General features: G+C 35.4%; 3 protein-coding genes, 2 long non-coding RNA genes and 2 pseudogenes across 6 annotated transcripts; 3 read left to right on the top strand and 4 right to left on the bottom strand.

Moving 5' to 3' along the window:
- The first annotated feature begins 10729 nt into the window (after positions 1 to 10729).
- On the top strand, positions 10730 to 18622 carry LOC129889278 (ATP-dependent 6-phosphofructokinase 6-like). 2 transcript variants are annotated; one of them, XM_055964514.1, is made up of 14 exons: positions 10730 to 11149; positions 12375 to 12421; positions 12526 to 12565; positions 13314 to 13376; positions 13483 to 13620; positions 13701 to 13859; positions 14336 to 14389; positions 15011 to 15079; positions 15340 to 15469; positions 15841 to 16109; positions 17105 to 17153; positions 17234 to 17388; positions 18157 to 18331; positions 18449 to 18622. In XM_055964514.1, exons 1-14 carry the CDS (start codon positions 11048 to 11050, stop codon positions 18499 to 18501), a joined length of 1503 nt encoding a protein of 500 aa, XP_055820489.1. In that variant the 5' UTR covers positions 10730 to 11047; the 3' UTR covers positions 18502 to 18622. The 2 variants fall into 2 exon arrangements, with proteins under 2 accessions (XP_055820489.1, XP_055820488.1); XM_055964513.1 differs by having other exon boundaries at positions 18431 to 18622.
- Positions 18623 to 18756: 134 nt separating this feature from the next.
- Positions 18757 to 20849, bottom strand: LOC129889279 (uncharacterized). The gene is made up of 2 exons (XR_008766875.1): positions 20077 to 20849; positions 18757 to 19433 (listed from the first exon to the last, which is right to left on the bottom strand). It is a non-coding gene; the product is annotated as an uncharacterized LOC129889279 (long non-coding RNA).
- Positions 20850 to 23675: 2826 nt separating this feature from the next.
- Positions 23676 to 26058, bottom strand: LOC129890639 (L10-interacting MYB domain-containing protein-like; annotated as a pseudogene).
- Positions 26059 to 46051: 19993 nt separating this feature from the next.
- Positions 46052 to 48357, top strand: LOC129889277 (exocyst complex component EXO70B1). The gene has a single exon (XM_055964512.1). It carries the CDS (start codon positions 46190 to 46192, stop codon positions 48074 to 48076), a length of 1887 nt encoding a protein of 628 aa, XP_055820487.1. The 5' UTR covers positions 46052 to 46189; the 3' UTR covers positions 48077 to 48357.
- Positions 48358 to 52677: 4320 nt separating this feature from the next.
- Positions 52678 to 53618, bottom strand: LOC129890638 (uncharacterized; annotated as a pseudogene).
- Positions 53619 to 56251: 2633 nt separating this feature from the next.
- On the top strand, positions 56252 to 58655 carry LOC129888346 (uncharacterized). Its single transcript, XR_008766634.1, has 2 exons — positions 56252 to 57456; positions 57892 to 58655. It is a non-coding gene; the product is annotated as an uncharacterized LOC129888346 (long non-coding RNA).
- A 3420-nt stretch (positions 58656 to 62075) lies between these two features.
- Positions 62076 to 65375, bottom strand: LOC129888345 (serine/threonine-protein kinase Aurora-2). Its single transcript, XM_055963338.1, has 9 exons — positions 65180 to 65375; positions 64610 to 64747; positions 64211 to 64357; positions 64014 to 64109; positions 63629 to 63724; positions 63432 to 63528; positions 63075 to 63192; positions 62640 to 62712; positions 62076 to 62549 (listed from the first exon to the last, which is right to left on the bottom strand). Exons 1-9 carry the CDS (start codon positions 65228 to 65230, stop codon positions 62448 to 62450), a joined length of 918 nt encoding a protein of 305 aa, XP_055819313.1. The 5' UTR covers positions 65231 to 65375; the 3' UTR covers positions 62076 to 62447.
- Between the last annotated feature and the right edge of the window lie 6714 nt (positions 65376 to 72089).

Genomic DNA, 72089 nt, shown 5'->3' with positions numbered 1-72089 from the left:
AAACGTTATCGAAGAACCTTTTGTGGCAATGATTACAGACATAAACATGGTTGAGAATGTTGATGGATGGTGGGCTGATTCTAGTGCAAACCGTCATGTCTGTTATGACAAAGATTGGTTTAAAAAATATACTTCTTTTGGAGAGCCCAAAACCATCATGCTCGGTGATTCTCATACTACTCAAGTGCTTGGAACGGGAGATGTCGAATTGTGTTTTACCTCTAGAAGGATATTAACTTTGAAAGATGTACTTTATACTCCTTCAATGAGAAAAAACTTGATGTCTAGTTTTCTTCTTAATAAAGCAAACAAATTATTGAATCTGATCAATATGTAATTATGAAAAAAGGTATTTTTGTGGGAAAGGGGTATGCTTGTGATGGGATGTTTAAACTGAATGTTGAAATGAATAAAATTTCTACTTCTGTTTACATGCTTTCTTCTACTAATTTTTGGCATGCTCGTTTGTGTCATATTAATGATCGTTATGTTGGAATCATGAGTAATTTAGGATTAATCCCAGTGATTAAAAAGAATTTTGAAAAGTGTGAAGCTTGTAGTAAAGCAAAAATCACTAAAAGGCCTCATTTTAAAGTTGAAAGAAAAACTAATTTATTAGAATTAGTTCACACTGATATTTGTGAACTTGGAGGAATTTTAACTCGTGGAGGAAATAGATATTTTATCACTTTCATTGATGATTTTTCTAAGTTTACATATGTTTACTTAATGAAAAATAAAAGTGATGCTTTTGAAAATTTTAATTTTTTTCTCCATGAGGTTGAAAATCAATTTGGAAAGAAAATAAAAAGAATTAGAAGTGATAGAGGCTGTGAATATGAGTCAAGTGAGTTTAATTCTTTTGTTAGATCATTGAGAATAATTCATGAAACCACTCCTCCTTATTCTCTTTCATCTAATGGTGTAGCGGAAAGGAAAAATAGAACTTTGGTTGAATTGACTAATGCCATACTTATTGAGTCAAATGCACCTTTGAATTTTTGGGGTGAAGCTATTTTGACTGCGTGTTATGTGTTAAATCGAGTGCCTCATAAAAAGACTAAACTAACACCTTTTGAGTTGTGGAAAGGTCACAAGCCAAATTTGGGATATCTAAGAGTTTGGGGTTGTCTAGCCTTTGTGAGGCTAATGGATCCCAAAGTTACAAAATTGGGTAAGAAAGTTACTACTTGTGCTTTTCTTGGTTATGCTTCAAATAGTACAGCCTATAGATTTTTTAATCTTGAAGATAATATTGTAATAGAATCAGGTGATGCTATTTTTCATGAAAATAAATTTCTTTTTGATTCTAAAAATAGTGTGGGTCAAAGAATTGAACAAAATATTTTATCACTACCTAGTTCTTCTTCTTCCATTTTAAAAAATAAAGAAATTGATGATTTTGAGTTAAGAAGAAGTAAAAGAGCTAGAGTAGAAAAAGATTTTGGGCCTGATTTTTATGTTTTTAATGTTGGAGATGACCCTTTCACTTTACAAGAAGCTTTATCTTCGCATGATTATATTTTTTGAAAAGAGGCTGTAAATGATGAAATGGAATCACTAATTTCTAATAAAACTTGGAAGTTAGTTGATTTACCACCAGGTTGTAAAACAATTGGTTGCAAATGGGTCTTACGAAAAAAGTTAAAGCCAGATGGATTAATCGATAAATATAAGGCTAGACTAGTTGCTAAAGGATTTAAGCAACTAAAAGGCCTAGAGTTTTTTGATACTTTTTCTCCGGTTACAAGAATTATATCCATTAGACTTTTAATTGCTATGGCTGCAATGTTTGATTTGCATATTCATCAAATGGATGTAAAAACTGCTTTTTTAAATGGAGAACTTAATGAAGAAATTTATATGGAACAACCTGAAGGTTTTGTTGAAGCAGGCCAAGAAAGCAAAGTATGTAAACTTACTAAATCCCTATATGGCTTGAAATAGGCACCAAAGCAATGGCATGAAAAGTTTGATTCTTGCATGATTGAAAATGATTTTAAAACAAATGAGTGTGATAAGTGTATATATCATAAGTCTTGGAATAATACACAGGTTATTATTTGTCTATATGTTGATGATTTATTGATTTTTGGCTCGAATATGAATGTTATTAATGATACTAAGAACATTCTTAGAAGTCATTTTGATATGAAAGATCTTGGTGAGGCAAATTTTATTCTGGGAATAAAAATTACTAGAACACGTGATGGAATTTTCCTTGACCAGTCACATTATGTTGAGAAAATTTTAAAAAAATATAACTTTCTTGATTGCAAGCATGTTTTAACTCCTTTTGATTCAAGTGTACACTTGTTTCCTGTTCAAAGTGAAAATGATGTGATAAATCAAAAGAAATATGCTAGCGTAATCGGAAGTTTGAGATATGTGACTGATTGCACTAGGCCTGATATTGCATATGCAGTAGGAGTACTTAGCAGGTTTACTAGCAAGCCAGGTAATGAACATTGGCATGCTATAACAAGAGTTATGAGATATTTAATTGGAACAAAAACTTGTGGTTTGTTCTATAAAAAATATCCTGCTGTACTTGAAGGCTTTTTTGATGCAGATTGGAACACTCTAGCAGTGATTCTTGTTCTACCACTGGTTACATTTTTACATTGGGTGGTGGTGCTGTTTGTTGGAAATCAAAAAAACAAACTATAATTGTTAACTCTACCATGGAGGCTGAACTAATTGCTTTAGCTTCAGCTAGTGAGGAAGCGAATTGGTTAAGAGATTTATTATTTCAAATACCTTATTTTGAAAAATCAATTCCTCCAATTTTAATTCATTGTGATAGCACTGCAGCAATTGATAGAGTTCAAAATCGTTATTACAACGGTAAATCCAGACTATAAGGAGGAAACACAGTAATGTAAGATCGTATTTGACAAGTGGTACCATTAATGTTGATTATGTCAAATCTTGTGAAAATCTTGTAGATCCTCTTACTAAGGCTTTAACAAGAGAAAAGGTCTGGAACACATCGAGGGGGATGGGATTGAAGCCTATAAATCCATGAGTCATATATGAGAAAATCCAACCTGGAGACTAGAGATCCTATAACCAAGTTCAATGGGAAAAACGAATCATATGATGACTTGTTGTGAAAAAAATGCACTATTTTTTATTCCCTCCCTATGATGTGAGTGCATTGTTTCCTGTAGTGAATTGTGGAGGTTGAGTTTAAAAAACTCTTAATGAAAATCTGTAGCCCGTATGGGTGGAGTGTTAAATTTACAGGAGCACTCTCGACAGATTTCACCTATGTGAGTATGGAAGTAGGCCGCTTCCTATGAGAATTAGGCTTATTCTCAAAAGCACTCATAAAATCGGGATAGCACAAGGCCGTAATGTGCTGGCTTATAAAGCTCGTGACAATACCTTGATTACTATGTGTGAGCAGTAATATTTTATGTCCCTTAAGCAGTCATAGTTCAAGTCTGAGACCACTACGACCTTGGAGTAAAAGTTATTGTTTCACTAAGTGGAGGTTCAATGCAGAGCACACCTTCATTATGTATAATAATCTTCCTTCAGCTGATAAACTCTCTTATACAATATTAAAATGAGTGGGGGATTGTTAGTGTGATCATTTTAACATTTTAGTAAATTACAATTATAGCAATTGTCCATTGATGACATTTAATGTCATCTTTATTATTCTTTCTTTAGTGTATAAAAATGTCTTTCATTATCATCTTTATTTAGTGCAAGACTAAATCATTTCATTATGTATTTTTAATCTAATTATCACTAATAAGTGGTGCACTAAATCATATTATTATGTATTTTTAATCTAATTATCACTAATAAGTGGTGCACTAAATCATAATGGTACACTAAATGATGATAATGATGGCATTCTATTATTTTTCATCTTTGTATGATTTTCTCTCCTATAAATAGAGAGGTCTTCTTTGTTTTGAAAAAAAGATAAGAGAAGAAAAAATTGAGAGAGTTAAGTTTATATAAAAAAGAGAGTTCTTATTAGTTGAAGGGAGGTGTTCTTTGTGTAGAGCTTTAAACTCAACTCTTGTCCAGAGTTTGTTGAGTTACATTTTTGTGATAAGGCTGTTGTATCCTGGAGGGGATAGGTCAAGAGGACTACTGTTGGACCAGTGAAACGATTTACTGCAGTGGGCTTGAATCTCCTTAAAGAGAGCGAGATATCCGCGCCTCAGCCAAGAAGTGAAGTTAATTTCTTCATTTTATTTTTCAATTGGAATTTGTAATCTTATAATTTCACCAATAGAAATATATTATATTTATTCTGAAATAACAATAATCGAATTCATAACAATGTTTATATTGAATTTGAATTGTATTACAACTATTATTTATATTTAATACACTTTTAATACAATTGTAGTACAACTTTTCAAAGATGCACCTCTTCTTCTCTGGTAATTCACCACCACTAGGCCACCATCAGACTATCAGTAGCTCAAGTTAATCTCAAAACAAATCACCATGCAGTCCATCCGCAGCCATTAAACTCCCTTTTCCCCAATTTTTTGGTCCAAACGCTACCACCAGATCTGACGCCGGAGAGTGTTTTTCGGTCATGTCTAAACGTTGATTTTTATAAAGCTCATCATATCAATGAACACCATCAGAGTTTTGTTCAAATCTAACAACAACACCAATTTTATGTTCTACACTTCTACTTAGCAACGAACATAGAAACTGCAATTTTCTTTGATTTTAATAGTTACAAATTAAAAAATAAAATAAAAATTAACAGAAAAAAGAAAGAAGAATAGATACTGAACATCGTTGATTTTCATGGAGCTCGCCGCAACTCCTAATTATTGGTTGGAATTTATTTTTTGATTTGGCTATTGTGTTGTTTGTTGTTGTTGGATCTATTTGGTGGTGGTGTGGAGGTGAGAACAAAAAATAAGAGTTAGAGTGATCATTGTTATTCGTTGTTTTGTTCGTCGGAGAAGCCATCTCCGACGAAATTGACTGAAGAAGGAGAAAGATGAGGAGTTGGAGAAGGAGGGAGATAAGGAAAGCAATGAGTGATTTCAAGGTAAATTACGTTATAGGTTGTAATTAAAAAAAATATCAAAAAAAATAATAATAATTAATATAAATTTTTTTATTAATGTAAGTTATTTAATATGTAACACCTGGCACAAAAATGGTTATGATATCATACTTTTGTCCTTTGAAAAATGCAATGCATATGTATCAAATATTTATGTTATGATTATTACGCACCGCCTAGAAGCTTTTATTTGTCAAAGTTGGTGAAACTTAAGGTGAAGACTACGAAGGATCTAAGAAAGGAATCAAGTCTTTGGCTTTTCTATAATTCTGTTAGTCAAATTAATCATACTTCAAGACATATGTGGCGCATGGTTTGTGACAATTAATCTTAACATCTAAAAAATTTCTTAAACATTCTAGAGGGGAGCTACATGGTTTGAAAGAGGTTCAAGTGAAAAACCTTTTATCACAAAGTATTTCTACAAATTAAGTAGAAATAATTTTTTTAATATACATATATAAATTGTTGAAATTTCTTACGTTAAAAATAAAATTTTAATATAATGAGTTCAAATTTATTTAAGTCGTAGTTAGTTACATAGTTACAAAATGTAGGGTTAAAATATTGGTTACTGTATGAAGGGGTTTTATTATTTAATAATTTAATCTATTATTGCTAATCTAATAGTTTTATTTTATATTTTATTTTACATAAAATAATATATAAAATCCCACCTCATTTATGGAAAAGAGAAAAAAAGCGAAGCTAAGCCTTATATAAATATACTGAATTTTATGTAAATGTTGATGTATTAGAAATATTCTATTTATCTCATACAAATAAAGATAAAATCTGATATATATATATATATATCCTGTTATTTTCAGACCTTATTTGTGATTAGAAATAGTCTATCTATCTCATAAAAATAAAAATAAAATCTGTTATATTCTACTAATTTCAGACTTTACACTTGAAAGTTTATGATATGTTGTTATTATAGTATTAAACTTTACGTGAAATGAAAACGTGAAACCAAATATAAAATTAATTTTTGTATGGAGATTATATTCTCCACTTAAGAAGCAATTCTTCTTCCATGTGTTTGCAACAAATTTTAAAAGTGATAAAAAATAAATTACAATCACAAATAAATTATGAAGAAACATAATTTTATTGATAAATAGTGCGGATACAAATCTGTTTGTTCTCTTGATTCTTCTCTCTGGATTTCTTCTTGATTCGAGGGATGTTAGTGACGTATTTCTCGAATTACGATAATATGGACCTCCTAGAGATTTGTTCTCCATCGTGATTCGAGGTCCGTTAGTGGCGTATTTCTCGAACTAGGATGATTCGAATTTGATCTCCATCAAATGATTTATGGATCTTCTTGAATTATATGATTATCAAGAAGAGTTTGACATATTTTGATCTCTTTATGAATATTTCAAGAGTTTAGGGGATATTCAAGATGTCTTTTCAAGGGAATATAATACCCTTTTATATAGGCATGAATTAGGGTTTAGGGTAGAGCACTCTTCAAAAAATCCTGACTGAAATAGGACTCGTCTTGTAGAGTCCTACAAAATTTTGATGTCTACAAATGCCCCCTACTTCATTGCTTGTCGGAGTGTAGACTTGATGAAATTCAAAGACGAGGCTTGAAGTACTTATTCTTCCACCTTTACGATTTTGTGACTTCAGCTATGCATATTTGATTTGTGAGAGAAGAGATAAACTGCAAATTTAGTCCCACTGGGCGTACCAATTTTTTTGAAATAAATTTTAAAGTGATAGAAAATAAATTACAATCTCAAATAAAATATGAAAAAACATAATTTTGTTGATAAATAGTGCAAATACAAATCTATGTGTTCCCTTGATTCTTCTCTCTGAATTTCTCCTTGATTCGAGGGCCGTAGTGATGTACTTCGCGAATTAGGATGATATAGACCTCCTAGAGATTTGTTCTCCATTGTAATTCGAGTCCCGTTGTGGCGTATGTCTCAAACTAGGATAATTTGTACTTAATTTTCATCAAATGATTTGTGGATCTTCTTGAAGTACATGATTATCAAGAAGAATTTAATATATTTTGATCTTTTTATGAAGATCTCAAGAGTTTAGGGGATATTTGAGATGCATTTTCAAGAGAATATAATAATACATTTATATAAGCATGAATTAAAATTTAGAATAAAATAACATTTAAAAAATCCTAACTGAAATATGACTCATAGTCATGCAGAATTTTTTTGATGCCTCCACCATGATTACAATTGCAATGAAAAAATGGGAATGGGGAAAAAATAGTTAGATTAGACCAATTGATTGAGAATCCACCTTTGACTTCATTTGGCAAATTGATTGAGAATCCTAGGGAAAAAGTTCCATATACCACTCTTCAAACTACATTTTTATATGTCAAAAGTGTACGTCATAATTGATAAACAATCTATTCTGTCATTTTAATATTGTATTTAAATTATTAATACAGTTAACACTAAAGTTATGTTTATTGAATAGTATAACAATAACAATTCAAAATACACAAATATGAAGAGTTCAAAAGAAATTCTATGTATATCTAATTGAAGTTTAATTTATTCTTATTATATGGAATAATAATTATTTATTTTTAGAATAAGAAATTTCATTTTGGCATCCAAAAGTTAATAACATAGTGCAAAATACTTTCATATCATTATTAAGAGATGATGAAATAGAATAAAATTTCTCCATCATTTTTCATGAGTATCATATTTACGGGGGAAAAAAAATTATGATAGAAAGTGTTTATTTTTTAATGGGACTTTTCCCAAAATTGAATTAATCAAGTTTTTACGCAACTTAAAAATGGCTAGGTGTTTATTATTTTTTCACCTGTATTTTATGTGTTTAATTTTTGGCTTTATCATTTATTTAATAAAAAATTATGGATCAAAATATTCCTATCTACACTGATCTAATTCACTAAATATAATTTATTTATTTTTTAAATTAAACTTTTATCTCGCTTGAAATAAATTCGGTAAAAATTAAGTTATGCATCATCAATTCATCATAAATTGTATAGTAGATTTTTCCAAAATTTGTTATAGTTTTCAGAATTGAAGTTATACTTTTAGATATATGTTATTTTTCTCTTTTTCTTAGAGAAAATAAAGTTAAAAGCTAATGTGGGAGAGTATATGTGTAGATCTGTTTTTTTTTTTAATTACATATGCCCTCCAGATATATGAAATAATTTGTGTGATATTATGATATAAAATTTTAAATTTATATTCCACCCTAAATTAGTAGAAAGATTTGTGCAATAACCCTGAATTGATTGGATGACCTCCATTTAGTTTCATTGTGAAATAAGATTAAAATACTAATACTTTTATACGAAGGCGGATCTAAAGGATCACCAGGGATTCACACAAACTTTATCGATAAAAAAAAAACAAAAAAACATAATATATATATACATATATATATATACATATATATATATATATATATATATATAAAATATTTCTTTTATGTATATATATAAATTTTGTATCACTGAATATAAGACTCAAGGTTGGTGTTCAGGGGAATTCAAAATTCATTCCCATGCAATATTCTTATTTTCCAAATTTTCTTAGCTAGCATTTGATCATAGATTTTTAAATTTTTTGATAAATTATTTTTAGATGAAGTTTCACTATGCATTTGATCATAGATTTTAGGAGAAATATTTGACGTTTTAAAAAAATATGATTTATATCCATAAGTTCTAAAAATTATCAAAAATACGCATAAGTTTGTATTATCATTTTAGGGATAATGGTCCAAAAAATACCCGAATTTTGACGAAAATTGTTAAACAATCCCAAACTTTGGACGAGCCCTGTTACCCCCTGCACTATTTATTTTAAATGTATATCCGTGCCCAGTTATCACTAAATTTTTGTGAGTTTGATAACCATTGACGTTATTGTTGATTTTGAAGTCAAAATTTTTAGATTTTTCATTACCTTCAAGGATATTACATTCAACACAAAATCAAGTTCATTGACTTCAACCATACAAACTAGCAAACATAAACATTTTCAAACTTACATAAACCCAAGGAAATGCTTCAACTAGCTATTTTGATCTAAACAGCAACACTTTCAAATTTAACTCAACCATGAATATATTTTTTAAATGCACTATTAAATAGTGCAGGTGGTAATAGGGCCCGTCCAAAAATTTGGGATTATTACAATAATTTTGGTCAAAATTCAGGTATTTTTCGAACCATTATCCCATCATTTTATAATGAACATGTTTTGAGAAAAATCACGGCAACCAACACAATTAGTATGAATCTGAATAAAAAAACATAGGGAAAGGCTCAAATATGTCATCGAACTTTGAGAAAAGACTCATTTATGTCATCTGTTAAAAGTTTGGATCATCTATGCCATTATCATTTGAGAAAAAGTTCATCTATGCCATTATTTTTTAACTCCGATTTTGTAATACCACTTAAACAACTTTTAACACTTTTCTATTGGAGTTTTGAATCAAATATACATTGTTTGCTTCTTCTTCTTCTTCAAGAACACATGAAGAACACTAAGAACTCCAAATTTCCAACTTCTTCAATTTTTTACGAAATCACCCTAAATTTCAATAGTAGCATCCCTCCGAGCTAAATATCAAAACTCAATATTTTTTAAGATCAAATTCAACCTAACCCAACAAGACTCACTTAAAATTTTAAAACTTTAACCTCCTTTAATGGTGAAATTTTCTCCATAACTCTAAATCTCTTGAAATTTTGAACATAGACATAGTGAACTTTAACATAGTATTTTTGGAGTCTATGTTCAAAATTTCAAGTAATTTGGAGTTGTGGCAAAATTTCACCATTAAATGAGGTTAAAGTTTTGAAACTTTTGAAGAAACTTTAAGTGTGTCTAGTTTGATTAGGTTGAATTCGAGCTCAAAAGATATTGAATTTTGATGTTTAGCTCGAAGGGATGCTAATATTGAAATTTGAGGTAATTTCGTGAAAAATTGAAGAATTTGAAAATTTGGATTTTTTGGTGTTCTTCATGTGTTCTTGAAGAAGAAGAAGCAAAAAGAGTATATTTAATTCAAAACTCCAATAAAAAAATGTTAAAAGTTGTTTAGTGGTTTTGCAAAATCGGAGTTAAAAAATAATGGCATAGATGAATCTTTTTTCAAACGGCAACGCACAGATGAGCCAATTTTTTAACGGATGATATAAATGAGCCTTTTTTCAAAGTTTGATGACATATTTGAGCTTTTTTTTCAAAAATATATAAAATATGTATACAACAACAACAATCAAGTGAAATCCACAACGTGTGGTCTGGTGATATAAAATATGTATATAGTTGTATAAATATTGTACAACGAATTAAGATTGAAATTCATTCCAAAATTATAAATGATGCTGTGTTTATAAAATATAAAAGTTTAAGATAATTTTTAAAATTTTAAAAGTTTCTAAATACTAGTTTTTTCTATTATTTGAAAAATTGAATTGTTTGTCAAAAATATTTGCCAAATAATAATAAATTATATGATCAAACAATATTTGTCATGTTTTTTTTATTTTTTCAAATATTTTTCTAAATATGCATAGACAAATGGGTCGTTAGCGAAAAATCTGTCAACGCTATTTTTATATAATTAAATGATGACATGTGTAGTTTTTGATGTGGAAAGAAAAAACACAGTTCGTTTATTTCCAATACCATCGGCGTAGCGTTCTGGTTTTCTCCTCATTTCAACATTTTGATTCTGACTCTGACTCCCTCTTAACGAATCCTCAATTCACCTTCTCTTCTTATATACCTTCTTTATCGCAATTTACAACTAACTATCCATTTTTTTCCCAATTTTTAAGAACCAAAAAAGCCAACAAAAAAAAAACCAATCTTTTTCTTCTGAGTTGATCACAACTGCTGCAAAAAAATACAATCTTTCAATTATTTTTTGACACCCTTTTGAGTTACCATTGAAGTAGTGTTATTGTTTTTTTTTTGGAAGATGGGTACAGAGAGTAAATACCAAATGAAGGTGGTGAATGGAGATTTTGGCTACGTACTTGAAGATGTGCCTCACTTGACTGATTACATTCCTCAGCTTCCTGTACTCCTTTTTTACTCTCTAAATCTATTATATATGTGCATTTACTTGATTGGATGCTGGATCTTTCTGTTGTTATGTGTATGTATTCAATGGTGGCTTGTTATGAAAAGAATGCATCTTTAATTAGTTTTAAGAGATGTTGTGTGAACATGCATCAACCCTTTGTTGTATTCTAGTGAGTTCTTGGAGTAGAAAAAAATTGATATATGGACTTGCATTCATGTAATGGTTCTAAGATCGAATTGGGGTTGAAGATAAGTGCAAACCAGGTATCATTTTCAGTAGTTTATTGGAAGATCTAACACTGTTTAGATAATTTGCGCGCGTTCTTGATTGAATATAAAGGGGTGGAAATATTGAGCAATTTCTCTAAAGAAATATCCATATTAATTTATATATCTTCATTGAGATAGGACTTAGGAGAGGGCGATACACATTGGAAACAGGCATCAGCTGTGTTGCTATATACTAATGAGTTCCTCAATAACACTAAATGATTCATGAATGAAGGATGTTAACTCTAGCTCATGCAGAGTTGTAACTTAATACCTTGAGTTATTATGCTTTGTCATATACTAACTTCATGTACCTTTAGAAGGTATTTGTAGTTCATTCTATTTGTGACTTTACGTTGAACTTCTCACATTTAGGAGGAAATTGAGATTTCAGATGGCCAAAATTTTGATTTTGTGACATTCTCATTTAGTTGAACAAACTTGAGATTTTAACTTTTATGTCTTTCAGATCAAACAAGCAATGCATTTTCTTCTTTTCCTCTTGAAGAGTTTCTTATACGTACTCTTTCCCTTCATGGTTGAGGGGGAGGCTTTCTCTTACAGAAGATCTTTTTAAATGCACATTGTTTTCATCCTGGCTGTACTCTTTTCTAGGCAGCAACAATTTTTAAAATGTTATCACTCATCTTTGTTTGTTTTCTCCTCTCTCTGAAGTTGATCCTAATATGGAATCCCTATTCTTACTACCACTCTCATTTGGTTTCGTTCATACTTTTTGGTTGGCGAAATTCAGTTCTACTTTTTGCAAGAGTTGTCTTTACTTTTTCAGTCAGAAAATAAAAAGTGTATCTGTCAGACACGAAAAACTTTGATTTAATCTATTTCAAATATATATCTGCGTAATCCCCTCAACCATGTGTGTTTGTTGTTCTAGATGTTGATATATCTACTAACTCGACTTTATTCTTCATTTCATTGCTTGATGACAGACTTATGATAACCCCTTACGGTCTAATCCAGCATACTCAGTTGTGAAGTGAGTCTATTATCAACCTTTCCTTTTTCAATGCTATCAGGCCAATCTGGCAGTTTTTATGCAGTTGATCCTTGACAAGTTATAAACTATCTTTATGATTTTAGGCAGTACTTTGTCGACATGGATGATACAGTTCCTCAGAAGGTGCAATCTTCTTTCTAACATGTTCTTCCTGTATATATAAATTTCTTTCATAGAAAATGTATGTACTTCTATCTTACTAACCGATAGTTACATTGATCTGTGATAGTTGAGTTAGTGATTTTGCAAAGTGGGATGCTAGTCATATAATTGAAGTACAAATATAACTATCTGGAAAGAAGAGTAGAGGACCATTATTGTCTGATGTGGTTTTTGGAGAAACAATAGATCCCAAATTATATCGAATTACCACTTCATGAGAAATTCTATGGCCACTTTTATCATTCCACTTCTATAAATGATGCATCAGAAAATGTACTCTATGTGAGCATATACTATAGTGGATTCCTTAAAGGATCGAAAGGCTGAAGTAAATGTGAACAGAATAAGAACTAATTGCAATTATTGTAGAGGCTAATGAAAAGGAAGACATGGCTGACTCTTCAGAGTGTCTACAGAGTCTCCAAACTGAACTTTGCATTCTGAACCATTTCTTCAGTCTTGCAGTAATTGCCAATCTACTATGCCATTGGAGTGAAAGGGCAAAAAACGTTTGTAGAATTTTTTCCTGAGTTGGCTTGCTGGGACAAAATTATTCAGCCAGCCCTTTATTTTACTTTCAAATTCCTTGTCAGTTTCTCTTTTCTTTTGCCTATAATGAAAAACAAATTGTCCGGGAGAGCACCTTTTTTCATCAATCCATCCTCTTTCATTGTGATAATAGTTATGAATTTGTTTGATCACTTTGTAGATTGTTGTTCATAAGGACAGTCAGCGAGGAGTACATTTTCGGCGTGCTGGTCCCCGTCAAAAGGTATGCCTACTTTCTTCTAGGATGGCAATATGCAATTTGTTGCCATTTACCAGTAGAGCTATTGATATTAAATCTTTCACTCAGATGAAAGCTTCAAATTTCTCAGGTTTATTTCAGTTCAGATGATGTCCGTGCTTGTATTGTAACATGTGGGGGTTTGTGCCCTGGGCTAAACACAGTGATCAGAGAAATTGTACATAGCCTTGACTATATGTATGGTGTAGATAAAGTCCTTGGAATAGAAGTGAGTTGGCTGATGTTCAACTTTTTTATTCTTGCTAAGCTTTTGTCTGTGCAGCTAACAGTACATTTTCTCCTTCATAGGGAGGCTACAGAGGTTTCTACGCAAGAAACACTATCAGTTTGACTCCAAAGCTGGTAAATGATATTCATAAACGCGGTGGTACAATCCTTGGGACCTCACGAGGAGGCCACGATACAAAAAAGATAGTTGACAGCATACAGGACCATGGAATAAACCAGGTACCCCAACTATGAAGATTGTCTAAATACATCTACTGCTGAACCTTAGAGGACTTTTTCTTCTTTTGGTCCCTTTTCTCTCGTTGGGATGGATTGCCTAAGTGCTATAAAGCAGCTTGTTTAGGAAGAAATTAGTATCTTGGTCATAAGAAAGAGCTATGTATAATTATCGAAAGTAGTATGTTGGTCATAAGAAAGAGCTACATATAATTGAAGAAAGTGGTATCATGGTGACAAGTATCTTCTTAATAGAAAAAGAAGCTTGAGTAGCATATTTTCTGTAAAAAACAAAGAAGGAAAGATTCTTATTGATTAATTTTAATGTTACAACAACATAAATGACTTCTAGAAATTTTCATTGTTCTATTTTGCAATTTGCTAGTCAACGTCGTCTTGGGCATCTTTGATTTCATCTCAAAAAATTATTTTCTGCTCAAAAGCTTCCACTTGGTATAATGATTTGCTTATTGGTTCAGGTCTATATAATTGGTGGTGATGGGACGCTAAAAGGAGCAGCTATCATTTATGAGGTATGTTTGATGCTGCAAATTAAGAGACTAGGTAGATACCCACCCAAAACCATGAGATAGTTTCAACTAGGGCAATATGGTTTACATATTTTGCTGAAAGTTCAACAATCCATTCTTTATAATTAGTTTGTTGAGTGGATTCTCCGTCACTCTAGAAAGGTCAAATCAAATATTTTGTTCCGAGCCTGACATACTAGGCCAACATCATCTGCATTCAGTTTCATCATCTGCACATAGATTCAATATGTTTGAATATACCTTACTAACTAGTTCTGGCTAGCTCTTGTCAGTATGTTATAGTAGTTTCCACGGACTTGCTAGTCTCTTACATGATAAACAACAACATACCCAGTGAAATCCCACAAGTGGGGGTTTGAGGAGGATGCAATGTACGCAGACCTTACCACTACCTTGGGGAGGGTAAAAAGTTTCTTTTGAATATGGTAGATGCATATTTAGTCACTGCAATGGTAAATGGAACACCCTACTGTTATATGCATTACTTGGTATCTGATTTTGTGTTCTGATGGTCCTTGATGGTATCAATTCTTCTCTTGGTAAAAGAGAATTTCTGTTCATCTTTGCAAGCACTCTTACAATAATCCTACTCCCTTTTTGCAGGAAATTAGGCGGCGTGGTCTCAAAGTAGTTGTTGCTGGGATACCCAAGACAATTGACAATGACATTCCAGTATTTCTCATTTTCTTCATGTTATAATTTATTATATTTTGTTCTGGTACGATAAACAATTTAGCAGCCTTAGGAAGTAATATGAAGTTTCTTGCAAAGCGCAAAGCATAAACTTTACTACTCAATATTAAAAGTACAGTGTAATCTCTGGAAATCTCATTTTGGTAGTTTCCCGTTTCATTTGACTTAAGCAACTAGTAGCTAATAGTTCTCTTCAGTTTGAACTGCTGTATGTAAAAACAAGTTTGTTCTGTTATCAGATCATCGACAAGTCATTTGGCTTTGATACTGCTGTAGAGGAGGCTCAACGTGCCATCAATGCAGCACATGTGGAAGCTCAAAGTGCTGAGAACGGTATCGGTGTGGTGAAGCTAATGGGCCGCTATAGTGGTAACATGCTTTTACAAAGTTTTTATGCATGGAAAATAGCCTAGTATAGAATTTTTTTTAATATCAAGTTCTTATAAAGACTGTTTTATGTCCATCTCCACTTCATTGTTGGTTGTTTGTTGTTAAATAATAAGCTCTTCTCTGCATAGTTAGCTGCAAAACTCATCACTAGATAGTCTATAGCTGTTATTGATAATACATAACTAAAGGTGAGTTTCTGTTAGACCGCAAATTGCTTCTTCTTTTTTCAAGTCATATTCTCAATGCTCAACTTCCCAACCGTGTTTATGCTTCCATAATCTATAGATTATTGTACTTTCCAACAAACAACAAATCCTGATATTAATTCCATTTGATGGAATTGGGTGCAGGATTTATTGCAATGTATGCCACTTTAGCAAGCAGAGATGTTGACTGCTGTTTAATTCCAGAGTCACCCTTCTTTCTTGACGGAAGTGGTGGTCTCTTCGAATTTGTTAAGAAAAGGCTCAGAGAGGAAGGACACATGGTTATTGTGATAGCCGAAGGGGCTGGGCAGGAACTTCTTGCAGCAGAGAATTCCCATGCTGGAAGCGAACAAGATGCTTCAGGAAACAAGCTTCTCCAAGATGTTGGTTTGTGGCTATCCCATAAAATCAGGGTAAGGTTGTTATAGACAGTTTTTCTAGCCTTACAGTTTATGCATAATGCAGAATTTTCCGATGTTTGCTTTCTCTCATTAAGTGATTAAGTGTGTTCATCCCTAATTGAATATGGGCATTTGTGGAATCGTGAGAGAACTAATATCATCTGTGTTGGAGAATTAGATGTACTAAGTTCATACCAAATGCACCTGTTGGCCAACTCAGCATTGAGGTGTGTTTAATACAAAGGGAGTAATAGTTTAGGTAGGTAAAGAGAACAATGGATAGTTAAAGTAGTTCGCGAAAAAGTGATAGTCTAGGTGTGTTTTGTACCATTAACCCTTTGAATAACTTAAGTAATATTTGGTGAGGCACTGTAATTCTATATTTATATATTTTGTTATTTTTTATTTTTGAATGCATTGTTGTTTATCAATCACCCTGAGGAATGATATGTTATAAATTTTGTACAAAGACCGGACTCCTAAATTTTCCTTTAAACACTTTACTATCATCTAAAAGAGATGATCATCATGAAATTTGTTGAACTTCTAGCTGAAAGTAACCTGAAGCAATGCTCAGAAGTTGTCTTAGATTGCTGCGTATCCATTGTAGATTGCTATGATCCAAAAACATGGAAAATGGTTCTGTACATTTTTGAATGCATTGTTGTTTATCCATCGGTTTGATGATGGTTTGTTGTTATACATTTTGTACAGAGGCTGGACTCCTAAATTTGCCTTCAAACACTGTACCATCTAACTGAGATAACCAGCATGAAATTTGTTGAACTTCTTACTGAAAGCACCCTGAAGCAATGCACAGAATTTGTCTTAGATTGTCGTGTTTATCCTTTGTAAAGATTGCTGTGTTCCAAAAACATGGAAATGGTTCTTGGCCAACTTTTCTTTTCATATTTTCTTGCAATCTATGGGAAACCGTGATTGAGCTTATTTAAATAAGGAAGTATTACGTATTAGCATTGTACTCACCATTTCTTTACTTCTTGCAGGATCATTTTGAAAAAAAACTCATGATGCCCATTACTCTTAAATATATCGGTAGGAAAATTTCAACCATCTGAATAGCTGATTTTTTGGAAAATTTATGGAGCTAATTAGCAATTCATATTTTCATGCAGACCCAACTTACATGATTCGTGCTGTTCCAAGTAATGCATCTGACAATGTATATTGCACGATTCTTGCTCAAAGTTGTGTTCATGGAGCTATGGCCGGATACACAGGCTTCACCTCGGGGATTGTTAATGGTCGCCAAACATATCTCCCATTCAATGTAAGTATCCACATTTGATTGTTGATCTTTCTAGTTATATCTCCGTTGTTTTCTTATTAACTACTTCCATCACTGTGCCAATTGGAATCTCACTGGGACTTGGCTGCGAATTATCATACCATAGGCATAAATCTTAGTTCCTAGCTGCTGCTTTAAATTAAGCAGCTTCCAGTCCAATACCTGGTTTGGGGGTTTCCCTTGAGAATGCAACTCATATGCTTAAAGATTGATGTCCTTTTTATGGTAACTCCTCCAACATCACACCATGCATTTAGATTCTATCCATCCAGTTTTTCTCGAATTTCACAACATCAGGGGAGACTGTTTGCTGCCTTTCAGTAAGTATGCTAAACAGTCCGGGAATTTTGCTCTACCACTCAGTTAGAAGCAGTTACACCTTAGGAAAAACATATGCTCTTTTTCTCTAAGAATGTTATCAGCAACCCGTTGTTCTGTACTCGGGGACGGTTATGGTGCTGACCTCTCAAATATGACATAAAACATCTCAGTTTTCTAATTTCATGGCATAACTGAAATCAGCAACAGCTTTGTGCATTGTCTGTAAAAGCTCGATTAGGATCATTTTCACCACTGACTTGGTGGCCCAAAAGGGAACCAAAAGCCATTGAATCAGGTTGTTTTACCTTTGTCAAAATATATTTCGTTGTGGGCACTAGTTTTATCTTGATTCAACTTTCATAGCCATTTGACTCCTATTACTATGGACACACCATTTTCACAAGTTGAATAAGCATCTTTGCTATGCAGCGCATTACTGTGAAGCAAAATAATGTGGTCATAACAGACAGGATGTGGGCACGACTTCTTGCTTCAACCAATCAGCCTAGTTTCTTGAGCACAAAATACATTGTTCATATGGAACAGAGGCAGCATCCACCAGCTCAGTTGTTAGATGGAGATGACAATGAAAGTGAGACTACAGGTAAACAAAACGCCTAGCACGGCATGAAACAAAACGCTAAAGTTAGTAATTGTTTTCACAAGTTTCACTCTCTGCTACCTTTGTCTACCATAATGTCAGATTTATCGGGTCGTGTAGGAACTTATTTGAAGGTGTTGGATCAGTTACCGTGCCTCAGCTGTGGGCAGTAACAGATGTACATTGAAGGTTTTGTTGTATCTAGTGAAGTTGTGCCAAAGCTTTGTTGTATTCAATTCATGATTATGAACCATATTTATTTATTTTTATGTTGTATTCAATTTATTTTGGTTATCTCCTCTCTGCTGTGTGTCTCAAAATTCAAATTTATCTCTAATTTCAACTCTCCTTTTGTCTCTTGAGTTGCAGAAATTCAGTGCAAATAAACCTCCAGTTCAGAATAGGACCATTTATGTGGAGAAGCAACATTTAAAAATGGGACTAAAAATAAAGATGGTATAAACTAAATATGTGGAGGAACAATATTTTTTTTCTAACAAAGCAACAATGGCGACAAACTATAAAAAGAAAAGAGAAATAGAATTAATTGCAAAGAATAAAGTAAGAAAAAATGTATTCTAGTGAGTTGTTGGAGTAGAAAAAAAGAAAAACAAATTGTTCTGAGTTTTTCTCTCTGGATAACAGTCCCCGAAGAACCCCAACATGACAAATCAATTCCTACCTCCAAAACCACCAGATGTACCTGAAAATGCAATGGAAGAGGAATGAGTCGTTTAGAGAGATCCTCTTAAACAAAGGAAAGGAGCTCAATCTATCATACTCAATGTGTGAATTTCAAGAGGAACACGAGACAGACACATCACTTGGCCCTATCATATCCTCACTGAGGAAGAAAAAAAAAGACATTACCTCCCCTGGAAATCGTGAAGCTATTTGGGAAAAAAGTTGCCCACAACTACTTGAAAGAACAAATTAACCGACATGTGGAAGCCAACTGAACCCCTAAATCTCATAGACTTGGGATGAGACTTCTACATAGCCAAATTCAATCAATTGGAAAATATGAACAAAGCTCTTCACGAAGGCCCTTGATTTGTGGCGGACAGCTTCCTTTCTGTGAAAAAATGAGAGCCAAATTTTGTACCTGAAGAAACAAATGTAACGCACACTGTGATTTGGATCAAGCTACCCCAATTGCCAACCGAATTCTATGATAGGTACGTTGGTACTTGAATGAATTGGGAAAAAATAGGGAAAACTCCTAAAAATAAACTCTTGCACATCTTCGATCCTCCGAGTGAGGTACACAAGAATATGCATCCAAGTCCGACTAAACCTACCTGTAAAAAATGAAATACAAATTGAAAACTACAAACAAAAGGTGATTTACGAAGGCGAGGGGATCCTTTGTACATGTTGTGGGCGATTGGATAATGTTCAAAAGAACTATGTAAACAACACATTGCCAGAGAGAAATAGCCATGCTCCATCAACCTCCAAATCTCCCAAAGAAGAATGAGAGTGGCAAATAGTCAACTTCCTAAAAAAGAAGAAGCATACAGTACCACACACGAGCAAGCCAAATGGAGGAAGATTCCCACAAGACCAGTACATACCACAGGTAAGAGGAAAAAATACAGACGCAGGTAAGTCTCCTACACCTCACACCAATGCTAATTTCAATAAATTCACTACCCTTAACTACATTAATAATTCCTCCAACCGACTGGAATCCGACCGATTCTAATAAATATAAAGGAAAAAAAAAAGAAGAGCGGGGCTCATACCTCTCCCCAAGAACACCCAACTACCACCATTAAGGACACCATTAATTTCTTGTAATGTCCTCCACAACAGACTACTGAACATACTCTGGCCGCCATATATCCTAAGAGATTTCCCCTGACATAGCGGGTAAATCCCATTAATGGAAAAGGACCCAGCGAAGTAACTCCATTACTATGGAGCAAAAGCTTTCCTGCGCAACTCCCATGGAAACCACTACCACTGAGGCTTCCCTCCTAGGCATCCCCTACCCAGTAGAGAGTAATCATCACCACTCTACAGATGAATTGACAAGGGACGTCCCCTCAGGTCATCCATCCGCCTCCCCTTCTAAAATTAATGGCTCTCTCTCTTTAACCATTAATCCCACCGCCAAAGCTTCTACCACTTCTGTTATTCCTCCTCCTCCTCCTCAAAATGGCTCAGCCACCATCCTCCGAACAACAAATGGAAGCCCCAAATTTGGTTTTGGTGACAACTCCAGTACTTCCAGATCACCTACCATCGTCGTGGATAGAGCTGGCACTGCAAGGAGCGTCCCTCTCCCTCCAAATCAAAGTTGGCGAACAGCCAGTAACATTGGTCATCCAAAATCCAGCATATCTGGATCAAGTGGTGAAAAAGGGTTTGAACCACACAATAAAGAGCCTAGGCCACTTAGTCTGCATCCAAATGCTCCTCCAATGCCAACTATTGGGCATCCAAGAGCCCATGGATATGACATCGATCAACTCCATGTTGACTCTGATTGTTCAGAACCTGCCCATCTTCCCAATGAACTAACCCACGGAGACACCACAGGAAATGCAACCCCAACAGACCCCATCCCAAGAGGATTCGACAGGGGAAAAAGGAAAATCGGCAGCAAAAATCATAAGGGAGAGCAACGAGGAACTGGAACTCCTCCTAGCCTCCTTTGGGGAAAAAATATTAGGTTGTCGTATTGGAAAAGATACATTTCAAAGAATTTAAGGATCTCACAAAAGAAGCCATTCTCGTTCACTGCCCAGGAGATCTATCGCTCTGTTCACTAAATCTGAGAAGCAAAATGGGAAACACACCAACAATTTTTGCTCTAAAGCCAATGATAGATCTACAGAGGTCTCCCCAGGTGATAAGGTTTCAATTAGGGATGAATCTAATCGAAATTAAATGCAGAATTCAAACAACACAAATGTAAGATAGCTGAGAAATATGGGATGAGAAAGGAAGAAAGAGGCTAATTGAATATTCAATCGAAGAGAAACTTGAATTCGAAAAGAAACAACTCAATTGAAATCACATGAGCAATCTCAAGTCAATGTTAAAAAGTTCTAAATCCATAAAAAAATAACTTTTATGTGTTAAAAATTATTTTTATAAATAAGTAGTTGAATGTTTAGATTAAAAATAAGTTATTGATGTGTTTGACACTTATTTTCTGTCAAAATGACTGAAATATCCTTAAAGTTGTTAACACCATAATAATACATTTAAAATATTTTTAAACTCTAAAGTTGATTTTAATCAAAAATAATTTATAAAATGTTTCTAAATAAAATGTTTATTTAAGTTATTTAAGTTATTTTTTTTATAAAATATTTATTTAAGTAATTTATAATATGTTTCTAAATAAAATGTTTATTTAAGTTATTTAAGTTATTTTTTTATAAATTTTTATTTAAGTAATTTATAAAATGTTTTTAAATAAAATATTTATTTAGGTTATTTTTTTTATAAATACATGTCTCATTTACGCTTTCTAATGAAGTTTGTTGGAGTAATGTGGTTGTTTTAGTATCTTTTGTTTCCAACCGAAACCACTCCACTATAAATATAAGAAGTGAAAAATATCCATATAATACAAGCATCAAGCATTAGAAATATCACTAGCAATCATATCACGAAACCCCATCCAATAGACATCATTTTGTTCTCCTACATCTTGGACATCTACATTGTTAGCTTTTGAAGTTGTGCCAATATCATTAGAATCAATCGATGGAATATAGCTCTCATTCTCGGCTGTTTGGAATGCATCATCCACAATGCATTTCTTTCTAATATAATTGTGAATGGTCATAGTAGCAAGTACGATGTCCCTTTGTGTGTCAATGTGATAGTATGGCATGTCTTTCAAAATAGACCATCTTACTTTCCAAACGCCAAATGTGCGCTCTACTACATTTCTACAAGAAGAGTGTAAATAGTTAAATTTCTCAATGCATTCTCTTGGCTCTCGCAATTGTCGAGTTGCACCGCGGTGAAATTCAGCTAGGTGATATCTTACATTATTTTCTTTGTATGGAGCCATGTATCTTTTCATGTGTGAATATCCTGAATCAACTAGATAATATTTGTTTCCGCGTGGATGTGGAAAGTTGAGCTCTTCTCTACGAAGGGCATCAGCAAATATACGACTATCGTGAGCTGCTCCTTCCCACCCAGCCCATGCAAATGTAAAACACATATTAAAATCAACAACGACAAGAATATTCTGAGACGGATAACCTTTACGTCCAATATATGGTATCTCTTGACCTTGCGGTAATCTAGCTTTAACATGTGTGCCATCAATTGCTCCAATACAGTCCTACAAGAAGTGAATGTAAATTAAGAGAGATTTTTAGTATTATGCCATATTTTGGTCAACTTGATGCAAATATATTAAGAAGGTAGGGTATTAATTGAATTGATTGAGTCAAAGAAAAATTGTGTGATGTTGATTTATTTAATATTTAATATTTAATATTTAAACTACTAATTTAAATAAGACATGTTGCATTTTGTTCTGTGTTAATTAGTTAGTATGTCATGAACTTTTTAGTTAAATGAAATTTAATATAGTTGGCCAGTAGCTATAACTAGTAAAGCATCTTAGTTAAATGAATTTAATTTTATATATTGACAATTTGACGGTAGAAAAAAAAGTTTATATATATTCAATACTAGTAAGGGTGTACATACACCAGGTTGGTTGAGGAGAGGGATTTGGTCGGGGAGTAGGGGTATGCACTATAAAAAAATTAAAATTAACTATAATGCAGAATAACAAATTATCATAAACAGGGTACTTACTTTAAAGAAAGGGAGATATCTTTGTTTACATGGCTTGTGAGCATCGCAACCATCATTATAATTTGGATGTGGTTGAATGATATCTCTTGCAAGCTTGCAAACGGCCTTTAAAACACTATGAAAGTGTCTATGAATTGTCTCTCCAGAATGTTGAAAGATATCTTGTATCATTCGATTTCCAACTCCATGTGCACAAGTCATCAAGAATATGCCTATCATTTCATGTATAGACATTCCACGAGTGGGTTTAAGCCCATATTTATCAGTTAGGTCATTGGATAGATCAATGAACACCGCTTTCTTCAGTCGGAAATTTTTATAACAACGAGTCTCATTTTCTCGTAATATCTCTTGGATAAACTCATTTCCGGAGCGCATTGATGTAAGACAAGGTTCTTTGCATAGGTATCTTTCACAATACATCAAAATGTATTTACCTATTATATGACATAAAGCCATCCACTCCTTCTGCTCTCTCGGAATCTCTTCTAGTTCTTGATCTTCATCATCTAACAAATCACTTAAATGAGGAGATACCACATTGCTAATATCCCAACTCTCCATTTAACTGAAAATGGAAATGCCTTAAATTAGTAAAGAATGAAAGTTTTTCCAACAACCAAATTTCAAGATTTTTTAGAAACTCCATCGTTTCAGTGCACTCATTTCTATCTTCGAAAAATCACATTGTAAATCTCAAATTACTATTCCATCAAAGAAAAACAATCACAGCAATACATAAAGTTCCCACATTCATTAAAGCCAACACAACAACAATAATGATAAGGTCTAAGGATACAACCACAACGTTAACACAACATTAACAATACATAAAGTTTATCCGCACAACCACAACGTCAACACAACATTAACAATACATAAAGTTTACACGCACAACTATAATGTTCGAACATTAAACAATAAAAATATTTAACCATAGCAATGCAATCATCCCATTTTCTCAAGGTGTAACTGATAGTTATACTCCAACCAAGAAACAGTTGACGTACATCCTTCTTAAGAAACATGTTGCAAACATAATTGTACTTTCCACTCCCAGGAGGAATATCAAAAAAATTTGCCAACATATTCATACACTTATCGATGACGGGATCATCTACCGAAGGGGATGTAGCAGTGCTTTTACTAGACATAAACTCCACTAAAGAGTGTATATCCTCTCTGAATGATGCCGCACCAGATTTTGCCTTATTTTTTTTGACTTGATTTTCAGTGCTAGTATCATCAATTGAACCTCTTCTTTTAAGTGACGGCTTAGAAAATATAATAGATTCCACATTCTGTATATCATCACTTTCATCATTTCCTTCATCACTAGGATTGACCAAGTGTTCCTTGTCATAGCCACCAATATTATTTGTTCCTTCTTCTTCAAGATCTACTCCGATGCCAGACATTTGTTCTTGATTCACTGCACGTGCTCTTTCTCCAATAGCAACAATATCAGAAAACAACGCATCGTAGCGATACCATATAAGTGAAAGATCTACTTTTCTGAACTTATTATATCGATCATCCTCCTATAACAAAAAAATCAAAAACTACTTTAAACTAACCAAGCAATTTAACAATGAAAGAAAAAAGAAAGATACAACAACAACAAGCCCAGTATAATCATCTCACTTATATAGTATTTTCAAGAAAATCTCTCCACATAGCTTATTAAAGAATAAAATAATAAAAATCTTGCCAGAGAATACCTTTTATTGTTCCCAAAATAAAAAATCTTGCCAATGAGATTATAGTGTGATATACAAGTTAATATCATCATAGTCACTTCCCAAAGTAAAAAATCTGACATAATGGTGAAGAATCAGAGTTTAACAAGAAAGTAGAATCAAGATTTATGGGATATTCAACATCTAATTCACAGAAAATCAACCTGATAAAGTGATCAAACAGCCAAAAATAGAAACTTCAAAAAAAATACCCATAGCCTCTCCATATACCCTATACTCCAACCAACTACAAAGCAGATATGCTCAGCAGTACCCTTCAAGTTCTGCAGTCAACCCAAATTCTAGTCTCCAAATCAACAACTTAGGAGTGTCCTGGCAGTTCTACTACTTCCTTTTTGTTAGATAACTAATGTTAATATAGCAAGAGTAATTAGCTTTACTTAATGTCTTATGTTGTTAGATTCCTAAATCAGGTAAACTAGCTCTTTACTGCTCATGCATATCCCAATCTTTTTCTAAAGATAGTGCAAAATAAATGTTGATGATAAAATAAATGTGCAGAAACAGAAGGAAAATGTTCCAGAAATTATTGACAGTGATAAATTTCTAAAAAGGCTACCAGAAAGAGGATTACATCAATGGCCATTGATTGATTATAGTAGTTCTCTGAAATTATAGTATTTTTTTATTCTATTACTTTTATAAGGGGATATGAGGCTGAGAAAGTGGAGGAAAATTTGGATAATTTTTCATGTACATATGTATACCAGCATTATTGTAAGCCAAATCATTTGCTTATTGTTTCCTGTTATATATTGACTTTGACCTAATATAAAGCTAAATCAGACTGAACATTAATATATACAAACAAGAAAAAAGACATATAGAAAAATGTAAGAGATGTATCTTAATTTTTCGCTCCCACCAATCATCATCTGCCATAATTATATTTTTCATAGCATCCCATCCTAAATCTGTCCTCATCAACTTCTTAAAAAGAATCCAATCTTTTTTCATGTTATCCCAACGATTTTTCATTTGTTTTTTATCGTAGTTTTTTCCGGTGGCTCTATTGAATCCTTCGACAATATTATTTCATCCATCTCTATTTAAATGAGTGTGTGGTCTACGTCCTTGTCTAATCTCATTTTCACACAAATCTATAAATTTAATATTGGCATCATCATCCCACTTAGCATTACTTCGTGCTTTATTAGTTTCCGGCATGATTGAATATAAACAATCTAAAGAAAGGAGATTTGACATTAAATAAATCATTGCCATTAAATAATAGGATAGACATTTGACATGAATTACCACTCCATTGGAAGCAACTGCTACTACTACTGTTAAGAACATCACATTAGAAGTAACTGCTAAGAACATCACAATATGGAACTCAGTAATAAAAAAGATTGAGAAAAAAATTAGTAGGATGCCACAAGAGGTATTTATCAAAAGGGGGTAAGGATGTACAGGTCAATATGACACCACAAGCATTCAAACAGAAAATTCTTCAAGCATACAAGATATCGAAAATGGTATTTTGCACCACTGTAACTACAACTAATCTATCAGAAATCAAATCAAGCATATTAATGGTTGGATATTATCTTAGTTCAATCAAGTGCTTAATTATCAAGCAAGGGGGAACAAAGCAAGCACATTCCATTACCACTTCTATTCAACAACTTTAAAAACTATAGCAAAACATGACCTTTATAGACCTCTTAAGAAAATTACATGTACATAGATTGTGTATATGTATGTGTAATATACAATCTTCACACCAGCACCTCAAATAAATAGGAACCCTCTTACACAGATTTTATCAAACAACCTTAACATTCTTTATATAACAAAAATTGTATCTTTATATAATAACAATTATATCTGACAAAAATTGAATCTTGAAAACTATATAGAGAAAATATTTGATAGATAAAGGGTAGTTCATTGAGGTGGGTATGTGGAAAGTTCCATAAAAAAAATTTGGTGATTTTTCACTAAAAGCATGCCTACTGGACAATTTTAGAGCTTCATTTTCAGGTAACAGTTGCACTTCATACACGTTATCCCCAATATGACTAATTAACAGGTGCTTGTCTCTTGCTGTTAAAATAATTCTGTTACCCCTATCAAACCACTCTGCTTGACCAACTAAATATTGCAATTGTTCTTGATGGTTTACCTTTACATCCAAAAATTCTTTTCATTCCATTCAACAAAAAAAAAGGGAACAAGAAGCTCAAATATGAAGATATGCAGAGATTTAACTTACCTTAAAAGGAGATTTCTGAGATCTACAATGGTGAGATTGTGGAGTGACAGAGGAAGAAGCAGAAATCTCAAGATCGATAAAAGAGAAAATTGTTAGTAACCAAAACAAAATTAGATTTCACAATATGTCAGCAGCTTCAACAATGGCAGTGGTAGAAGCATCAAACTCGTGGGAGTATCAAACTCATCTCCGCTGTCGGAATCTTCATAGCTATGCGTCTCTGTTCTTGGTGGACTTTAACAGAAGAAGAAATGAGGAAAGTGATTGAATGTTAGGGTTAAAATAATAAAAAAGGATAGTTTGGGAATTTAATTAAAATATAAGGAATATAAAAGTAATTTACATGGTCAAAGAAAATAACTTTAAGCACTTTAGAAAAAAAAGTTAGGAATCATAACTTTTCATTTTTGGCTGACTTTAAGAACTTTATGGCTTAAAGTTAGCATTAGACAAACACATCCAAAAGCTAAAAAGGGACTTTAAGTTAGTTTTGACCAACTTAAAGCCAATCCAAACAGGCTCATACTAAGAAATGAAGAAGACACTTTCTTTTACAATTTTACCCTTTAAGAGATAAGGGCTTTGTTTGGTTATCTTCTTATGTGAATTCTTGAATTTATGAGATGTCCATTTACACACATGGTTTTTTTCTTCTTTCTCTTCACTTTGATGGACTTTCCACACATTGTATGTCTTTATTTGGTGTCCATTAAGCTCCTCTAAAGCTTTCATTTGATCTGTGCTATCCATTTTGTTATCACCAGGTGAGAAAAGGGAAGAGACCTATGGATCAGTCACCATCGCAGTCGACTCCAATAAGCTTCATGATTTGGAATGTTAAAGGGGTAAATAGCGCTAGCTTTAGGCACCAGTGTGAACTATGGTAAAGCTCCATAAATCCGTTATGCTAGTTTTGTTGGAGACACACTTGGGAGAACACAAGATACTAACTAAAGTCCTTAAATTCGACTCCTAAATTCAATCGACTACTATTGGCCTTTCTGGAAGCATCATTATCATGTTGAAAAAGGACGTCCTCAAGAAAGAGGATATCTCCATCACCTCTTAGAGCATCTATGTGATGGTTCGAGTAATCCCCGACTCCACTCCTTAATTTTTCACTACTATTTATGCTAGCAATGATTTTCTCATTAGAACTAAGCTTTGGGAAGATCTTATCACCTACTTCAAATCTGTTAAGGGTGGCTGGTTAGTGGGGGGAGATTTCAATAAAATCCTGAAAGTTAATGAAAGTTTCGGAGGGAGACACATCAATAATGCAAGAGCTAGCCTCTTTAAACAGTGTCTAGATAGTTGTAACATGGTGGACCTAGAGTATAAAGGGCGCAAATACACTTGGACCATTAATAGATACAAAAATAGACAGGACGTTATTCTGGAAAGGCTTGACAAATGTTTAGCTAGTAACCATTAGATCAGTAGGTTCCCCCAAAGCACTATTACCCACCTCCCTAGGACCAAATCTGACCATTGTCCTTTACTTGTTAGACTTTGGACCCCCTAGGCCAGTAACCACAGAAAACCCTTTAGACTTGAACCTATGTGGTGTGGCCACACTAGTTTCAAAAGCCTCATTCAAAGTTACTTTAACAACTCTAGGAACCTCTCCCATGCCATCACTCTCTTCCAAACTAGTGCTTCTAAGTGGAATAAAGACATTTTTGAGGACATTTTTCATAAGATGAGAAGAAGAAATGCTCGTTTGGATGGAATTCAAAAAATCGAATAGTTATAGGCACATTGTCTTTCTTCATAATTTGGAAAATGACTCCTGCTTGAATATGACACCCTCCCTAAGTTTGAGGAAGAATTTTGAAAAACCAAGTCTCAAATTAATTGGTTGTGTCAAGGAGATGCGAACACTAGCTTCTTCCATACCTCCACCATTAATAGAAGAAGAAGAAATAGAATTTGCACCTTAAAAGATAACCATGGGCAGGTTCTTACCAACAAAAAAGATATTTTTGCCCACATTGTTTCTTACTACTCAAATCTGTAGTCAACTGAGCTCCCTCACTCTACCCCTTCTATTAGGAGTAACCCTCCTAAGCCCAACCAATTACCCCTTGAGGATAGCCTGTACCTGGACACCCTTCTCAAGGACCATGATATCCTCTCAACCTTGAAATCTTTCGGTCCTCTAAAATCCCTTGGTCCTGCTGGTCTGCATCTTCTATTCTATCAGAATTATTAGGATCTTGTGGGAATCAAAACTATTGATTTCTGTAAAGGCATTTTTCAAACTACTCTATACTTGACTGTATGAATGATACCCTAATCTGCCTTATTCCCAAATTTCAAAATGTTGATACTCTCAAGAACTTCAGATCTATAGGTTTATGTAGCACTGCCTACAAGCATGTTACAAAAATCATTGTCAATAAAATCAAACCCCTTCTCCCTCTCATCATTGGCCCTTCTCGAGCTAGCTTCTTTTTTAAGAAAAAAATTGCTGACAGTGTCATCATAGTGCAGGAATATCTCTCCCACTTTAGGAAGATGAGAGGCAAGGAAGCTTACGTGATCCTCAAAATTGACCTTAAAAAGGCCTTTGATAAGATTGAATGGTCCTACTTTAGGAATACTCTTCTTATTTTTTCAACTTCCCCTAGCTTGACCAAGCTCATCATGTCTTGTGTCAGTAGCACCTCCATATCCATTTTGGTTAATGGAAAGAAAACTGAATCCTTCAACCCTTCTAGAGGCATAAGTGAAGGGGATCCCTTATCAGAGAAAACTAAATCCTTCAACCCTTCTACAGGTATAAGTCAAGGGGATCCCCTATCCCCTTACCTCTTCATTCTCTGCATGGAAAGGCTTTCCAGGAAAATTGATAATGTGATGGCTAATAAATCTTGGTATCCTATTAAGATTACTACCAACGGACCCAAGCTTTCTCATCTATTCTTTGCTGATGACCTCGCCATCTTTCCCAAAGCCAACTCTCTTAACTGCAATACCATTACTTCTACTCTCAATGAATTCTGCATGTACTTAGACCAAAGGATCGACCATAACAAGTCCAAATCATCTTTTCTTATAACTGATCTAGTGACATTGCTGCTCTTTGTTCTAATATGCTCAACATCAAGACCAACTCCACATTTGGGAAATACTTGGGTTTCCTAATGTTTGATAAAAAAAACCTATCAATAGTGACTTCTAGTTCATCGGTTATAATATGAACAACAAACCTGCAGGTTGGAAAACCAACTTTCTCAACATGACAGGCAAAACTGTTCTTGCCAAGGCAACCCTTAGCAACATTTCATCTCATATCATGCAATACGTCAAAATCCCCAGTAAAGTGACTCAAACCCTTAACAAAATCCAAAGAGAATTTATTTGGGGATTACCAAATAGAAAAAGAGAATTCATTTACTGAAATCACTAATCCTAAAAAAATGGAGATTTGGGAATCCAAAAAAGTGATAAAAAATAGGACACTCCATTCAAGTTTGGCATGGAGAATGTACCGCAATTAAGATAACCTCTAAAGCCAAGTTTTAATTAGTAAACACTACAATCAAGGGATGAACTAGAGAAATAATTTAGTTTCAAGAGTCTGAAAATGTTATTGGATGGCTGGAAAGACTGCAAAGATGGCCACAGATGGACTGTCTTCAATGGTACCAAGGTGGACTTCTTCAAAGATAAGTGGTTACCAATAAATCAATTAGAAACATGATCCATGGTCTCCTTAAAAAAGAAGAGGAGAACAGGAGGATCAGCAAAATGTGGAGGAATAGGGTTTAGAATCTTAACAGTATCTCATTCTCTTTATCTGAGAAACTAAAGGCCACCATTGAAACCATTAACCTATGAAGGAAAGTTCTAGAGATGATAAGCTCGTTTGGGACCTCTCCAGCTCAGGAAAATATAGTACTGCTAGTGCATATTCTCTAATTCAACACTCAGCCTTTCCAACTACATTCAAGACACCAACAAGAGTTTTGATGGATTTGTAAACATGTTTGCCCAAATAAATTCAAAACTCTTATTTGGCGAATCCATCATGGTAGGATCCAAATTGCAAAGTACCTCCATAGAATTGGGATTGGATTTAACCAGCGCTGTAACATATGTACTCATATTGAGGAGGACATTAACCACATTTTCTTTGATTGCATCAATGCTAAAGTCTTCTGGAACAATTTCCCCTCTAACAGCATGCTTATTGCCAATGGCACTAACTCCATCCTATCCTTTGAAAATTGGGACTAAATATGGAAGATGACAAAAGGAAAGCCCTACAATGCCCTCGTACCATGGGATGTGATGCTACCTTTCTGCATCTAGAACATTTGGATCCAAAGGAATAACAATTGATTCAATGAGAGAAAGGAAAACATCTCTTTTAACCTTGTGATCAACAAGCAACTGAGTATAATATGATCATCAAACCCCACAAAGTTGTCACCAGACTCCTCTGTATCATCCATGTCAAATGGGAACCTCCTAATGTCAGAAGCTTCAAGCTAAACACTGATAGAGCTACCAATATCAGGGAAGGCACAAGCGGAATGGGTGGAGTTATTAGGAATTATTCTAGAGACTGGATCATCAGATTTATTTGCAAGAATCCCCTATACCAACCCAGTATTGGTAGAACTTCAAGCCCTCAGGCTTGGCCTCCAAATGGCCTATGACCATAACCTCACCCCTCTAGAAGTCAATATAGACGCTACGGAAATCATTAACATGATAATCTTATTTATGCTAACATCTTACATGAGTGTAGGTTGTTGATTAGAAAGATGGAGGATGCCCCAGTGACGCACATCTTTAGGGAGAAAAACTAAGTTGTTGATTCACTTAGCAAAGGAGCAAGAAGCCAGTTTTTTAGAGCCCTATTTTTTTTGTCAGTTCCACCAGTGTACGCAACAAAAGAACTCTGGACAAACATTCATGGAACTACCTATTTCAGAAAAAAAAAACAATTTGTAATATAACTACAATGGCCATACCACGACACATTCTACTTCTATATTGACTGCATGTAACAAAGCACTAATGTCTTAGCTTTTCTAAATATATATATATATATATATATATATTTCCCTTTCATAAAAAAAATTGATATATGGACTTGAATTCATTTCCTAAAGGTTCTAAGATCCAATTGGAGCCGAAGATAAGTGCAAACCAAGTATCATTTCAATAGTTAATTGGAAGATCTAACATTGTATTTAGATAATTTGCACGTTCAGAATTGAATATAAAGGGATGGAGACATATTGAGCAATTTCTCTAAACAAATTCCATATTAATATATAAATATGACTCTTAACTTGGCTTCAGCTGACAATATGACCTCTAACTTTACTAGTGTTCAAATAGACACTTTAACTATCCAAAACTTAAACAAATAGACACATTCGTCCTACATGACATCCTACATAGCAATTTTGTGTCCTATGTGGCGTCCTATGTATATTGTGCCACGAAGGACATGTGTGTACTTGTGCACGCCCAAAGTTGAAGAACATAAATGTGAAATGAGGTCAAGTTAAATGGTATATTTATGTATTATCCCTTTGCTTATATATCTACATTGAGATATGAGAGGGAGAGACACATCGAGAAGCATGTATTAGTTGTTTCTATATATTAATAAATTCCTCAACAACACTTTATGACTCATGAATAAAGGATATTAACTCTATCTCATGTAGAATAGCAACTTAAGTTATCAAGCTTTGCCACACACTAAGGTCGTTTGGTAGAGTGTATTAGAAATAATAATGTATGTATTAACTTTGTGTATTAGTAATATCTTGTTTGATACATTTTTTCATGTTATGTATAACTAATGTTTGTATTAGTTAATACACTCTATTGTATATTAAGGTATGTATTACTAACACAATGGATTTCAGGTATTAATAATGCAAGGGGACTTAATGCATGCATTAACATAATTAAAGATTCAATTTCCTCTTAAAATCTTTTTTGCATCTTTTCCATCATATTTGTAGAGGGTATCTTTATAAATAAATATTTTTTTAAATAAAGTATGCAATACATGTTGTTTTTAATACACCAAAATAAGCAATGCATAAAAAATAATATTTGCATAGACAATGCAATTATAACTAATTCAATCATTACTAATACACTTCATTTAACATTAATCTTATACACCCTATTGAACGACCTTACGAACGTTTATAATGTATTTTAATTCATTCTGTATGAAACTTTACGTTAAACTTCTCACGTTCTACATTCAGGGGGAAATTGAGATTTGAGATGGCCAAGATTTTTATTTTCTCACATTCTCATTTAGTTGAACAAACTTGAGATTTGTAAATAAGCTAAGGTTTATGTCTTTCAATCATAATATTCCGCTTTTCGAGAGTTAATTTAATTAAAATTAAATTAGACTATACTAATTTTATAATTTAAAGTAAAAATTTAGACATTCAAAAATATACAAAAGGTATTATAAATTATATTTTTTTTCATATCAATCTATACTATATTAAAAGCACAAAGTTTCTTAATAATGTTGTTTGAATTTTTTGCCCTTCATTAAAAGACTTTTCTTTCATTTTTCTTCCATTATTATATCATTATTTTAATGATATTAAATATAGATTATAATATAAATTCTAAAATAACTGACCAATTCCTAAATATTTGGTAGAAGATTTTATTTATTAAGGTATCCTATAATAAGAAAAAATTCCATGAATCATAATCATATAAGAAGAGGTTTAGAATTAAATATGTCCGTGAATAATAAAATTGAGTTAATCAAGGACTCCTTTCAACTCATTATGATCATTTTTAAGAATTTACACTTTTTTTTATTAATTTTTATTTTATAACCTAAATATATTGTTTACTTATTATGTTTTCTAGGTTTATTATGAGTTTTAACGTTAAATTTTCTTCATTAGGAATTTGATGAGTCCATCTTTTTTTGGCTTTACCCTTTTTATTTTTATATGAGTCCATCTTTTTTTCTTTCGATCGATGTCCTTTTAAAGAAAAGTTCCAATGTAAATTAATATTTTTTCTCCCGTTACTAAATCTAAATTCGACTCGTGATTTTCAATTCAAGATGGACTCTCGAGCTGGATTCGAGATCCAACTCTCTTGTCCCAAATCGGCATGGGATCGAATCTTGATTTTGGTGTCGGGTCCTACGTGAGCTTCGAGGTCGAATCATGAATGGGGTGTCAAAATTAGAACTTGAGTCAGATGTTGGAATGGTGTTTTGAATCGGGTGTTAAAGTCTGTTGACACCCAATTTTGACCCTCCACGATATGAGTTAACAATCGAGCTTCTTCAATTTTAAACAATTTAAAAATAATTAGCTTTTGTAAAATTTGAAATATTTTCAAGTTAATTTTAAGTAATTTTGTCATTTTTATAATTTTTAATGATATATATAGTTCTATTTAATTATTAGCTTTTATAATTATTCGAAAATGGTCTCAAAAATATTTTATTTTTTATTAATTATTTCGTAAACTAATAGTTTATATTTTTTAAATTAATTAGTTTATTTTGTTATAATTGAAAAGCTCAGTAATTAATTAATGTTAATTCATCTTATTTAAATTTTAGTTGAATCCGCTAATTAAATTGGATTTTGGCTAATGGCCAAAATTACAATCCATTCGGCCATTTCCTAAATTCCATTGTAACCACTTTTACTTGACCTTTAACCCTCATTTTCAGACGAGTTTTTGGGCTCAAGTTCACTCAAAATTGAGCCCATTTTTCCGACCCAGCCCATTCCATACAACACACACCAACTCCAATTCCTCTACTTACAACTAGGGCTGTACAGAGCAACCCGATAAATCGCACCAAACCGACAAATCGAACCAAACCAGAAAAAAAATTGGACTAGTGGTTTGATTTGACTTGGTTTGGTGTTTGAAAAAAAAACCCGACCATTATAGGGTTGGCTTGGTTTTAACTAAAAAAAGTCAAACCGAACCCAAACCGACTCGATTATAGATATACTACTTTTAAATTATGTTATACATAAAAATATTTATTAAAATGTAATTTATAAATATTTTTTAAAATTTTTTCATAATTTTTATTTTCTTTCTTACATTTAGATTTGGACTTGAGAAACTCATCTAAATAATATACAAAAAAGCCCATCTTATAAAGTTATATTATAAAGTTAAAACTTCAAATAGTGTTTTGCCTCCATCTTATATGTTGATATTTTGTACTAGACTCTTTTTAAGAAGCACAGCTCTGTGCTTTTTATTAGATACTATGAAAAAATCGAGAAATCCGAAAAAACCCAAAAAACCCAAAAAAAACTCGAGAAAAATTGATATCAAAAAACCCGAATTTTATTGGTTTGGTTTGGTTTATAGATTTAATAACCCGACACAAATGGTTTGGTTTGGTTTGTAAAAAATTCAAATCAACCCGGTCCATGTACATCCCTACTTACAACCATTATGTAATGACCCTCAAGGTCATTTTTGGAATTTTTATAAAATGACCATTTTGTCCCTCCCTTTAGATGTCCCGAGTCATTTTTAATTGTTACCGCGTGTTGATTTTTAGAAAATCCCATGAAAAGTTAAATCCTTGGAAATTTTGAGTTTTCATAAGCTTTAAGTATTAAAAAGTGGTATTTGGGGTCAATTGGAGCTACGGGTCCCAAAATGGAATTCAGTCGATTCCAACAGCTCCGAAATGTCGAAATAAGCTTAGGAGACTTTACGGAATCAGTTTTGGAGTTGTAACGAAGATTTGAGGCCTTGAGTTGAGAATTTGAGGAACTCTAAGCCAAAGTTTGACTTTGGTCAACTTTTGGATTTTCGATGCTCGGAATGGAAATCCAACGACTCCATTGTATTCGGGAGATGGTTTTTGGTTTAGAAGAAGTGTTGGTTGAATTTTTAGAGGTCCCGAGTCCGTTTTGGTATTTTGAAGGCCTAAGTTGGTTTAGTTGCGACTTTTCGAGTTTTGGGTCAACGAGATCTCGAATTCAAATTCTGATAGTTCCATCAGCTCCGGAATGACCAAATTAGGCTGGTAGCGCTGTCGGAATGACTATCGAGGCAATCGATACGAGTTTGGGGCCATTTGGCGCTTTTGATTTTGAAAATTAGCCTATGGTTGACTTTGGTCAACATTCTTGGAAAACGAGCTGGAATGAAAATTATGACAGCGCGGTTAATTCCAGAATGTCGATTTGGGTCAAGAACGACCTTTCGTTCGCTTTCCGAGGCTCCCGAGCTAATATCGAGGCCCGTTGTGGAAAATGACACTTGGATGTGGAATCCACTTTTTATTAAAATAAATTCGTATGGGAATTCTGAATACGCCATTGAGTTCGGAACATCGAATTTAGTGTGTTAGCATATTTGGTTTTTTTTTATCGGGTTCCGAACGAATTTCGAAGATTCGTTCGGAGACTTTAAATTGGGCAAAAAAATCAAAAAAAACTGCAGCAAAGAGTGCAGATTTTCAGATTTTCTCCTCAACTTTGAACCCTCGTAACTTGAGTTCTAGAGCTCCATTTTGGATGATTCGAAGCCCAGTGTGTTCGGGAAGTTCATGGCTACGCATTGGAGTTCTTGGGACTGCTGGGTACTCTTTGTTTGAGGTAAATTCGCGTTATAGCAGCTGCCCTTTCTATTTTCGAAATCAATTTTTGAAATTTTTTGAGAATTTAGTTCTTCATCTATATAAATTCGATTTTGACGATTCAAGGGTCTAAATTCAAGATTTTTTCGTGGGTAATCTGTTGGGGAGATCGGAATCGCGAGGGGAGGCTTTGTTTGAGGTAAAACTTCAAATTTAGCCGCTGGTTGTTACATTTCCGAGTTAGAATTTTGTTGATCTTTGAGGGGTTGGTTCTTGTTCGTTTGGACTCCGATTTGGGTGATTCCAGAGGGTATATTGCCTGGAATTTTGAGGAGAACATCGTGAAGATGTCGGAACCTTGTTTTGGTACATCGTTAAAGGTAAGAAATCGATATTTAGCTGCAGATTTAGTATTTTTCGGAATCAAATTTTATTGAATTTTGGAAGAGTGTATCTTGATCAATATAACTTCGTTTTGAGTGATTCTTGAGGCTAGATTGTGAGGGTTTTCACAAGGAACGTCATGGTGTAATATTTTTTGATTGAAAGAGTTTCGTTTTTGAGAAATTGATGCGTAAAGAGGCTACCTTGTTTGTTTTCTTAGTTTGAAAATGTGGAATTGATTGTTTGATCGTCTTGCGTTATTTTCTACCCCGAATTGTGTTATAAATCTGATTTGTGAACTTGGGGTGACGTTTAGAATCTATTTTGGGGGTCAAATTCAAAATTATGGATGCGGGTCCCACACTCTCTGTTTTAGACTCCAAAATTGGTCCGTCTCCAAAAATTATGAAATTAGTGTCTAAACGACCGTATTGACGTCGCAGTTCTATTTTTGACAGCTTGGAAACATTCTGTGGTAGTTCGGAAGGAAAAAGCTCCGACATAGTGAATTGAAGCTCGCGTGTTTAGCCTACAGGTAGGCTACGGTTTACCTTATCTTTAGATTGAGCTGGAATGTGTGAAAGCATGTTGAAATAGTTGGAATTTGGGTTGGGTAGTTTGATTGTATATCTTAGGTGGTAGAAATCATGCTTTAGGCTTATTATCGGGTTTTCGGATATTTAGAAGCATGTGTATCTTGTCGTTATTTGTTAGTATTATAAGGAGAGTTGAATGAGCATGTTGTTGATACTGTGGGGTATGTTGGCCTTAGTATATGATGTAAACTTGCTTTAGATGTCCCGGCGTCGTTTCGATGGACTTAGATCCTTGTAGAATGGTGTAGCGGGCTAGTGCCTGGCAGTTTGGCCTTAGTTAGGCATTACCCTTGCTGTTAAAAATATCTTCATCCATAAATTGATACAATCATAATTTTCGTGATGCGTCGTCAATATTAGATTTCATGATCGTTGAATTTGGCTCCAGTTCCATTTTTGGCGGCATATCGATTGACTCATTTGGGAAAAGATTTTTGGTATTGTTGTATTCTAGTTGGGAAGTAGAATGTTTGGCATCATGAGATAAATTATTTGTGAGCATCCGGGTATCAAGTTCCGGCCTCCGTTCTGAATTATCGGGGAGCATCCGGGTACTCAGCCCCGGCCTCTACCGACTTGCTAGTATGACGAGCATCCGGGTACCCAGTCTCGGCCTTGATCATATCGATGTATTACGGCGAGCATCTGGGTACCCAATCCCGGCCTCGACCGTACTTATGTATATTATGGCAAGCATCCGGGTACCCAGTCCCGGCCTTGGCCACTTATATTCGGGCGAGCATCTGGGTCCTAGTCCCGGCCTCAACCCCTAAGGCACCCCTAGATCGATTAGCTCTTGGACATTCTGGGTTTGGGAATGATATAGTCCTTCGACTCCTAACATCGCAGATTCTTGGTTCCTAGTCTTGGTAGTTGTAGCTATTCTGTGTACTCGACAGGCTTATGGGGGTTAGTCCGAGTTTTTATTTAACTTGCGCACGAGTGTCCCGATTGGGCTTATGGGAGCCCAGTTGGGTATAGTTAGCTGTAGTTCTCATAGGTAGTACTCTTTTCCCTTTTGATGCTTATGTTGACTCCTATTTAAGCTATTCTTCTTTTTCATATTGTTTTTACCTTTTCTGCTCAGTCGGCCTATGATGCCTACTGGGTACTTGTTGTCTTGGTACTCATACTACACTCTGCATCTACTTTCGTGATGCAGGACCGAGCACCAGCTATCGCCGTGGATAAATCGAGCCTGGTGCAGTCAACTTCGGAGACTAGGGTGAGCACTTGGCGTTTTTAGATCATTCCTGTCTCCTTCAGTGTGGATGACCCGTCTTTTGCCTTCTGAGACTAGCCAGTTGTTATATATATTTTGGGTCCACTTTCGGGACTTGTACTCGTATTTTATTTTGTAGCAGCTCTATACTTGTGACTTCCAGGTTCTGGGAGGGATCTTTAGTTGTTTAAAACATGTTTTGGTTTACTTCCGCTTATTTATTCTGTTTACTTTTATAATTTGATACTCTTATTTAGTTTCTGCCCTCAAACCCATTACTTGAAGGTCCGGGTTGACGGGTTGGCTTACCTACTAGAGGGTTATAGTAGGTGTCATCATGACCTAAGGAATTGGGTTGTGACACATTACAACCCAACCCAACAATATAATATACACACAGCCTATACTCGCCGACCTCACAGCAAAATAACACATACAAACATACGTGTATACGCTAGACGTTCTCACCCTGCAACTCGTCCTTGGCTAACGATAATGTTCGGTTTAATCCACCTCACTTCGAAATCGTGGAATAGGGCATATTCCTTATCTTAGGAGGGATTTTGAATTTCGAATCACAGTATTCTAAATTGTAAATTTTGGAGTGTCATCTCAGAACTTTATCCCAAGCTTTTCCTCGGAGTTTCCTTCTTGTTAAGTCTCAAATTCGCTTCCCAGAAAGAGGTAAATACCTCTTAACCCTTTTATGCATTTCTTGTCCAGTGAATGTTGAAATGTTTTGTGTTCTTTACTGATTCATTTAATACTCTTAAATGATGTATTTAAGTCTAAATGACATCTCTAATTCCTGACTTAATTTCTTTGAGACTTGAGTGTAGGACTTAGTTTCTTTTTGAGTCCAGTTCCTGCTTTTAGTCGTCTCAAACTCGTGGTTGTTGCTTATATTATTAATCATGGAATATATACTATTAATTATGAGTTTAAATATAGTATTTATTATAGAATAATTATTTATTCAATTTTATAAAAGTTTTAATAGATCATATATTCGTTCGTTTATGTATCCATTTACTTGTATAGTAGATGGTCTAGTGTATGGAGTTTTAGCTTATACACAGATGATTGAATCATCGGCTCTTATAACTATAAAGTTTTTTGTTCACAATCTAAGATGAAAATTGGATAAGCCATCGGTATGATTGTAGCACAAGATTATATGTAATTTATTTTGATTATGAGAACGGTATAGTTCCAACTTCTTGTGCTAGTGCATTTTGTATGTATTGAACGAGATCGAGTAGAGATAGTTGTTTTGGACTGACTGACAAAAACATTCTCTAAATTATTAAATGTACTTATATTCTCAATCTTGATATAACTATTATGATCTGTATACATTAATTATCATTTTAATTTATTAAAAGGTGAGATTTTAAGATGGGTCAATATGTCTGGTAGATTGAATGATATATTGGTGAAATAATAAGTTAGTTGATCGAATCAATGTCTCGATATAGAGATTGATGATATGTCATTTTGAGAAGCTTATAAGTTCATGGTGTCAAACCTTGCAAGTGGATTTATGAATCCGACATATGAAATAAGTTAAGCAGTGCCCTAAAGGAGATTAATCTTTAAGTTAAATTCGTTAGTAATTTAATTTGTTGATTAGTATCTGTAATCTTAACATGGGGAATTACATAAGTGTTTAATGGAGAATTTTGAAATATAAATGGGGGAGTGCAATTATGAATTTCTAGAGGAATGACTTATAATTTGTTATGGTAAGAATAATTTAAATTAAATATTTTGAATTATTTCCATAATAGGGAGCCTTAGTAATTAATTATGTGGTCCCTATGAAATCAAAGAATTAGTAGATCTGTTCTGCAATACTCATATTTAAATAGAACTCAAAATCTTATTTTCTAGAGGAGAAAAGGAAAACAACGTGTGTTTTCTTGTTGAAGAAAAACACAGTGTGTTTTGTTCTTCTTTTTATACTGGGAAGAAATCTTTATAAGTAGGGTTCTTCTAACCTAGAAAGAGATAGTTTTTCTGTACTATACTTGCACACCCAAGTATTAAGAGAATTCGGTTGTTAACTTGGGATCACTGTAGAAAACTGCGGAACAGTAGTCTAACTTGTGGATTCTTTTGAAGATATCTGTTCACGCTTCAAGAGGTATTTATCGAATTAAATTTCAAAAAGTTTATGTGTTCTAGCATGATTATATGTGTTCTAGCATAAACGTATGTATTATCTATTATTCATGTAAGCAGTATGAATTATGTTATGTTTCGGCTGTGCATATAGTTTTCCAATAGTTGCTTGCTTAAGTTTTGGTTTATTCATTTATTAATTACCATGATATATTACTCTCTTATTTGTTAAAATTGTGATCATTTTGTTATGTGGTTTGGATGTATCAAAAGTACTCCACTGTTCTTCTAAAATTTCTTTGAGTTTTAAATTAGTTAACTTTTTCGTTCATGTCAATAGCTATAGAATTGCCATACTCAGTAATGATCATCTTACCTTTTGAATAATTTTTCTTCGATATGAGATTTGTGGTTTGAACTTTCTGCCTGTTTGACTTGTTTTTTACTATTAGGTGTCATCCATATCTAGTTTAGGTGTGTCATGTTTTAGGAAGTATGAGTGTTTTTTTTTTTTTTTTTTTTTTTTTTTTTTTTTTTTTTTTTTTTTTTTACGGGAACAGACCCTACACGAGGCTCCCACCTCTCGTGCACAGTCAGGGGTTAAGCAACACCCCCAAGCCTTAACATAAATAATCAAAATAAAAATACAAGGAGGGGGACATAAACCTTACCTCCGATCCTATGGTGGTTCATAAGTCGGCTAACCTATTAAGGTCGGCTAACTCATCCCCGATACAAAAAAGAAACTAACTATAACTAGAAAGCATTAAACCTGTGAGAGGACTCCTCCCGGTACAATTCAACTATGAAAGCATAAATGAGGGAGACTCTCCCCTTCCATGAGAAAAAAGAAAAGTAACCTACACTAGTCCTATTCAACTATGCTACGTACCAGACATAGCTACATTGAAGAAGAACAAGCATACGAAACTTCTATCTCGCATGGGATGGGAAATTCCTTTCATCTTTGCTCCTTTTAGTCTTGTCGTACCAAGTAAATCCAGGTGAAGTGTGCCTTTGTATCAGCATCATGATTACCAGCTATGGAGGTTGAAAGGAAGGAAGTAGCTGCATGGTGGTCCAAATGTATGGTTGCTGCAGACCTGTACCTGCACAGCCAAACAAGACCAACAATACATTCAACCAAAGAGGTGTGCAAGCTGCTGTAGCATTAGCTTGTATTTGTTCCTTGGCTGCTGCAAGTTGGTGGAGCTGTTGCAGCTGTTGATGGAATGCATCCAAGGCTGCCAATCTGCAGGTGGCTGCAGGTTCCCTAGGCTGCTTGTTGGTCTTTGTTTTGAGGTGGTTAGGCCTCTTGGAGCACCTGCACAAAATAACAAAACCAACAAACTTGTATATGTTTCTTGTCTGCTGCAGGTTGATGGAGTTGTTGCTGGAGTGTGTTAGTAGTGGAGAATGTGTTTGGCAAGCTGAGGGTGCTGCTCCAAAGCAGCCCCAAGATACTGCAGTCCTTTTAGCAGTCTGCCAGCTGCATTGGTGAAGCTGAGAATGACTGGTCATGGAGATCAATGCATTCTCCTGGAGGGGGGTGAAGCTGAGGTACCTGCATAGACAAACACAACCAACAAGACAAACAGCCAAATACAAGCAACCAAACAACCACAAAATCCAGAAGGAAGTTGCTGCTCTGCATAGTCCTTGTGTAGGCCTCTTAGTGAAGGTATTTGTTTTGGTGGTTGTATCTGTGCTGTGCTCTATGTAGGTGTTGGAAACACATGTTGATGAGTTCATCCTGACATCTGCATCTACACCACAAACAAGAACCAGCAAGAAAGGAGCTGCTGCAAGGCATAGGTGGATTGGATTTGTTCCTTGTCTGCTGCAGGTTGGTGCTGGGGTGTGTTGATAATAGAGAGTGTGGTTGGCCAGCTGAGTGTGCTACTCCATATAAGCCCAAGGTTACTGCAGCCCTCATAGCAGTGCCAAATAGGTTCTAAGCAAAGAAAGTCAACCAAAGACAAGCAACAAAGCAAACAAGTGTTGAGCTGCTGCAGGTGTTGCAGGTGTTGGGCTGCTGCAGGTGTTGAGCTGCTGCAGATGTTGTCCTCTATGATTTTGATGTTAAAGCATGTTGGTGTAAGTCTCCAACAACCTGCAAATACACAGCAAGTAACCAAAGACAAGCATAGACATATACAGGTTAGTAGAGAGGAATGGATCTCAAATAGGATTTTGGAGCCTGTTAGCATTTTCCATGTCGCTCGACTAACGTCTCCACTTATCCGTTTGAGCTGAAATTTCATGAGGTTTGCATATATATTCTTTACTTTAGCCTTGCAAAGTTTGAAGGCTTGATTCCCAAGTTGGAGCTTCCATTTAGCAAATTTCTTCCTTTTTAAGCTTAAGACAGCTGATTGTTTCAAGCTCGCTCGCCTAACGTCTAAAATTATCCGTTTTGGCTGAAATTTCTTGGGCCTTATCAAAAATATATATGCTACCATCCTGCAAAGTTTGGGAGACTTTGGACAAGTCCACAAGTTACTCCCTACCCTGCACCTACTGCCCTGCTGAGGCTTAGAGGTTGCAGGGGGTTTGGAAGATGTTGTTGTGCTCTTGTCTATGTATTTGTTGTTGAAGAATGCTAATATATTGCTCCAGACACCTGCAATAATACAACAAACAAGCCCAAACAAAACATAATATACACAGACTATCAATAGAGAGGGGACCTCAGTAAGAGCTTTGGAGAGTGTTATCATTTTCCAAGCCGCTCGACTAACGTCTCCAATTATCCATTTGAATTGAAACTTTATGGAGTTAGCATGTATATCCTCTCCTTTAGTCCTGCAAAGTTTGAAGACTTGTTTCCCAAGTTGGAGGGTCCAAATTACTAAAGACCCTCTCTTTAGGCTTAAGGCAGCTGAATGTTTCCATGTCGCTCGCCTAACGCCTCCATTTATCCGTTTGGGCTGAAACTTCTTGGGGCTTGTCAAAATAATATATTCTAACTTCCTGCAAAGTTTGGGGGGCATTGGACAAGTCCACATGCTACTCCACACCCTGCACCTGCTGCCCTGCTGAAGCTTAGAGGTTGCAGGGTGTTTGGAAGTTGTTTTTGTGCTCTTGTCTATGTATTTGTTGTTGAAGAATGCTAATATATTACTCCAGACACCTGCAATAATACAACAAACAAGCCCAAACAAAAAATAATGTACACAGACTAGCAATAAAGAAGGGACCTCAGTAAGAGCTTTGGAGAGTGTTATCATTTTCCAAGTCGCTCGACTAACGTCTCCAATTGTCCATTTGGGTTGAAACTTTATGGATTTAGCATATGTATCCTCTCCTTTAGTCCTGAAAAGTTTGAAGACTTGTTTCCCAAGTATGAGTGTTGTTTCATCATTTGGGGGCTAGATGTTGTTCAATACTGATTAGCTTCTCTCCTCTCTAACCTAGTAATTTAAGTTATGGTGTATGTCAAATATAAGTTCTTTTGATTTCTCAATTTTTGCTATTTGGAAACAAAACCATGCTTTTCCCTTTTTACTTTAATGTTTTCCTAGTTTTAACTTCCATGCTTTAAGGGCTTAAAGTTTGAATTCAATTTTTTTGTTGATACGCATTTTTCCTTTTCTGGGTTCATACGTGAATTTTCTAGCGTAATGACATGAATATTTGAGATATTATTTTTATTTACCTGTTATTTGTGAAGTTGATTATTGTATCAAAATATTAAATTAAATGCATGTTCTCTTGCAAATGTTTCAAAGGGTCTTTCATATACTAATTTACTTTCTTTTTTTGTTGTTGTGAAATTTATCTGAGTCCACCATAGTCTCCATCCCCCGTATATCTTTGAGTCTTGAGTCAACCTCGTTAATTAGAAGCTGATGTACAGGTCGCGAAAGTCGAAAAATTGGTTGTATACATCAGATATACAGATTGGAAATGGGCTGATATACAACCCAATGTGCAAAAAATACTAATGTATAGGGGTGTTCATGGTTCGGTTTGGGTCGGTTATTGATTAAAATCATAACCAAACCAATTTAATCGGTTTTTAAATGTCTAAAACCATAACCAAATCAAGTAAATTAATAACCACCGGTTTGGTTATTGTCGGTTTAGTTCAGTTTGGTTCGGTTTTTCGATTTATGATTAGCCAGGACAATTCAAATATTCTCTCTCTACATTCTTCAAATTTCTTATGAAGCTCTTTTTTTCTCACGGCCCACAAGTGCGAACTTTGCTGCATATTGAGGGAAAGACATGCTGATGGCAAATCAGGTGGATCAAACTTGCAACGCAGTTTAGATTTAAAAGAACAAGTCAAACAGAGTTTCTAAAATATAAACAACTTTGTCCATTAAAATGAAAAAAGTATATATTTAAACTAAACTAACTAGAGAATCTATAATATAATCAAAAGTACTTCGACCATCTTCCTTAGCTTAAACTCCAAACTAATTAATGCTCAAAACAGTGCCCGAAGAAGTAGGATTTTTACGTTTAGTTCTTAGGCTGGAAGTGGAACAAAACTCAGAATTATAAAAGAAAAAGAGATAGTAGGATTTTTACGTTTTACCCTTATGTTGCTTAGTGCTTACGACTTATTAGACTTTAGAGTTGGGCTTCGATTGTTGGATTTGGACATATTCTTTTAAGACATGAGCCTTAAAAATAAGTAGATCAAAATTAAAAGATATAAAATATCTTTAATTATTTATGAAAAGCTAATATTATACATATAAATAATTATAAATTTTATGTATATAATTATCGGTTTGGTTCGGTTATTTTTTATCATAACCAAACCAAATATTATCGATTTTTCAAATTTAAAACCAAATCAAGCCAAATATCGATTTGGTTAAATTTTCAATTTGATTTTGGTTTTAATCAAAATTGTGAACAGCTCTACTAATGTACATTATGGATATACACAGTGATACATGGATGAAATTGGGCCAATTGCCCAAACTAGTAGTAGCAGCAGTCCAAAAGGACTAAAGTAACAGATTTGAGAGGAAAAATTGGGGGTTAAGCAGATAAATGGTGGAAATTTGAACTCTTGAGATTGAATTATTAAACAGCAACGCGTTTTCTCCCCCTCCCCGTCCCCCAACGCCATTTGTGGTTGAACCTCCGTCCGTCCCAGTTTGTCCGTCCATACACAAATTTGTAAATCCATGGCTGAAAACGGTGAAGAAAAACTCATAGCTGTTGCTCGTCATATTGCTAAAACCCTTGGTCATACTGATACTATGACTGATGATATCCTTCAAATCTTCTCTAATTTTGATAATCGACTCCGTGAAAAACTTACTGATGATCAACCCGCTTCACTTGAACGAATTCTTAAATCTCTTCATCGTCAGATCTCTCGTCATCTCTCTACTCAACATCCCATATGGTCCGATTCAGCTGATTCTTCCAACTTCCTTGATTCTGTTGACCAATTATTGTCTACTATTCGTGAATGGAATCCTATGGCAAATGACAAATCTGTTTCTGCTTCTCTTGATAAAGCTGAAGATTTACTTCAACAAGCTATGTTTCGTTTACAAGATGAGTTCACTACCCTCATGCAACGCGCTTCCGAGTCCGTGGATCTCACGCGCCACCACAACAATAATGACTTACGTGACAACAGTTACTACTCTGATGAATCTGATGAAGAAGAAGATGATGATTGTGCCGACATTCCTATAGCACATCCTGTAACCGATTACGGGATCCTTATTGAAGCTTTACCGGCGGGAATCATCAGCGATCTCCATGAGATTGCTAAAAGAATGGTGGCCGCCGGCTATGGGAAAGAGTGTTCACACGCCTACAGCGTCTCTAGAAGAGAGTTTTTGGAAGAGAGTTTAAGTAGACTGGGGTTGCAGAAGCTGAGTATTGATGAAGTAAAGAAAATGCAGTGGACTGAGCTTGAAGATGAGATTGAGAAATGGGTAAAAGCGGTCAACGTAGCTCTCCGAATTCTATTCCCCAGTGAACGTAGATTATGTGATCGGGTCTTCTTTGGATTCACCTCTGTTTCTGATCTATCTTTCATGGAAGTTTCTAGAGGTTCTACCATTCAACTTCTCAACTTTGCTGATGCTGTTGCCATCTCTAGTCGGGCACCGGAGAGACTTTTCAAGGTACTCGATGTTTATGAGGCGCTTAGGGATTTGATGCCTGAATTTGAATTGATGTTTTCGGATCAATATTGTGTGCTATTGAGGAATGAAGCATTGACTATATGGAGAAGATTAGGTGAGGCTATTAGAGGGATATTTATGGAGTTGGAGAATTTGATTCGCCGTGACCCTGCCAAGACGCCAGTTCCTGGTGGTGGACTCCATCCGATCACTCGGTATGTGATGAATTATATCCGTGCAGCTTGTCGATCTCGGATTACTCTTGAACAGGTTTTTGAGGAAATCGTTGTCCCATCTGCTAGTGCTGTTGATTATAGAGAAGGGGATGATAGAGCACTTTCGTCTTCTTCCATGGCTGTTCAAATGGCATGGATTATGGAGTTACTTGAGAGTAATCTGGAAGCAAAATCAAAGATTTACAAGGACTCTGCTTTGTTGGCTGTTTTTATGATGAATAATGAACGATACATTGTTCAGAAAGTTAAAGATAGTGAGTTGGGGTTGCTTTTAGGTGATGATTGGATACGAAAACACGCAGCCAAAGTTAAGCAGTATCATGTAAATTATCAGCGAAGTTCGTGGAGTAAGGTTTTAGGAGCTCTGAAGATTGATAATAATGCTATGTCACCTACTGGAGCATCAAGGTCTTTGAAAGAAAAGCTTAAGTTATTCAATTCCTACTTTGAGGAGATATGTAAAACTCAATCCACTTGGATAATCTTTGATGAGCAACTAAAGGAGGATTTAAGAATTTCTGTAGCAGGGACTTTGTCTCCAGCATATCGCAACTTTATTGGGAGGTTGCAGAGTAATAACGATTCTAGCAGGCACGCAGAGAGGCATATCAAGTTTAGTGTGGAGGATCTTGAAGCTCGAATCTCTGAGTTGTTTCAGGGGAGCAGTGGATCGGGTGGTGGGAGGAAGTGAGAGCAAAGTCTGTAAGCAAGTGCTTGCATCTCTTGTACCATATACGTATGCTAGTTTGGCTGTTAGAAATTTTCTTGTATCTTCATGTAATACTGCTGGTCATTGTGGCCTTTTCATGCCTCTGAATCGTCTCCTCTAATACTTATTGTACACACTAATGGAAACCATGCCATTATCTTAGGTGTGATTAGTTTTTTTTCCCGCTGTTTTAGATTGGTAGGTGTGATTAGTTTGTTTGAGTGGTTTTGTTCATATTGCAAGAACTTTGCGGCTGGTAGTTACTTCTTCTTCTTTTTTTTCCATTTTTATGGCAAGTAACTTGAAAACACAAGTCATAGGTGAATGTTCTTGATTCCTTATCACTTTTTGTGGGGATAAAAAGGAGGGGTTAGGGTATGCCTGAAAATTAGCATTGCCAATTTGCTTCTAAATGATGACAACTTGGGTACATAATTACTATATTGGCAAGTGAGAAGACGATTAAATGTTAGATGGAATTTTGAACTATCTAAATTAAGGGGAATTTTTTTACCCTATCTTCATCTCTCTGCTGCTGAAGCAAAATCCCATTGTGGGTTTTCTTCTATTTGGCCTAAAGTTCTCACAGTCAACAAACCTCTGTCGTTGCAGCCCCGCAGCACCTCCACCAGCAGTGCCCCTCAACTTGCGCTCACAGCTCACTACTTATTCTTCTTCTTTCTTTTTCTTTTCTTTCCTTTTGCTTGTTTTCCAACGAATACCTCCAGATCTGTTCAGATTTGGCCTAGATCTATTGATTTCCGGCGTCGTCTCGCGGTTTTCCATTTTCCGGTGTGAACAGTGTTTCCGGCGTGAACAGTATTTCCGGTGTGAATAGTGTTTCCGGTGTGAACAGTATTCCCGGTGTGAACAGTGTTTCCGTCGTAAATCAGGTTCTTTTCAACTGGAGTTGGTACCTCCGGTTTATCTATATTTTTGTTCATACACTTATCGTTGCATTTTGCTAACTTTAGATTTTTGAATAATTTATTAATTCCTACATATTTTCGTGGCTTTAGATAGTGATGGTAGATTAAGGTCATGTTCTCATTCAGGGACGGGGTCGGGGACGAGGGTAAGGAGGGGTAAGTGGGTTAAAGGAGCGTCTAGACTGAGAGTTGGTTCTTGGAATATTGGAACGTTAACGGGCAAATCCATAGAGCTAGTTAAAATTCTAAAGAAGAGAAAGATTAATATAGCTTGTGTCCAAGAGACCAAATGGGTAGGTTCTAAAGCTAGGGAGGTAGACGGGTATAAGCTTTGGTTTTCAGGTAGATCAAAATATAGGAATGGGGTAGGCATTTTAGTAGACAATGATCTAAGGGATCAGGTAGTGGAGGTTAGGAGAGTCAACGATAGGATGATGTCGATTAAGGTGGTCGTTGAAGGGAGCACATTCAACATTATTAGTGCTTATGCGCCACAAGCGGGCTTAAGAGAGGAGGATAAGAGGCGCTTTTGGGAGGATTTGGACGAGTTAGTAGGAGGTATACCACCTACTGAGAAGCTTTTCGTGGGAGGGGATTTCAATGGTCACATCGGGTCTATTTCAGGAGGGTATGATGATGTGCATGGAGGCTTTGGCTACGGGGTCAGAAATGTAGGAGGCCTTTCACTTTTGGAATTCGCAAGAGCTTTTGGGTTGGTCATAGCCAATTCGAGTTTCCCAAAGAAGGAAGACCACTTGGTAACATTCCATAGTTCGGTGGCTAAGACTCAGATAGACTTTTTACTCCTGAGGAAGGTCGATAGAGGTCTGTGCAAAGACTGTAAGGTCATTCCGATAGACAACCTTACAACCCGACATAAGCTTTTGGTGATGGATTTAGGGATCAAGATGATGAGGAATAAGAGGGTCGGGGATAATCGATCTAGGATCAGATGGAGGAGTTTGACCACTGCTAATGTCCTGGAGATGGGAGAGAAGTTGAAGGCCATGAGGGCCTGGGATAGTAATGGGGATGCGACCAGTATGTGGGATAGGACGGCTAGTTGTATTAGGACTGTGGCAAGGGAAGTGTTGGGAGTCTCGACTGGTAGTCGTAGTCGGCATCGAGGAGACTGGTGGTGGAATGGAGAAGTGCAAGAAAAGGTGGAAGCAAAGAAGATGGCGTACGCAAAGTTGATAGAAAGCATAGATGAGGTGGAGAAGTGGACGAATAGGGAACTTTATAAAATAGCGAGAAAGGAGGCGAAGTCGGCGGTTTCAACGGCAAAAACAACAGCTTTTGAACGCCTTTATGCTGAACTAGAAGAGAAAGGTGGGGATAGAAAATTGTTCAGGCTAGCCAGGGCGCGGGAGAGAAGGGCACGCGATGTGGACCAAGTGAAGTGCATTAAGGACGAGCATGGAAAAGTATTGGTAGACGAGACCCTCATTAAACAGAGATGGCAGTCCTATTTCCATAAACTCTTGAATGAGGAAGGGGACAGAGACTTTGTGTTGGGAGATTTAGAACATACAGAGAGGCGTTGCAATTTTGGGTATTGCAGGAGTATTAAGGTCGATGAGGTTAAGAGTGTCGTTCGTAGGATGCGCTGGGGAAGAGCAACCGGACCTGACGAGATTCCTGGGGAATTTTGGAAGAGCACGAGTTCGGTAGGTTTGGAGTGGTTGACTAGGTTATTTAATGTCATCTTTAAAACAGCAACGATGCCCGAAGAATGAAGGTCGAGCATAATGATCCCTCTATACAAAAACAAAGGGGATATCCAGAGTTGCAACAACTATAGAGGTATTAAGCTACTAAGCCATACTATGAAACTGTGGGAAAGAGTGGTAGAGATGAGGGTGAGGAGAGACGTGTCTATTTCAGAGAACCAGTTTGGATTTATGCCGGGACGCTCAACTACAGAAGCCATCCATCTTATGAGGAGACTGGTGGAGCAGCATAGGGAGAGGAAGAGGGACTTGCATATGGTATTCATCGACCTAGAAAAGGCTTATGATAAAGTCCCAAGAGAAATACTATGGACATGTTTGAAGGCTAAAGGTGTACCTATGGCATACATTAGGGTGATCAAGGACATGTACGAGGGAGCCAAAACCAGGGTAAGGACAGTAGGAGGGGACTCAGAGCACTTCCCAGTGGTGATGGGGTTGCATCAAGGATCAGCTCTTAGTCCTTTTTTATTTGCCTTGGTGATAGATGGATTGACGCGACAAATTCAAGGTGCGGTGCCATGGTGTATGCTTTTCGCGGATGACATAGTCCTGATCGATGAGACTCGCCGCGGAGTTAACGCTAAGCTGGAGGATTGGAGACATACCTTGGAGTCTAAAGGGTTTAAGTTGAGTAGGACAAAGACAGAGTACTTAGAGTGCAAGTTCAGTGAGACACCTCAGGAGGTTGACGTTGAAGTTAGGCTTGGTGCTCAGGCCATCCAAAAGAGAAGTAGTTGCAAGTATCTTGGGTCTATCATGCAAGGCAGCGGAGAGATTGACGATGATGTCACACATCGTATTGGGGTAGGGTGGATGAAATGGAGGCTCGCTTCCGGAGTGCTATGTGACAAGAATGTGCCACCAAAACTTAAGGGCAAGTTCTACAAAGTGGTGGTTAGACCGGCTATGCTGTATGGGGCGGAGTGTTGGCCAGTTAAGACTTCTCACATTCAAAAGATGAAAGTTGCTGAGATGAGAATGCTGAGATGGATGTGTGGGCACACCAGGAGCGACAGGATTAGAAATGAGGCTATTCGGGACAAGGTAGGAGTGGCCTCGGTGGAAGACAAGATGCGGGAAATACGACTGAGATGGTATGGACATGTGAAGAGGAGAGACACAGATGCCCCAGTGCGGAGGTGTGAGAGGCTGGCCATGGATGGTTACAGAAGAGGTAGGGGTAGGCCGAAGAAGTATTGGGGAGAGGTGATTAGACAGGATATGGCGCAGTTACAGCTTACGGAGGACATGACCTTAGATAGGAGGATGTGGAGGACCCACATTAGGGTAGAAGGCTAGTTCATAGTCTCGTTATTCTTCTCTATTCATAGGTGTAGTAGTGCATTACGATCTCTTGCGCTTTGACTTCTGATTTCTGTTATTTCTGTTATTATTTATTACTTTATATGCTTTGATTACTCAATTTTACCTGTGACGCTTTCATTATTTATTTAATCGTTATTTGTTATTAGTATTTATTTATTTGTATTTATTTGTTATCTATTCGTTGAAGGGGAGCCTTGGAGTAACTGGTAAAGTTGCTGCCATGTGACCAGGAGGTCACGGGTTCAAGCCTTGGAAACAGCCTCTGGCAGAAATGCAAGGCAAGGCTGCGTACAATAGACCCTTGTGGTCAGGCCCTTCCCCGGACCCCGCGCATAGCGGGAGCTTTAGTGCACCGGGCTGCCCTTTTTATTTGTTATCTATTCGTTATTTGTTTGTTGTTTTTCTCATAAAGCTTTTAATTTTCTATTCTTATCTAACATTTTTTATGCATTTATGCTTTTACTGAGCCGAGGGTCTCCAGGAAACAGCCGTCCTACCTTGGTAGGAGTAAGGTCTGCGTACATTCTACCCTCCCCAGACCCCATGTTGTGGGATTTCACTGGGTTGTTGTTGTTGTTGTTGTTGTATATATGAGGTGTTTCCCCTCCTTTACCCCAGGTATTGCAACAATTCCCTCAGGCTCCACATTTACCAGGACAAATGTTCCGCCCTGTGACAAATTCCATTTATCAGTTCCTTTTGAGAGGTAAAAATGAGCAAAAGAACAGACAATGATCACTATATATTATGCAGACATAACCAAACCTTGTCACCAAGCAATTCAACACTGTTGTCCTCCCGGAAAATAATCTTTTCAGTATTCAGTAACTTCCTACCAACATTAATCCCTGAACTTCCATAACTTAGTTGTAGAGTATAAGTAGCTGGTATCTGTTTTATGTTGAACAATAAAGGTTTAAGCTTTAAATACCAATAGGGTATAGAAAACTAGTAGTAGGCAAGAATGCAAATGTACATACAGAAGCAGGATATGAGATCTTCACTTCATACCACTTATTGGAGCTCAACCCTTGCAGTTCATATAATCTCGATCCAAATTGTGATGGAAGAGTTTCCTTCATCCTGTCCGACTCGCAAATCTTTTATATCCATCCTATAACATTATGAATTTTAACTTTTATAACATATTTACTCTATGCAATTATTTAAAGAGCAATTGCAGGTAACTTGGGAAAGGTATACAAATTCTACACCCTGCAACTGAAATCCTTATAGCCAATAGGTAACTATCCATAATAAGCATGGATTTGTAACCTGGAAAGTATGCTAAACTGTTCCGACCAATTAAATTACATTGATAGGTCAAATATATGTATTAAAGTTAAATCGAACAATAATTGCAAAACTTTCATGGGGATCTATAACAACAACAACAAACCCAGGGTAATCCCATAGGTAAGATTTGGGAAGGGTAGAGTGTACACAGATCTTACCCCTACCTTGAGAAGGTAGAGAGACGGCTTCCGATAGACCCTTGGTTGAACGAACATCACAAAGAAGCAGCAGTAACATGCTGCTACAACATCAAGAAAATAAGATATGAGGCTAAAGAATAAAAGGTAAATGAAAAAGAGGAAGCAGTAACAAGCAGAAACAACAAGAAAATAGGATATGAAAGCTAAAGAATAACATGTAGTAATAGAAATCTTAAGATAAGGAAAACCCAGAAGAATAATGCTGAAACTCCGAGAATGGGAAAGAAATACGTATGACTTACTACTAATGTTCTACCCTAATCTTTGACCACCACACCCTCCTATCAAGGTTCATGTCTTCGCCTCCTTGGTGAGCTGAAGTTGTAGCATATTCTGCCTAATCACCTCCACGCTGGGGTGGATCTAGGGGATCACAAGGGGTTCCCCCGAACCCTCTTGGTAAAAAATTATCCAGTATATATAAGGTGCCTTTTATATTTTTATGTATATATATAGATTTTGAATCATCGAATCACTGAGTTGTTTCAGGGGAACAGTGGATCGGGTGGTGGAGAAGTGAGAGCAAAGTCGGTAAGCAAGTGATTGCATCTCTTGTACCATATGTATGCTAGTTTAGCTGTTAGAAATTTTCTTGTATCTTCATGTAATGCTGGTCATTATGGCCTTTCCATGTCTCTGAATTGTCTCATCTAATACTTATTGTACACACTAATGGAAACCATAAGAAAAATGCTGGAATTTCGTGCCATCGTCTTAGGTGTGATTAGTTTTTTCCCCCGATCTTTTAGATTGGTAGGTGTGATTAGTTTGTTTGAATGGCTTTGTTTGTATTGCAAGAACTTTGCAGCCGGTAGTTACTACCTTCAGAAATGAAAGAAAACATCCCACATTGGTTGGGGATTGGACTGGTAGTCTGCTTATATGAACTTGGGCAAGCCTCCCTTCATGAGCTAGCTTTTGGAATTGAGTTAGATCCAAGTTTCATATCTTTACATGGTATCAGAGCCACATCCATCCCCATTTCAGCTCCCCAGTCCACGCTCCAGGTGGGCCTGGATGTGAAGGGGTTAATAGAGTGGGTTAAAGTCCTACATTGGTTGGGGATTGGAATGGTGGTCTGCTTATATGGACTTGGATAATCCTCCCCTCATAAGCTAGATTTTTGGGTTGAGTTAGGACCAGGTGCCATATCTTTACAGTTTCGCTCATACTTTTTGGTTGGAGAAATTCACATTTACTTTTTGCAAGAGTTGTCTTTACTTTTTCAGTTTGAAAATAAAAAGTGCATCTGTTAGACACGAGACACTTGATTTCAACTATGTATCTGTGTTATCCCCTCAGCCATGTGTGTTTGTTGCTCTAGATGTTGATATGTGATATATCTACTAACTTGACTTTATTCTTCGTTGCATTGCTTGATGACAGACTTATGATAACCACTTGCCGTCTAATCCAGCATACTCAGTTGTGAAGTGAGTTCATTATTAACCTTTCTTTTTTTAATGCTATCAGGCCAATGTGGCAGTTTTTATGCAGTTGATCCTTGACAAGTTATAACTTTCTTCATGAACCTCAGAAGGTGCAATCTTCTTTCTAACATGTTCGGCCTGTATATATGAATTTCTTTCGTAGAAAATGGCTGTACTTCTTTCTCTTTCAATAGATAAAATGGTAAGACAGAGATGCTAGATACTAACAGATAGCTACATTGATCTGCAATAGTTGAGTTAGTGATTCTGCAAAGTGGGATGCTAGTTACATAAATGAAGTACAAATATAACTATCTGGAAAGCAAGAGTAGAGGACCATTATTGTCTGATGTGGGTTTTGTAGAAACAATCGATCCCAAATAATTTCGAATTAGCACTTCACGAGAAATTCCATGGCCACTTTTATCATTCCATTTCTATAAATGATGCATCAGAAAACGACTTTATGTGAGCGTATACTATAGTGGGTCCCTTAAAGGATGAAAAGGCTGAAGTAAATGTGAAGAGAGTATGAACTAATTGCAACTACGGTAGAAGCTATTGAAAAGGAAGACATGGCTGACTCTTCAGAGTGTCTACAGAGTTTCCAAACTGAACTTAGCATTCTGAACCATTTCTTCAATCTTGCAGTAGTTGCCAATCTACTATGCCATTGCAGTGAAAGGGCAACAGAAGTGTGTAGAATTTTTTTCTGAGTTGACTTTCTGGAACAAAATTATTCAGTCAGCCTTTTATTTTACTTTCAAATTCCTTGTCAGTTTCTCTTTTCATTTACCTATAATGAAAAACAAATTGTCTAAGAGAGCTCCTTTGTTCAGCAATCCACTCTCTTTCATTGTGATAATTGTTATGAATTTGTTTGATCACTTTGTATGTTGTTGTTCATAAGGACAGTCAACTTTTTATTCTTGATAAGCTTTTGTCTGTGCAGCTAACAATACATTTTCTCCTTCATTGGGAGGCTACAGAGGTTTCTACGCAAAAAAACACTATCAATTTTGACACCAAGGCTTGTGAATGATGTTCATAAACGCGGTGGTACAATCCTTGGGACATCACGAGGAGGTCGCGATACCAAAAAGATACGTCTAAATACGTCTACTGTTGAATCTTAGAGGGCCTTTTCTTCATTGGTCCCTTTTCTCTCTTTGGGATGGATTTCCTAATTGCTATAGAGCAGCTTGTTTAGGAAGAAATTAGTATCTTGGTCATAAGAAAGAGCTATGTATAATTGTCGAAAGTGGTATCATGATGACAAGTATCTTAATAGAAAAAGAAGTTTGAGTAGCATGTTTTCTGCAAAAACCAAAGAAGAAAAGATTCTTGTTGATTAATTTTAATGTTACAACAACATAAATGACTTCTAGAAACCTTCATTGTTCTATTTTTGCAATTTGCTAGTCAGCCTCGTCTGGGGCATCTTTGATTTCAACACAAAAAATTATTTGCTGCTCAAAAGCTTTCACTTGGTATAATGATTTTCTTATCGGTTCAGGTCTATGTAATTGGTGGTGATGGGACTCTAAACGGAGCAGCTTTCATTTATGAGGTATGTTAGATTCTGCTAATTAAGAGGCCAGGTAGGTACCCACCCAAAAACATCAGATAGTTTCAACCTATGTTACTTGGACTCTTCAAAAATGATGTCGCACCCATGTCGGATCCTCCAAAAATGCACTACTTTTGGGGGATCCACAACGCACTCATTGACATTTTTGAAGAGTCCAAGCAACATAGGTTTCAACTAGGGCAATATGGTTTACATATTTTGCTGAAAGTTCAACAATCTATTCTTTATAATTAGTCTGTTGAGCGGGTCCTCTATCACTCTACATAGGTCAAATCAAATATCTTGTTCCAAGCCAGATGTACTATGTCAACATCATCTGCACAGAGATTCAATATGTTTGAATATACCTTACTAACTAGTTCTGGCTAGCTCTTGTCAATATGTTCTAGTAGTTTCCATGGACTTGCTAGTCTCTTACATGGAAACATTTATTTTGAATATGCTAGATTCATATTTAGTTCACTGCAATTGTAAATGGAACACTGTACTGTTATATGCAATACTTGGTATCTGATTTCGTGTTCTGATGGTCCTTGGTGAAAGAGAAGTTCTATTCATCTTTGCAAGCACTCTTAGAATAATCCTACTCCCCTTTTGCAGGAAATTAGGCAGCGTGGTCTCAAAGTTGTTACTGGGATACCCAATAATTGATTATATTTTGTTCTGGTACGATAAACAATTTAACAGCCTTAGGAAGTAATCTGAAGTTTCTTGCAGAGTGCAAAGCATAAACTTTACTACTCAATATTAAAAATACAGTGTAATTTGAGAACGTGCCATCAATGCAGCGCATGTTGAAGCTCAAAGTGCTGAGAACTGTATCAGTGTGGTGAAGCTAATGGGCCACTATAGTGGTAACATGCTTTTACAAAGTTTTTATGCATGGCAAATAGCCTACTATAGAATTCTTTTAATATCAAGTTCTTATAAAGGCTTTTTTATGTCCATCTCCACTACAAATCTTATCTGGCACTTCATTGTTAGCTGGTTGCTGTTAAATAATAAGCTCTTCACGGCATTAGCTGCAAAACTGGTCACTAGATAGTCTATAACTGTTACTGATAAAACATAACTAAAGTGAGTTTCTGTATGTCAACCATTTTGTTGGAGAGCATGAATAATTGTAAACATATCTTTGAGACAGCAAAATGCTGCTTCTTTTTTTACAAGTCATATTCTCAATTCTTAACTGCCCAAACTTGTCCATTCTTCCATAATCTATAGATTATTGTACTTTCCAACAAACAACAAATCCTGATATTAATTCCATTTGATGGAATTGAGTGCAGGTTCATTGCAATGTATGCCACTTTAGCAAGCAGAGAAATTGACTGCTGTTTGATTCCTGAGTCACCCTTCTTTCTTGAAGGAAATGGTGGTCTCTTCGAATTCGTCAAGAAAAGGCTCAGAGAGGAAGGACACCTGGTTATTGTGATAGCCAAAGGAGCTGGACAGGAACTTCTTGCAGCAGAGAATTCCAATGCCAGAAGTGAACAAGATGCTTCAGGAAACAAACTTCTCCAAGATTTTGGTTTGTGGGTATCCCATAAATCAGGGTAAGGTTGTTATAGACAGAATTGACTGCTTTCTTTCCCTCTATGTGCATTTGTGGAATCATGAGAGAACTAATATCATCTGTGTTGGAGAATTAGATGTACTAAAGTTCATACCAAATGGACCTGTTGGCCAACTCTGCATTGAAATGTGTTTTAATACAAAGGGAGCAATAGTTTAGGTAGGTAAAGAGAACAATGGATAGTCAAAGGATGAAACTCTCGAAAAAGTGATAATTTAGGTGTTTTTTTAACCATTAACTCTTTGAATAGCTTGAGAAATATTTGGTGAGGCTTTTTATTTTTGAATGCATTGTTGTTTATCCATCGTTTTGAGGATGGTTTGTTGTTACACATTTTGTACAGAGGCTGGACTCTTAAATTTGCCTTTAAACACTGTACCATCTAACTGAGATAACCAGCATGAAATTTGTTGAACTTCTTACTGAAAGCACCCTGAAGTAATGCACAGAAATGGTTCTTGGCCTACTTTTCTTTTCATATTTTCTTGCAATCTATGGGAAAACAATGATTGAGCTTATTTAAATGTCACGACCCAACCCCATAGGCCGCGATTAGGGTCCGACCTGGACCCCCGTATACGTAACCGTCAAATATAGCCAAATCGAACTATGCGTAGCCCTGGACCCCCTTATGTGTATCTATCAGCTATACTAAAGTTGAACCGTGTGCGATGTGATGCTATACCCAAAGACCTCAATGGGTCAAAACTTTTTCATTTCATGTAGCCTCTTTCATTCGTACCATATCATGAAAGGGCACACGAGCCGACAAGGCTATCATAACATAAAAACATTTACAACGCGTCGCATAGGCGCAATTGAAACAAACTTACAAACAACCCACATACACTTGTCTACAGACCTCTAAGGGTATTAATTGTATCATATGGCGGGACAGAGCCCCCACCGTACCCCTGAATAAACAAATATATACATCAAATGACCAGCGTTACAAGTTAGGCTTCGGAACAGTGGAGCACTTCCAACATAGCTGAGTGGACATCCTACGCCGGTGGATCCCCCCCCCCCCCAAATGAACATCTGTACTTGCGGGTATGAAACGCAACCCCCCGGAGAACAGGGGTCAGTACGATATATGTACTGAGTATGTAAGGCATGGACTGTAATAAGTAAAGTCATTACTAGAGCAGAATGTGCAAAAATGAGCAAAGTATCCAGAAATATCAAAATGCTTATCATAACCACAGATAAGGTATGCAGAAAAATATATGTCATATTCGGCCCCATTATGGGACTCGGTGAACAAATCGTGGTCGCTGCCCCGTCACCGACGCCACAACACATCATAACTCCAGAGTAGGGAATATCTCCGTAACAGATCATATCATATCAGATGGTCATATCAGATCCTATCATATCATATGTGTACATGGCACATCATAACTCCACAAATTCCATATACAGGTCATACCTGCTCCCTCACGTTGGGGCACGACGAACAATGCAGAGAAGTACGCACGATAACAAAACCTGACCCGGGCTCGGTGAAGGAAGCATTGAGGCATCCACGAGTGGAGTAGTGAGAAACTATATGCAATATAAAATACAAAACATTTCCAGAGACTCGAGAGCGTAACTCCGATGCCAAGTCATATAAGAGAAATTGAGCGATAATCATAGTGCATGTCTTTCAGATGTCACGATGGTCCATGTCAAAATAGTCTTTCTGAAATCGTTTTCATATTTCCAGATATATTATGGGGCTCAATGGAATAAGTAAAATAAGTTATCGTTCAAAATCAAGACAAGAATCATATTAAGCACCTTTTGAAAGTTACTATGGGTTATATCAAAATAGCACTTTTGGGAATCATATAAACATATCAAGGCATAACAAATATCTTTTGAAAAATCAAGAAGTTGGCCATCCTAGTGGCTCTACGAATAGTAACTTCCTTGGAATCATATAGAAGTCATATACTTGCTTCATAAAAACCATGTCAACAAGGAAGATTAGCTTTACATATTTGTGCCCAAAACATGCCAAGAGATAGAATAAGCTTAATACACTTATGCCGAGGATATGCCAAAAGAAAGTCTAAGCCTTACATACTTATGCCAAAAACATGCCAAAAAAGAAAACGTTAGCTTTACATACCTCTTACGGATTACTCTTAACACGTTCGTCTCGTCGTCTCTTGAACCTATTTAACATGAAAGCAATACGAGCATCAACAACCCTCGACTTTTCAGCGTCTTAAGTTACATACGAGTATTCATAGAACTCATCTCCTCGCTCACCTTCTCGACTAGTTCCTTTGTTAGTTAAGGAGTTAACGGAAATCGGGCAGCACCTCCCCTATAACATGCCTTATCTGAATTTACAAGTAGATCCCTAATCACTACAGCCAACCAACAACAACAACCTGCAAGCTCATATACAAATAAAACATGGCAACATTACACAACATAAGCTCCAAACAACTTGCTGAAAATTACGATACCAAAATAGGGTTTCTAGTCTTTATTTCGCAAAACCTTTAATTGTACGAAACAAGGGGTCGTGTAGCTGCAACCAGGAGCCCCCACACCTTTTTTAGAATAATTTTAGGCCCTGAAACACACCACCACATACCTGCAGCAGCACACCACAAGCACAACACCTTGCTTCGACTACAATTTAACTATAGCGACTCCAATTTAGCTTGCTTCGAACGTTAAACATTTCTACGACATTTTTACACTTCCAGCAACATACAAGGTGTGTAATACACCCTATAACAACACCATAAACTTCAAATTGGAAGAAAAGACCTTACCTTATTCGAAATTGGCCCAAAGTCGCCAAATCGCGCCTCGAAAACTCTTCAAACTTGCTGAAATCGCGCGGACTGCTTGTTATTCGTTTGGTGCTGCTCTAAGCCATGATTTTACAATATTAACAGCCTCAAAACATGTCCAAACCCTTACCAAAACGTGGGAGAAGAGAACCAAGCCATACCTTAACAAACGGCTTCCCAAACTTGCTGAAAATTAACTTCAGAAACTCCTTAACATGCTGAAAGTTGCGGACTGTTTGTGTCCCTTCTTTGCTGCCCCAAATAGTAATTTTACGCTATTAAACCCCATCATGTAGCCGTGGGATACCCTAAATAATTAATTCACGGAACGAAATCGGAGGGCTTACCTTAAATTGGAGCAACCCGTGGCTGCCCTCTCTTGCCTTCAACGTTTTCCTCTTCTTTTTTCCAAAGAGAACATGCTAAAAATGAAGTATATCTCAGCATAATATACCTATATACACCGCCTTAGAAGGTGCCACGTGGCAGCTTCCTAGGGTGCCACCTCAGCCCATGCAGCCCCTCACACGCTGCCACGTGGCAGTGGGGTCCATCCCAAGCTGCTGCATCACCTACTTGACCCTAAGTAGGTGCATCACCTGCTTGTCCAAATAGGTGCATCACCTACTTGCTTCGAGTAGGCGCGTCGTTTCCTTATTTCTCTTTCGTGAGCTCGTAATCTCGTCTTACTTCAAGAGCCTATGTATTCCTTGCTACTTAAGCTCGACGTGTACTCAAGTAGCTTAGTATGTAAAATGTCCCAAGTAATAGCTTTCACAAATAAGTTGAGACCTACGACTCACTACTTAACCTCCAACTTCTTCTGGATACTTCTAACCCTATTTTCCAATCTTCTCTCTTATGGAGTATCTCCTTCTCCTTTCCTTAGATTACCCGACTCACATGACGACTTCTAAGAAACTTAAGAGCCTTCCCAGAAACTTAAGAAGTTTAAGAAGCGTTCCAAGGTATCAAAGTACGAGATGTAACATCAAATTAGGATGTATTATGTATAAGGCGTTGTACTCACCACATTTCTTTACTTTTTGCAGGATCATTTTGAAAAAAAGCTTAAGATGCCCATTGCTCTTAAATATAGGTAGGAAAATTTCAACCATCTGAATAGCTGATGTTTTGGAAAACTTATGGAGCTAAGCTAATCAGCAATTCATATCTGAGTTCTGGTAGGTTGTACACTTCAAAGATTCAAAGAAATATACAATAGTGGCTAGCCAGACATTGCGGATAGTAAATACAATATTGAGAAAAAGCAAAATGACTACTTATCCTTTGTAAAGAAACCTCCTTTCATTTTCAGGCAATGCAAGGTTTTAAGATCACAAAGGTGTGCTTATTTTACATCACAAATTTACGATCCAGCTGAGCTAATTAGCTTCTTCAGTAAAAAAAAAATGAAAACAATTGTAGTCTGCCACAAAGATTGTGAGTAATTGGTGTAGTACACTCATCAGCCCTTATAAACCCCTGAAGGATCAGCATTCTGCACAATCCAAGCATGCTCAAGTACCTTTTTCAGGGGCAGACGCTGAGAAGAATCCTTTACAAGCATCTGTATCCCACAAACATGAAAACGCAAAAAACAAGTTAGGCCTGAGATTACAAGCTATTTCAAAGCATCTCGATGGATTAGAAGAAAAACCTGACTAATGAGGTCCTTGGCAGCTGATGAAACAACTGGTTTGGCAGGAAATTTGAGATCCACTTGCACAATCCTGTGCACAGGAAAACCTTATCAATATACCTACGAGTGTTTTAAGCTGGTAATGTTCATAAAAGCCGTTCTGTCATTTCAAACTCATCCATGTAAGATTTAGCTATTGATGAAAGGCTTGAAAACTGTACTACTTGTGTTCATTATATATTCCATAGTCATTTCATACTCATCCATGAGTACAGTTGAAAAAGAGATTTTGAAAGTAACTAGTGACTGATGATTTGTGAAATAGAAGTGTGGGAGAGAATTCACACTACTTCTAAAAGGGGAATTGTGTACAAAAACTGTACTATTTCTTCTTAAAAGTCCTCTTTAGGTTTCTCATGAAACTTTTCGTCTACATTTGGAACAAAATCTCACCTCCTATATGTGTCCGAGTGTTCCTTTGCTTCAAATGGGGGCATCCCGTACAGAAACTCAAAGCATAGGACACCAAGGCTCCAAATGTCGACACTTGCATCATGCTCCACACTTTCCACTGCAAGTTCAGCAATTACCGTATTACAAAAAATGTAAAGGAAATAAAAGAATTGCTAAAAGCTAAATTCTTATGCAGGCCCGTGTGAATGTAAAAAGCAATGTACAATAAATGATACAATTTAAAACGAAAACGACGCCACATGAAGTCATGGTAATATAGTAACTTTGGAATAAAACATGAAACCATGCTAATGTAACTTTTTTGCATATAACATTCATATCACATAACATGCATACCCATCTCAGGTGGCAGATAGTCTAGAGTGCCGCACATAGTCCGCCTTCGATTAAAGGTATGCACTGACCATCCAAAGTCTGCAATTTTGAGTTCACCCTAACAGCAGAAATATTACCAAAAAAAAACAATCAATTTCAGCTGTCATTTTACTGCAATGCAATGCAGTGTACAAACTGTTTAGCAATGTTAAATATACCTGTGCACCGACCAAAAGATTCTCTGGCTTAATATCCCTGTGTATTACATGCTTCCCATGACAGTATATGAGGGCTCGGGCTAATGATGCAACATACTGCTCCAAGACCCAAGATAAAGAAAAAATTAGAGAACTTATTGTCAGTTTGAAATTAGATGTAAAGGGCATGAATATAATTTTAAAGTTGGAGATATAAAAATCTGCTCATACTCAAGGCAATCTAGAATGGGACCAAAATTGAAAATTTTAAATGAAAAAATCTCACGTCTGCTCATTTACCAATTTCTCATGATTCTGATTTCTGTATATTAAAGATTTTGAAAAAAGAAATCCTACATTCCAATAAGAAATGTAAAAGCAGTTTCGTAATTCAACAAGAGCTCACAGTTGCGGCACGTCGTTCACTAAAATATTTGCATTTCTGCAGCTCCTTATAGAGTTCACCCTTGGCAGCATATTCCAGGATCAAATAAACACGTTTCTGCATTAGTAAGTGGCTATCATTAGTCTCTTGAAAGTTCTTAAGACCAAAAATTGAGAACAAGCAATGCAGAAGAGGTTACAGAAGGAACCATAAGTTACCTGGTCATAAAAGTAACCGTAAAGCCTCAGAATATTTGGATGGCGAAGGTGGCTTTGTATTTCAACTTCACGACGAAGCTGATGTTCAACCTGGGACTGTTTTAGCTGGGTCTTGAACAGCACTTTTAATGCGACAATATGATTACTCTGTTTTCAAGAAACAACCAACCTTAGTATTGGAATGCGATTGGAGAATGTAAAGTCTATCTAATAGAATTCGAAAAATATCTTAAGCCATGGCCATGAGATATCATCCCCAACCTCCCACCATTACCATTCGATGCTACATAAAATTTCTGATCGAGAACCTCGTGTATACAGGCACTAAACATAGCAGATAACTCGCAAAGCATAAAACTGAGTCATTGAAAGTAAGTGTAAAGCATTAAAGGAACTGACCCTTTTTTCCCTAGCTAGATATACATGACCGAACTTTCCTCTTCCAAGAGGCTTCCCAATGTCGAAATCATTAAGTGTCCACCTCTTTTTATCAGCTTCTGATGATGCCTCTGATGAAGTCTGCAGAAGTTGAAAATTCTGTAGTCCATAAAAGAAAGCAGTTAATTAAGAATTAGAATCCATTCTTGTTGAATTAAATCAGCAAAGATCCTTCAAAACTCCAGGCCATAATCCGTTAAGTCCAAAACCCTAACTTCTTCTTTTATGATTCAGAGCTGAGCGAATATTCACCCAAAATTAAATAATCCCGTTTCAGTAACCATCACAAAAACCTAAAATATTTCTCATACAGTATATCATCATCATCAAAAAAAAAAAAACTTCATCATAAATGAACAGAAAACCCGTAATTATATCATAAACCAAGCTGGACTTTCTACAAATCTTCGAAATTAATGAAGAAAAACTCAGTGAAATCATGCTCATCCAATGATAACTGAATAAATTTCAAAATCCCTACACGTGATTCGTCGAAAAGCTCGAAATGAAATGGGTAAATAATTTATTTACCTTGTGTTGTTGTTGTTGTTGCTGTGGTTGGTTCTCCGTTGCGATCCCCATCCTCTATATCTATCTAGAAAGAGAGAGAAACAAGAAGAAAAAAAAAATGAAAGAAGAAGAAGAAAGAAGGAAAATGAATGGTGAATCTTTTAGAGTGTTTTCGATTTGAATATAGAGGGGACGGGGGACATAATTTCTCTCTTACAACGGTCATATTGTTTTATTTTATTATTTTTGAAGGAGGGGAGCGTCTTCATCATGCCTGGATGGATAGTACACGGGACCCATAGGCCATAATTAAGGGCTTTTGATTTGGAAAAACAAAAAAAAAGGTAAGGTCAGAAAAATACATTTAAATTATATATAGTATATAAAGGTAAAATTACTTAATTGACTGTGTTTTAAAAAATATTTACCATTTTTAAATATACTTTTATTTTATTACCATTTTTAACAATTAATAGCAATATTTTAATTAAAAAAATATTATATTCCCTTTTTATTTAAGAAAGAGGAAAGGGTTTTCTCTCTCTAAGGTTTGTGCGTCTCTCTCTTCTTCCTTTATCTCTTCTTCATTCTTTCATTATTCCTTCATTTTCTTGTTTATTTCAGACGGAATTTATAAGTTTTAGGTGCACAATTGTAATAAAAGGTCATAAATCTCCTAGAAGAAGCCCAAGAATTCGAATTGTTGATTCAACCGGCAGTGGTAAAGTGAATGTCGGTCCAAATTTTGGTTTGGGAATTTCTGCAAATCAATCTCCAGAAGAAGCTGGTGGTGAGGTTAATCAAAATTTCCAAGCATTACATGTGAAGAAAAAGGGCGGTAGAAGTAAGAAAAAAACCAATGAATTGAGTTCTAAATCGAAAAGAAAACGAGTTGATGTTGCATCGGCATCTAAGAAATTTGTTGACAGTGATGATGATTTTGAGGATTTACCTCCTCAATTTCAGTCAAAGAAAGTGAAACCTACAGTTGCTCAGGAGAAGAATCCAAAAATTCGAAATCGATTGTGCAAAAATACGATTCTACCGAAGAGTTCATATTCGGTATGTCATTCTACCAACACATTATTTAACTGATAGCATTTTCAATCTGTTTATGTGTATTTTCTTAGTTTGTTGTTGTTTTGAACTTGTGTGCTAGATGTTGAAGAAAAATTTGTGTATTTGATACTTTTATTATAGTCTAAATTTATTTGCTCAAGTTTATTATATCAGTGATTGTTGGGAGTTTTGTCATGAATTGTTAGATCTTTTGTGTTGCAATTTGTTTATTTTTTTTAAATAAATAAATATAAATGAATTAAACTTTGAATTAAAATGTATTACACATACATTAAAGTTGAATTAGAAGAAAATAAGAGATGAATGAAATCTGTAGTTAATTGAAAAAAGTTTTTAGTTATCTGTACACCACAAAAATGAACTAAACTTGAATGAAATTGTGTATTACACACATTAAAGTTGAATTAGAAGGGAATTAGAGACGAATGAAACCTATAGCTAATGAAAAAAGTTTTCAGTTTCTCTATTTTGAAATCACTTCTTACGTTAGATTCATAATCCCTTAATCTTTTGTATTTATCTTATTGTTGAGCTTAAGACCAAAAGAAGATTTGATAGCAATAAATAGATCTTCTAAGATCATTGCTATGTATTATCAATTATTGTCATATAAAAGACATTCCAATATAAAAACAGTCATGGGTAGAATTTGCAATCTTCTGTTTTCTCTTGCAGTTTGCATTATGCTTCATTACCATTCTTCTTCACTAGCTAATATTAGCACTGATAAAGCTACTCTTCTTTCCTTGAAATCTCACATATCTTTTAAGTCCTATTTGAGGGTTCATGTTAAGATATAATTATCTATAGTGATAGATTGAAATTATTTATATGCAGGAACTTAAATTTAATTGTTTATCAAATAAATACTATCTTTTGTATTGGTCTTATTAAACTCAATAGTATTTTTATAATGATTTTATATTTTAAATTTTATAGGGACTGTGGAGTTTTAGTGGCTGCATTTGCGGAGTTAGTGAGCAATGGCCAGGATATTGCAAATCAACAACTAAGTGCAGACAGTCTCCGAAAGAGGTTTGGGGCTCTACTATGGGAATATGCAGTGAAGAAGCAAAAGAGTAACCTTCAAAGTGAAGATGAAAGACCACATAAATAAATAAATGTAGTTATATTAGTTAAAATGTATATGAAAACTATGTTGTCTAAAAACAGTTTATAGTTGATGTATTAGTTAGGTTTTGAAGATTGTTTTGTGCTATCCTTTTTAAGATAATTTTTGTACACGTAAAATATAATTTTAATATAGTTTTTTGTTCATGTAAAATATATCTTCTTTTTTTATAATGCAATACATAGCTACGTTAATGTTAAAGTGTTTCAGTAGTGTTATCAAACTGAAACCTACATTATGAATTAAACTTGAATGAAAAATGAATTAAACTTGAATAAAAAATAAATTACATACATATTAAAGTTGAATTAGAATAGAATTAGACACGAATGAAAAGTGTGGCTAATGAAAAAGCCTTCAGTGATCTATAGAAACACAAAAATGAATTACATACACACTAAAGTTGAATTAGAAGAGAATTAGACTCGAATGAAAATTGTAGCTAATGAAAAAGCCTTCAGTGATGTGTTTCAGTAGTTTTATCAAACTGAAACCTGCATTATGAATTAAACTTGAATAAAAACTGAATTAAACTTGAATAAAAAATAAATTACATACATATTAAAGTTAAATTAGAATAGAATTAGACACGAATGAAAAATGTGGCTAATGAAAAAGCATTCAGTGATCTATAAAAACACAAAAATGAATTACATACACACTAAAGTTGATTGGACCACCAAGAAACTTTCAAAATTGCAACATATCTTGCAATCTGGAAGGAAAAACATGCACAATGCAATGGCTTTCCAATGTTGCTGCTGTGCAACAGTCTTGGAGGTACAGGTACAGGATTTTGCAGGTACACTCAACAAGCAAGCCTGAGGTTGCAACAAATGCAACATGCAGCACCCCTGGAAACTACAACACCATAACTGCAGCAAGTAGCATAGCTTCAAGAGTGAACAACATACATGTTCAACCATCTCTGGGACTTCTTCTGGAGTTCTTTTCTTTCCTCTGCCTTTCTTCTTTTCTTATTATGCAGGCACACTCTGAACTGCAGCACATGAAAGCACTATCAGCTTGCAAGCAGCAACTAACCTTTAGTGTGGTTTTGAGTTTGGCTGTGCAGCAACAGTTCCAATACATGGAGCACAAAAAGAAATGGTGGATCACAATGCAGGGATCCTTGCTGAGAGTAACCTGCTACACCAAACAATCCAACCATAGCAATCAAATACATCATCCAATACAGATCTGTACCAGTAGTCCATCACCCTCTTTTGCTTGTGGTTGCTTACTAGTTTGTGCAGATTTCACACAGCTAAACCAATTGCTGCAACTATGGAGCATTGCAACATTCAACAATACCAAACAATCTTGGGGATTCCTTGGGTTTAGTTGTTTGTGCAGGTACAAAGGCAGAACTGCAGCACCTATAACTTGCAGGGCTGCAACAACATCACAGCCAGAAGCAACACACAAACTGAACAACAACCAACAGCCCTCAACAAATTGCATCATCCATCACCAAAAATGCTCCAAATTTTGCAGGATTACAGCAACTCCAAAAATTGCAGAGCCCAAGAAGTTTCAGCTCGAATGGATAATCAGAAACGTTAGTCGAGCAACCTCGAAAAAGACAGTCAATCACCACTATAAAGGCAGTTACGGATTGACTAGTGCATTTCCTAGCAAAATGGCCTGCCTCTCCACAGTATATTAATTAAAGTTGAACAACAAAGGAATTATACACACATTAAACTTGAATTAAAAGAGAATTAGAGACGACTAAAACCTGTAGCTAATGAAACCAGCCTTCTCTGTAAGCCACAAAAATGAATTAAACTTGAATTAGAAAAGAATTAGACACAAATGAAACATGTAGCTAACAAAACCAACCTTCAGTGATCTGTAAGACCACAAAATTGAATTAAAGTTGAACAACAAATGAATTAAACTCACATTAAACTTGAATTAAAAGAGAATTAGAGACGATTGAAATCTGTAGCTAATGAAACCAGCCTTCTCTGTAAGCCACAAAAATGCATTAAACTTGAATTAGAAGATTATTAAACACGAATGAAACATGTATCTAACAAAACCAGCCTTCAGTGATCTGTAGGCCACAAAAATGAATTAAAATTGAACAACAAATGAATTAAACTTGAATTAAAAGAGAATTAGAGACGACTGAAATCTGTAACTAATGAAACCAGCTTCTCTGTAAGCCACAAAAATAAATTAAACTTGAATTAAGAGAGTATTAGACACGAATGAAATATGTAGCTAACAAAACCAACCTTCAGTGATCTGTAAGGCCACAAAAATGAATTAAAGTTGAACAACAAAGGAATTACACACACATTAAACTTGAATTAAACTGTAAACATAGGAGATCAAAGTTAAATAGATGAACATACGGCGAATCTGAGAAGAAGACAGGATTTGCCGACAGAAAAATCGCCGATTAACAATAGTTTGAACAAGTAATCGCTGCAATCAAAAAAATGAAAATCAGTAATAAAAATAAAAAATTTTGAAGAAAATTTCGCATGAATATTGTTGAATATCATACTATTTGTTGCTCATGTTTGCTTCTTCCTCTTTTTGTCTATGGAGAACAAAAAGTTTTCTTCTGAGAAGTGAGATTCCATCGAATACACGTCACTTAATTCCAAAATTGGAGTACAAATGTTGTAGAAAGTTGTGGTTGAGAAGCTATGAAGCTAAGTATTGCCCTAATTTTGGAGAAAATTATGGGTGAGAAGATTGGAGAGAATATTGGTGTAGGAAAGTTGGAGAGAAACAAGGGAAGAGAAAATAGGGGGTGAGAGTTAATTTAATTCAAACAATTTGTTATATATGGTTAAAATAATTATGTTGCTCTATATGGTAAATATTTTTTGAATACTGTATATTTAGGTAATTTTCCCGTATATAAATGTGTTCTTTAATTTGAATTCGATAGTTATTTATATTCTTTAATTTTGAGTATGCATAAATAATACTTAAACTTGTATATAATTGAACAAATAGACACATTCATCCTACGAGGAGTCCTACATGACAATTTTGTGTCATATGTGTATTATGCTACGTAGTCCGAGTGCATGTGTCTACTTATTCAATTTTATACAAGTTCAAGTGTCTATTTGTGCACATTCAAAGTTGGAGGGTATAAATGACAGTTAAAGCCAAATTAAAGAGCATATTTATGTATTATGCCGTTACATATAAAGTTTTTGGCCAAATTCATCGGTGACCCTTTAAAATTGGCACTAAATTTCACTTAGACACCTTAAGTGGGCGATGTTCACTTTAGACACCTCATGTAGGATCCCACTGTATCATTTTGACACTTTTTGCTGAAATGGCAAAGTAAGTGTGATACACTCAAAATAGCGTGTGGAAGGTTTTATTTAGCCAGTTTTATTTCTCAAGCCACCATCTCCCACCATTTTTTCAAGCTTAAACTCCTTCAATGGAGGTCGAATTTTTTATTCAAATCCGTTTTCAAACCATTTTTTCTTTATTGTATTGTTTTTCTAAATCTACCATCACCTCCCTCCACTTTTTTTGCCAGAAAAATGGATACCAACACCATATTTTATATTTTTTCTCTCTTTATTTCTTCTTCTCACCATCGCTATTAATTTTATCACTATTGTCAAAAAAATTAAATTTTAATTTTTTTTCAGATTTGAAAATCGCATCAACTATCATTTTCTTCTCTTTTCTTTTCTTTAGATCCAACAATTATAATTATGAAAAAAAAAGTAAAAATTTAAATCTAATGAAGAAAAAAAAGCAGAGAAAAAATTGAGGGTTCAGGGAGGGGCTGAAAAAGTTTGGGAAGAAAGAAGGAAGGATGGGTGGGTGGGGTAGTTGTGGTGGGGTTTAGAAATATGTATTTTATTATTATTATTTATGGCTGAAATTTATTTTTTTTCCTATAATGTATTTTTTAAATATTACTTTGTATTCAAATGCCACGTGTTCTTTTTTAATTAGTCTAGTGTCAGGTCATTCGCGAGTCTGTTACACATACTATGTAATTTTAGCTGATTGTTAGTCAAAATGACACAAAGGGACCCTACATAAGGTGTTTAAAGTAAACATCGTCCAGTTAAAGTATCTAAGTGAAACTTGGTGCCGACTTTAAGAGGTCATCGATGGGTTTGGCCAAAGTTTTTTGATCTTTTATATATGAAGTATTGAGAGTGTGAGTTTTCTACGTGAACTATCACCCAATAGTTAGAGAAACACATTACACATCTCAACTAAATTCTAATGATGTTTGTACACTCTCTCTTTTGTTTAAAAATTCTGTCATGTGAAAAAATAATTCAATTGTGGCAAATCTAAATAAATCTGTTGACAACATTCAAACGAGACAAATGAGAACCAGGTTCACTTGGTTGACAACATTCAAGCAAGTTTTGATAATGACAAATGAGAATCAGTTTCACTTGCTGGATGGTGAAATATGCAGACGCAGGAAATTGGACAAATCCTTATACAAGTTAAAAACGTAGAAATAAGAAAAGACGACAAGATGAGACTCCTATAAGGAAAAGCAATAAAACTAAAATTGTACTTTCCTTGTAGGACTCTTCAAAAATCAATGCTATAAAAGGAAAAGGTCGCATAAAGGATTCTTTGGCTTTGCAAATCTGATATCGAATTTCTCAAGCAAAAGACAAGGCAGAGTTCCAATAGCAAAACATCAAAGAAAGAAAAACTAGAGTTAGGGTTTTCTTTTTCAAAGTTAAC

The sequence above is a fragment of the Solanum dulcamara genome, chromosome 5 (assembly GCF_947179165.1).
Source record: "Solanum dulcamara chromosome 5, daSolDulc1.2, whole genome shotgun sequence".
Classification (NCBI taxonomy): Eukaryota; Viridiplantae; Streptophyta; class Magnoliopsida; order Solanales; family Solanaceae; genus Solanum; species Solanum dulcamara.
The sequence above is the reverse complement of the archived record's forward strand: the minus strand, read 5'-3'. Positions and strand labels throughout refer to the sequence as shown.

Coding starts and splice junctions, on each gene's coding strand:
- LOC129889278 (XM_055964513.1), top strand. CDS start 11,048: ATGGGTACAGAGAGTAAATACCAAATGAAGGTGGTGAATGGAGATTTT. Junction 15,080..15,339: donor CAATTGACAATGACATTCCA/GTATTTCTCATT, acceptor TTCTGTTATCAG/ATCATCGACAAGTCATTTGG. Junction 15,470..15,840: donor GCTAATGGGCCGCTATAGTG/GTAACATGCTTT, acceptor AATTGGGTGCAG/GATTTATTGCAATGTATGCC.
- LOC129889277 (XM_055964512.1), top strand. CDS start 46,190: ATGGCTGAAAACGGTGAAGAAAAACTCATAGCTGTTGCTCGTCATATT.
- LOC129888345 (XM_055963338.1), bottom strand. CDS start 65,230: ATGGGGATCGCAACGGAGAACCAACCACAGCAACAACAACAACAACAC. Junction 63,725..64,013: donor GTGAACGACGTGCCGCAACT/GTGAGCTCTTGT, acceptor GTCTTGGAGCAG/TATGTTGCATCATTAGCCCG. Junction 62,550..62,639: donor CCAAGGACCTCATTAGTCAG/GTTTTTCTTCTA, acceptor TGTGGGATACAG/ATGCTTGTAAAGGATTCTTC.